We start from the raw sequence: 72,089 nt of genomic DNA, 5'->3' as shown, positions 1-72,089 counted from the left end.
CCTGGTTTAGTCTTGGGAAGGTGTATGTGTCTAGGAATCTATCTATTTCTTCTAGATTTTCTAGTTTATTTTCATAGAGATTTTTATAGTATTCTCTGATGGTAGTTTGTATTTCTGTAGGATCAGTGGTGATATCCCCTTTATCATTTCTTATTGTGTCTATTTGATTCTTCTCTCTTTTCTTCTTTATCAGTCTGGCTAGCGGTTTATCTGTTTTGTTAATCTTTTCAAAAGACCAGGCTTCTGAATTCATTGATTTTTTTGAAGGGGTTTTCACATCTCTATCTACTTCAGTTCTGCTCTGATCTTAGTTATTTCTTGTCTTGTGCTAGCTTTTGAATTTGTTTGCTCTTGCTTTTCTAGTTCTTTTAATTGTGATGTTAGGGTGTTGATTTAGATCTTTCCTGCTTTTTCCTGTGGGCATTTAGTGGTATAAATTTCCCTCTAAACACTTCTTTAGCTGCGTCCCAGAGATTTTGGTATGTTGTGTCTTTGCTCTCATTGGTTTCAAAGAACTTATTTATTTCTGCCTTAATTTCGTTATTTACTCGGTAGTCATTCAGGAGCCGGTTGTTCAGTTTCCATGTAGTTGTGCAGTTTTGAGTGAGTTTCTTAGTCCGGAGTTCTAATTTGATTGCACTGTGATCTGAGAGACTGTTTTGATTTCCATTCTTTTGCATTTGCTGAGGAGTTTTACTTCTAATTGTGCAGTCAATTTTAAAATAAGTGTGATGTTATACTGAGAAGAATATATATTCTGTTGATTACGGGTAGAGAGTTCCATAGATGTCTATTAGGTCCACTTGGCCCAGAGCTGAGTTCAAGTCCTGAACATCCTTGTTAATTTTCTGTCTCATTGATCTGTCTAATATTGACATGGGGTGTTAAGTCTCCCACTATTATCATGTGAGAGTCTAAGTCTCTTTGCAGATCTCTAAGAACTTGCTTTATGAATCTGGGTGTTCCTGTATTGGGTGCATATATATTTAGGATAGTTAGCTCTTCTTGTTGCATTGATCCTGTTACCATTATGTAATGCCCTCTTTCTCTTTTTCGATCTTTGTTGGTGTAAAGTCTATTTTATCAGAGAGTAAGATTGCAACCCCTACTTTTTTTGCTTTCCATTTGCTTGGTAAATATTTCTCCATCCCTTTATTTTGAGCCTATGAGTGTCTTTCATATGAGATGGGTCTCCTGAATACAGCACACCGACAGGTCTTGATTCTTTATCCAATTTGCCAGTCTTGTCTTTTAACTGGGGCGTTTAGCCCATTTACATTTAAGGTTAATATCGTTATGTATGAATTTGATCCTGTCATGATGCTAGCTGTTTATTTTGCCCATTAGTTGATGCAGTTTCTTCCTCGTGTCAATGGTCTTTACAATTTGGTATGTTTTTGCAGTGGTTGGTACCAGTTGCTCCTTTCCACATTTAGTGCTTTTTTCAGGAGCTCTTGTAAGTCAGGCCTGGTGGTGACAAAATCAGCATTTGCTTGTCTATAAAGGATTTTATTTCTCCTTCACTTATGAAGTTTAGTTTGGCTGGATATGAAATTCTAGGTTGAAAATTCTTTTCTTTAAAGATGTTGAATATTGGCCCCCACTCTTCTGACATGTAGGGTTTCTGCAGAGAGATCCGCAGTTAGTCTTACAGGCTTCCCTTTGTGGGTAACCAGACCTTTCTCTCTGGCTGCCCTTAACATTTTTTTCTTCATTTCAACCTTGGTGAATCTGATAATTATGTGTCTTGGGTTGCTCTTCTCAAGGACTATCTTTGTGGTGTTCTCTGTATTTCCTGAATTTGAATGTTGGCCTGTCTTGCTAGGTTGGGAAAGTTCTCCTGGATAATATCCTGAAGAGTGTTTTCCAACTTGGTTCCACTTTTCCCATCACTTTCAGTTACACCAATCAAATGTAGGTTTGGTCTTTTCACGTAGTCCCATATTTCTTGGAGGCTTTGTTCCTTTTCATTCTTTTTTCTCTAATCTTGCCTTCACTATTTCATTGAGTTGATCTTCAGTCTCTGATATCCTTTCTTCAGCTTGACCGATTCGGCTGTTGATACTTGTATATGCTTCATGAAGTTCTCGTGCTGTGTTTTTCAGCTCCATCAGGTCATTTAGCATTGGGGCATTTAGCCCATTTACATTTAAGGTTAATATTGTTATGTGTGAATTTGATCCTGTCATGATGCTAGCTGGTTATTTTGCCCATTAGTTGATGCAGTTTCTTAGTGTCGATGGTCTTTACAATTTGGAATGTCTTTGCAGTAGCTGGTACCAGTTGTTCCTTTCCATATTTAGTGCTTCTTTCAGGAGATCTTGTAAGGCAGGCTGGTTATTCTAGTTAGCAATTCCTCCAACCTTTTTTCAGGGTTCTTAACTTCCTGGCATTGGGTTAAAACATGCTCCTTTAGCTTGGACGAGTTTGTTATTACCCAGCTTCTGAAGCCTACTTCTGTCAATTTGTCAAACTCATTCTCTGTCCAGTTTTGTTCCCTTGCTGGTGAGGAGTTGCTATCCTTTGGAGGAGAAGAGGCAGTCTGGTTTGGGGAATTTCAGTCTTTTTGCTCTGGTTTTATCTACCTTTGGTCTTTGATGTTGGTGACCTTCGGATGGGGTTTTTTTGTGGACTTCTTTTTTGTTGATGTTGATGCTATTCCTTTCTCTTTGCTAGTTTTCCTTCTAAGAGTCAGGCCCCTCTGCTGCAGGTCTGCTGGAGTTTGCTGGAGGTCCATTCCAGACCCTGTTTACCTGGGTATCACCAGCGGAGGCTGCAAAACAGCAAAGATTGCTGCCGGTTCCTTCCTCTGGAAGCTTCATCCCAGAGGGGCAACTGCCAGATGCCACCTGGAGCTCTCCTGTATGACATGTCTGTCGACCCCTGCTGGGAGATGTCTCCCAGTCAGGAGGCATGGGAGTCAAGGACCCACTTGAGGAGGCAGTCTGTCCCTTAGCAGACCTCAAGTTCTGTGCTGGGAGGTCTGCTGCTCTTTTCAGAGCTGGCACACAGGAATGTTTAAGTCTGCTGAAGCTGTGCCCAGAGCAGCCCCTTCTCCCAGGTGCTCTGCCCCAGGGAGATGGGAGTTTGATCTATAAGCCCCTGACTGGAGCTGCTGCCTTTCTTTCAGGGATGTCCTGCCCAGAGAGGAGGAAATCTATAGAGGCAGTCTGGCTACAGGGGCTTTGTGGAGCTGCAGTGGGCTCTGCCCAGTCCTAACTTCCAGGAGGCTTGTTTACACAGTGAGGGGAAAACCGCCTACTCAAGCCTCAGTGATGGCAGATGCCCCGCCCCCCACCAAGATTGAGAGTCCCAGGTCGACTTCAGACTGCTGTGCTGGCAGCGAGAATTTCAAGCCAGTGGATCTTAACTTGCTGGGCTCTGTGGGGGTAGGATACACTGAGCTAGACCACTTGGCTCCCTGGCTTCAGCTCCCTTTCCAGGGGAGTGAACGGTTCTGTCTCGCTGGTGTTCCAGGTGCCACTAGGGTACGAAAAAAAACTCCTGCAGCAAGCTTGGTGTCTGCCCAAAGGGCTGCCCAGTTTAGTGCTTGAAACCCAGGGCCCTGGTAGCGTAGGCACCCAAGGGAATCTCCTGGTCTGCAGGTTGCAAAGACCATGGGAAATGCATAGTATCTGGGCCGGACGGCACAGTCCCTCATGGCTTTCCTTGCCTAGGAGAGGGAGTTGCCCGACCCCTTGTGCTTCCTGGGTGAGGTGATGCCCCACCCTGCTTCAGCTCACCCTTTGTGGGCTGCACCCACTGTCTAACCAGTCCTAGTGAAATGAGCCAGGTACCTCATTTGAAAATGCAGAAATCACCCGCCTCCTGCATTGATCTCACTGGGAGCTGCAGACCAGAGCTGTTCCTATTTGGCCATCTTGCCAGCTACCCTCTTTTCAATCTTACCAATCATTTTCTATTGAAATGAACCACCTCCCAGTATAGCAGTGCCCACAATAATTCAACTTTCTTAACTGAGCGTATGTTTTTAATAAAAGGCTTTGTTTTGTTTTGCAGCTTTATTTATTCTGTACTGGGTTTTATTACATTGCCTGTTAACACATGGTCCAAACTGTTTGCAAGTAACTTCACTCTTACAAGTGGATATAGTTCTTTTTGTTTGTTGCCCAGGCTGGAGTGCAATCTCAGCTCACTACAACCTCTGCCTCCCAGGTTCAAACAATTCTCCTGCCTCAGCTTTCCAAGTAGCTGGGATTACAGGTGTGTGCCACCATACCGGGTTAATTTTGTATTTTTAGTAGAGGCAGGGTTTCACCATGTAGGTCAGGCTGATCTTGAACTCTTGATTTCAAGTGATCCACCCGCCTTGGCCTCCCAAAGTGCTGAGATTATAGGCATGAGCCACCACGCCCAACCAGATATGTTTCAAATATAGATATGGGTGTATGAGAAATGACAACAGTCTTGAGTCCCTTTAATTTACTAGCTGTTGTGACCTTGGGCAAATTTCTTAACTTCTTTAACATTCAATTCCATCATCTCAAAAAGAAGGGTACATAATACCTAAATTAGAGTGTTACTGTAAAGATTAAGTGGGATAATGTGTGTCAAGTTCTTGGTCTAATCCCTAGAGCATAAAGAAGTGACTAATAAGTGATAATGACAACAAAGACAATAGGTGATAATGGGAGATAGGAAAAAGTAGAAGAGGATGGTTTTGGTTACTCCACATCCAACCCATGTCTACTAGACAGAATTTATTAATTCTTCCCACTCAATCGAGGGAGGAAAGTAAGGGTTTAAATATTTTTGAATGGCATTGAGGGATGAAAGAGAGTCTATGAACAGGCTGTGCAGAAGTGACTGTGTCCTTTCTCTTCCTTCATTCATTCATCAATTTTTACCATGTGCCCAAGATGTGCCAGGCCCTTCTTCAGGCACGGAGGAGACAGCTAGGGGGAAATGATGCCCCCTGACCTCAGTTTATATTCTAGGGGCAGAGGAGGCAATTAAAAAGATAAATAAGTCCAAATATAGTATACCTCAGAAAGTGTTTAAGTATTGAAGAGAAGATTTCAGCAAGGAAGGGACATTGGGAATGTGGGGGTGGGGAGCTGAAATATTCAAGCGTGAAGGAGGGTCACACATCAAAAAGAAATTTGAATTAAGACCTAAAGAGGCCAGGCGCAGTGGCTCATGCCTGTAATCCCAGCACTTTGGGAGGCCGAGGCTGGTGGATCACTTGAGGTCAGGAATTTGAGACCAGCCTGACCAACATGGTGAGACGCCCCCCCACCATCTTTACTAAAAATACAAAAATTAGCTGGTCATGGTGGCATGCACCTGTAGTTCCAGCTACTGGGGAGGCTGACACAGGAGAATTGCTTGAACCTGGGAGGCAGGGGTTGCAGTGAGCTGAGATCCTGCCACTGCACTCCAGCCTGGGCGACAAAAGGAGACTCTGTCTCAAAAAACAAACAAAAAAGGCCAAGAATGTGAGGGAGCAAATCATGTGAATAGAGAAGAAACAAAAACATTCAGCTTAAAAAAAAAAAGTACCAGACCCTGAAGTGGGGCAAGCCCAGTAAATCAAAATTGAGCCAAGAGGCCACAGTGATTGGAATGCCCTGAGCAAAAACAATAGAAGGCGGTCCACAATCCGAGTGGGGGCAGTGGGTGGTGAGTCATACACAGGTCATCACAGGGACCTAGGGTTTTTTTTGTTTTTTTTTTAGACAGGGTCTGGCTCTTGCTCAGGCTGGAATGCAGTGGTACAATCATAGCTTACTGCAACCTCAAACTCCTGGGCTCAAGAGAACCTCCCACCTCAGCCTCCTGAGTAGCTGGGACTCAGGCTACCAGATGCAGGCTACCATGAGATGCAGGCTACCATGCCAGACTATTTTTTATTTTTAGTAAAGATGGGATCTCACTATGTTGCACAAGCTGGTCTCAAACTCCTGAGTTCAAACGATCCTCTCACCACGCCCTCCCAAACTTCTGGGATTATAGGTAAGAACTACTGCACATGGCCAAGTCCTAGATTTTTACTCTCCAATGGGAAGCCATCAGAAGGATTTGAGAAGAGGGAAGACATGGCCAGAATTACCTGTTAAGAGGATCATTCTGGCTGCTGTGTTGAGAATAGACTGCAAGCTGGCAGTTAGAAGAACAGTCTAATATTGTAGATGGGAGATAATGGTGGCTACCAACAGAGCAGGAGTGAGAGAGGTGGGGAGGTGTGGTCATATTCTGGATATTTTTTACGGTAGAGCCAACAAGATTTCTTGATGGATTATGAAGAGAGAAATCAAGGATAACCCCCAAATGTTATAACTGGGAGAATGAAGTTGCCATTCAATAAGCAAGAAAATACTTAGAAGGGGCTGGATGAGAGAGAAGGGTTGGAAAATGTGGACCAGGTATTTAGCTACATCAGTCTGGAATTCAAGAGAGAGATCCAAGCTGGCTTTGGGAGGCCGAGGCAGGAGGATTCCTTGAGGCCAGGTGCTTGAGCCTGCAGTGAGCTCTGATCACTCCACTGCACTCCAGCCTGGGTAACAGAACCAGACCCTGTCTCAAAAAAAAAAAAAAAAATCAGAATCACAACTATATAGGATGTATTTAAAGCCATTTGTAAGAAGCTATAAAGCTACGATGGGATAAACACCTAAAACAGACTTGGAATGAGTAGAGCAGAGAATAGCAGAGGAACAGAACATAGAAATGAAAGCCAATGGGTAATGATGGTTCCCTGCAAGGGACGCCGGGGTCAAGTGTGCCAAGCACAGCACACTGTGACAGGAAACTGGCCATGGGGGCAGGGCTGTGAAGGCAGATGAGCAATTCTGCCTCCTCTCTGCTCACCAGTGTGCCCTGATGATCTCACCTTACTGGTTCTTACACCTCGACCTACCCTCCATGGTCAAGGGACACCCGCTTCGTTATTTAATCCCAACTTAATCTTTCTATTAAAAAGATAATAATTTTCTAAAGGATTTACTATGTTTAAAAAACATAAACAAGTTTAGAAAGGAAATGTTTATCCACCCATTTCACATGAAAGTAAAATGTCATGCTTAAGTTGGCGTTTGGTTGTGCTTGTTAGGAATCCCTAACATCCCTAGGGATTTATTAAAGCAGGATCTTCAAGGGGGCCATCCTCAGTTACGGTAACTCATGACCTGTGACATGTAGTGACACCGGGGCTTCAGGGGCTTTTTTTGCCTGTGCCTGGTCTTGCTAGCTTTTCCTTTTCCACCTCCAGGAACTCAAGTTTTGGCCCTTTTCCCATTTCATCCTGTACACACACTCTCTGGGAGCTCCAACACCACATAACCACTACTTACCTGCTGATGCTCCTCATTTTGCTGTTCCTCAGTAGGAAGCCCATGAAAACGATGCTTCACCAGTTATCTCCCCAGTGTCACAGGCATCTCAGAAGTCACACATCCCAAACCATCCATTTTCCTCCAGACTTTCTCTTCCTTACCCAGTTTCCCTCTGTAACAAGCTTCATCCTCACTTATGAAGTCTCCAGAGCCAAAAACCTGGGAGTGACCCTAGACTCTTTCACTCTCCCCACTTCAACCCAGCATCCAGTTAACTTTACAATGTAAATATTATTTTCTTCATACACCATTTCTGCAATTCCTGCATACATTTTTTTTTTTTTTTTTTTGAGACAGAGTCTCGTTCTTTCATCCAGGCTGGAGTACAGTCACATGATCTTGGCTCACTTCAACCTCCGCCTGGGTTCAAATGATTCTTGTGCCTCAACCTCCCGAGTAGCTGGGGTTACAGGTGCCCACCACCATACCAGGCTAAATTTTGTATTTTTACAACATGGAGTTGTGCCATGTTGGCCAGGCTAGTCTCCAACTTCTGGCCTCAAGTGATCTGCCCACCTCAGCCTCCCCAAGTGCTGGGGTTACAGATGTGGAACACCATGCCCAGCCCTCCTGTATACTTTTATAATTCCATATATCTGAAGATTTAGCAGTTATTTACTTATATGTATGTGTCACCTGTTAGACTATGAATTCCTTGAGGGAGGTTAGTGGATCTTATTGTGTAGAGGTGAACTGACCAATTCCAGATTTCTTCAGAGTGAGACCAATTGGTAAAGATGAGGATACAGACATCAGAGGCAGCAGCAAGAGGCACTGTAGAAGGGGCAGATATCTTGTAACCGTAAAAAACCTTGCAAAGTTGATGTTGGATGGTGCCCCCTAGACTTGTGCATACATAGCCTGCACAGCCACATGTAGAGGTCCTGATTAAATATACCAGAAACTGTGAATGAGAATTTACTGAATGCCTGCTATCTGGTGGGAGATAAAGTATCAATCACAGCTCTCCTGTCCTCCAGGAGCTTCCATGTAGCTGGAGAGAAGAGGTGGATGCCCAGTACGTGACAGTATAGAATTGATTGATTTTCATGGCGTGGCCATGTCCTGGAAGAGAAAAATCAATGAGAGTAGTAATGAAAGGCTTCCTGCAGGAGGTAAACTTAAGAAGGGCTCAAAAATTGGTAAAATCCAGTAAAAAGGAAGACTAAGAAAAAGAAATAAACACATGGGTTTAAAAATGTGTTCATGGGACTGTCAGGAGTCTTGCCTGACCAACAGAGAGGTCTCATGCTGTGGGATAGCAGGACAGAAAGTAGGGCAGGTAACAGGCAGAAAAATTAGGCAGAGCATGAATGTGCAAACCAAAGAGTCATTGATTTGAGCAAACTGCAATTAAAATTTGACCCTATCCTCTACCTAAGGCTGACTTTTTTTTTTTTTTTTTGGCTCAGTTGGATTTCCTTAGGTCTTCTTCCACAAGAAGCACCACAATATGGATCCAGTAGTCTGCAAAAGTAAAGGAAGTTAGAGGGCGTGCCTGATGTCAGCCAATGGAAACATACCAGCTGACTAAGGTGGGGCATTATTTCATTTTAAAAAGGGGCTCTTGCTTCTCTCTAAGAACTCACAGGCTGATCACTTCCATGAGCAAGACAGCATCAAAAGGACTTGAATGGTGGGTAACCAGAACTGGAACTCCGCAGGAGAACATCAATTACAGTCTTTACAAATATGTGTTTAACTACAGAAAGAGCTCTTAGAGGCCTGTCCAAAGAAACATATTTGTCTATGAGTGTGATGGCAACAGAAGATAATCAGTTAAAGAAAGGACGAGAAAGGAAATGAAAAAGAGGTGTGAGATTTGTCAACCTTTTCCCTAAGCGCCCTTTCCAGTTCTCAGTGAGTGCAATATAATAACTACCCAACATGACAAAAAACTCATCATGAAACTCCAGCCAGTGGCAAAGCAGAATGAGCAATTTCATAGAACACAACCAACAACTGACATGAGGTCTGCAACAGAACTGCAAAAGGAAGACAAGTTAACTGTTAAACCTCCAACAGTTATGTTCTGCCGGGTTTAAGAACAACAAAATTTAGAGGCCATATAGTCTTACATTTTATCCCAAGATGTGAACGTTTTCCTTTTATAAGCTTGCTTAGAAATTGAACACACCAGGCTATAGAAGATTTTTTCCTGTAATTTGTTGTGCATTATCAGCTATTTACATAATTACTCTAATTAAGCTAGTTACAGCAGTTCCTGTAAATATGTGAAAGATCACTGAAACATGTAATTATGTCCTTATATCATTAATTAAACTGTATCAGCTGGGAAAATTACTATAAATATGTCTGGAGGTGTCATTAGTCTGTGTAATGGAGACATAGAATTCTTTATTGAACTATAATAAAGTGCTCTGCATTAATAATACATTTAAAACACCACTTGTGATTTTTAAAGTTCCAGATCTCAGCAGAAAAGAAATATGTATCTTCCACTCCACAATGATTTGAAAAACGGACACAGGTTTTAGACTTTATTACCAACCTGGGTAGAATGCATATTGACAAGGGGGCCCAGTTCCCTAGTGGCCATTCTTGGCATTGCAGCAGGAGCAGCAGCACCTGAGCCCTGGGCTCTTTTTCCTGGAAGAGGCTCAGCCAAGGCTCCTGCAGGGAGAACTTCCGGCCTCCCATGCTGAACCTGCCCCAACTGTTCCGTCCTAGGTTCTCATGCACTTACCAACCAACCTCTTTTCCCAGCGTTTATGTGTAAATAGATGTCTGAATGCTCCTAGCCAAAATATTAGATTAGTAATAGGAAAAAGAGGAGTAGAAAAACCTGAAAGTAATACATTTTTAAAAATAGAATTTCAGGTTCAGCGTGATGGCTCACACTGGTAATCCCAGACACTCAGGAGGCTGAGGTGGGAAGGTTACTTGAGACCAGGAGGTCGAGGCTGCAGTGAGCCATGATCACACCACTGCACTCCAGCCTGAGTGACAAAATGAGAAGCTGTCTCAAAAACTAAAATAAAATCAGACATCATGAGTATAGTAAGTGCAGGTGAGAATACAGTCTTTCATGCCTTCAAAGCAGTCAGTTTCTGTCTCCTTCTGAGTCTGGCCCTGCAGTCAGCACTTGGAGGTACTTCAAGCTTTGTACCAGGAAACAGCACCCTGATTCAGTCAAGAAAAAATGCAGATCGCTCTGCCAGAGGATGGCAAATGGTGGCCACAGACGCCCTTATTGGTTCAAAGGATGCTCAATATAAAGAAAAAGGTGCCTAGGACTGAAAAGATGAGGGGATCCCCAGAACTTCAGAAAGACACACACAGGAAACCCCCTCCTTCAGAAAATAACAAACAGAGAAAGCTTTCGGTTCTTCAAGTGCAAAAAATAAAAGCTTATGACTAGAATTCTGATTCTCTTTAGTTTAATGTGTATTTCTGGGGAGAGGAAAAGGTTAACGTTCTTATACCAAAATCTTACACAAGATTTCATCTTTTTTTGGAAATCAACAACTAAATTAAAAGAATTTAAAAGCAAATTCTTTGAACTAGAAGTTTCTGACTTTTGGCAGAAAAGCACATGATTTAATTTTAAATATTTAAAAAATACAATACTTCCATTTGTCTCTAATCTTTGTATGTAGCAAATAACATACTTGCCCATGGTTCCATCAAACTCATGTTTAAAACTAGATTTGGATTAGTTGAGCTTCTTTCAGCTTCATTCCATAAGGCAGAATTAGGTTGATTCTACTAAGATACCAATGACTCCTCACTTTTGGGTCCAACAGTGATTTCATGAATCTAATGACTGCTATGGAAACTCTCGCCCTTAAAAAATGAAAAACTTGAATATATTCATTGTATTTTACATGAAATTTTGTCTCCTAAAGTCTACTCACAGACCCAGGTTATCCCTAAAATACACTTTGAATTTTTAATTTTTATTAGTGTTTTCTATCAAGAGCTCTGGAGTAAAGTGAAAACTTAATTTTAAACATTTATTTATTTATTTATTTACTTACTTACTTACTTACTGAGATGGAGTCTCGCTCTGTCACCCAGGCCGGAGTGCAGTGGTGTGATTTTGGTTCACTGCAAACTCCACCTCCTGGTTCAAGCGATTCTCCTGTCTCAACCTCCCAAGTAGCTGGAATTACAGGTGTGCACCATCATGCCTGGCTAATTTTTGTATTTTTAGCAGAGATGAGGTTTCACCATATTGGCCAGGCTATTGAACTTCTGACCTCAAGTAATCCACCCACCTCGGCCACCCAGAGTGCTGAGATTACAGGAGTGAGCCACAGCACCCAGTCTAAAAACTGTTAAGGAAAGAAAGTCATGGCAGATTATCACATGTCATATGGAATACTGGCAATATTGTAATGTAAACACTGGTCAGGAATTAGACCAACTTTTAGTACACAAACACTGCCAATATTGCTAGTTCTACTTCCCATCTTTCTTTCCTTCAATTAATTTTCATGTAGGCTCAGAATATTCATTTTATGTATGTATATGTGTGCATATATATATATATATTTGCACACATACACATATGTATATACACTATTTCCTAACGTATTCCTGAGGTAACACTGTCTTTCCAATCCTGCAAGGTTGCCATCACTGACTCCCAGGTGACATAGCCTCAGCCTCCCAGACCTATCCGCTGGCTCCAGATTGTCAGATTCTGTCTTTAGTTCAGAATTCCCCCACTTTCAGAAGTAATCTGGTCTTCTCAAAGCGAAGGATGCCTCAGAAGGGAGGTTCCTTTCCAAAAACTCCCTAGGCAAGCCAGGCAGAACTGTGAAGACAAAACAGAAAATAGGAGAGCTCGCTCTTGTTTTCTGGATCCCAGAGAACATCACCCCCAATGCTGTCACTCACAAAACAGAGCATCTCAGGAAGAAAGATACTGCAGCCAACCTCAGAGAAAGGATCTCAGTCTCCTGGACATATCTGTTGCTTTCTTTCACTTGGTGATAGACAAGCCATGATCTCATGTAAAAGCCTTCAGTGAAGCTATGCGATGCTACCTTGAAACTCAAGTTTCTCTCAGATCTACATTGAGGTGGAAACACAACATGAAGACTGGATATTTAATATTGGCCTAAGTTGTCTGCGTTCTGTGAAGTAATCACTGGAGCGACTCTCTTGCTATTACATGCACAGCTGCAGAGTTCCTCCCAGGAGACTGGACAATGAATGGAGTCCCTCACCCCACGATGGATTCACTCATCTCTATTAGGTGGGTAGTTGCTCTCAGAAAGCAGTTCAAGTGGCCTTGGCATGATTGCTTACAGTAAGGAAAATAAAAATCCATTGATTTAAAAAAACTTTTATTTTCGGTTCACGGGTACACGTGCAGGTTTGTTATATAGGTAAATTTGTGTCATGGGGGTTTGTTATGTGATTATTTTGTCACTCAGATACTAAGCCTAGTACCCAATAGTTATTTTTTCTGCACCTCTCCCTCCTGCAACCCCCACCTTCAGGTGGGTCCCAGTGTGTATGTTTCCCCTCTATGTGTCCATGTGTTCTCATCATTTAGCTCCTGTTTACAAACGAGAACATGCAACATTTGGTTATCTATTTCTGTGTTAGCTTGTTAAGGATAATGCCCTCCAGTTCCATCCATGTCCCTGCAAAGGACATACTGTAATTCTTTTTCATGGCCACATAGTATTCCATGGTGTATATGTACCACATGGAAAATAAGAATCTAATATTACAATTTGTAAAGACTTTGATGATATCCAAAAAAGCATATGTCTTTGAAGCAATTATTTTTTAAAAACATTTTATAACACGTTGAATACAACATGCATTTATGGGTACTATATTTATTAGAGAGGCAGAGCAAAACTGAAAAAATCCTCTTTCCAAGGCCACCAAATGCAATACACTTGCTAAGATTTATCACCTACCTAATGAGCTTTTTTCACTCCAGAGTCTCATGTGGCCTATTCTTGACCAAACCCCCAACTCAAAAACGAATGTACACTAAGTGGTAATGGTTATAAACTGATCAATGTGGTCATTTAATTCAAAGCAGTGGTTGGAACAGGAGTCTGATAACACCCTAGGGTTATTAAGTGTCAGAGGACAGGGAAAGTAACCTTGCTCAGGGCAATCTACTGAAAACACTTAAGACTGGGTTGCTGTGCACAGTGGCTCACACTCATAATCCCAGCACTTTGGGAGGCTGAGGAGAGAGGATCACTTGAGCCCAGGAGTTTGAGCCAGGCTGGGCAAACATAGGGAGACCCCGTTGCTACAAAAAAAATAAAACAAATTAGCCAAGCATGGTGGTGCACATCTATGGTCCCAGCTACTCAGGAAACTGAGGTGGGAGGATCACTTGGGCCCAGGAGGTCAAGGCTGCAGTAAACTCTGATTTCACCACTGCACACCAGCCTGAGTGACAGAGCAAGATCTTGTCTCAAAAAAAAAAAAAAAAAACAGAAAAAAACTGGGTTATATAGGGCAAGTGCTCACCAACTTCTTACCTGGTTGTTTAGAATTAAGAATAACCTAAGCTCTCTCCAACAGAACTTGATGTACCTTATGTGGTAATTACTACATGCTGGTTTCCTCCACTAAGCATTTTTAGGGCAGGTACTTGTCACACCCATCTTTTGTCTGTAAGCTCCTAGCAAGTACTTGTTACAGGGTGAATCCTCTTTGAATGTCTGTTGGCCTCCAAAGAAGTGATAAATTGGGAGGCCAAGTTTCTACACCCTGTTTCTACTAAAAATACAAAAAGTAGCCGGGCCTGGTGGTGCATGCCTGTAATCCCAGCTACTCAGAAGGATGAGGCAGGAAAATCTCTTGAACCTGGAAGGCAGAGTTTGCAGTGAGCCAAGATTGTGCCACTGTACTCCAGCCCGGGCGACAGAGTGAGACTCCATCTTAAACAAACAAACAAAAAGAAGTGATAAAATGTCCTATTTTTGTGATATGTCCAACACTATGAATCTTGAAAATTATTTTTGAAGTCCCAAAGGAAAAATAAAAGACAGATTTATTTCTTTTTTACTATATGGAGGCAACATAAATTTTCTAGGTCCTGTTGTTAGAGCTCCCTTGCATCCTTTTTGGTATCAAAAAGTGATCAAGTGATATCAGTGACCAAGAGGATATCTAAATAGCTTAAATAAAATTAAAGCCCTACCTTTGGATTTTTGGAAGCTGATTTCAGCATGATGATACTCAAAATATCAGAGGTGCTGATTTGTTGTTGATTCCCTTCATTTCCTTCATGAACACCAAGTCATGTATCTTATAAAGGAAAAGCTTTTACGTTTTACATGAAAACTGACCACAGTACTGCTAAATCTCAGTTGTTTTCTTTAATGAGTTTATGCTGAATCGTGTTCAACTAATTCCTATGGCTCCAGGCATGACTCAAAGCCAGAAATGCCAATAATTACTGACCTCAGCAGGTCATGTATTTCTTCTTTGGAAAATTATCTGGAGTAAATCCTTATTCCAAAATCTCTGTGGAGTTACTCTTTATTCTATTTGTTGCAGTGAGTTAACCCTCTTATAGGTCTGGAATTTCACAATTCCTCTTAAAAGGAGCTATATTCTCAGTTCACTCATTATTTGCAATACTCAGATGAATTATTCAATTACTAAAAAGAAATCTAGGAATATCACTTTTTAAAAAATCTCCTAGGAAAGCCCCAAGGTTTTGTGATCACAAAAGCTTGGGTTCAAAACCTAGCTCTAAACTTTAAAGGTTGTGTAAATTTGCACATGTACTTAAACTCTCAACTGCTCTATTTCCTCCTCAGTCAAATGGAGATCATATTCACCACTGGCAAGGATGATTTGAGGCTTAGCATTAGTCTAAAAAGTGGCTGGCATTTAGCAAATGCTTCATAAGTAGTAGCTATTAATCTAGTGTCTCAATCTATTAATTATAAACCATATTTGTGTTCTTGTAGTAACTAATCCACAGGTTATGAAAGACTTGGACATATATTATCCACCAGATCCTCGCTCTGGTTCTGTGGGGTCATGCATAGAACAGGTACCATTTTTCTTATACTGATGAAGATTTAGGGATTAAGGTTAAACATTTTGCCCATAGTTGCACTGTGTGTTTGGGAGTGGTAGGACTCAACTCAGGGTCTCTGACTCCAAGTCAGATATATATTTCCTGCCCTCCTGCTTCCCTGCCTCCTATCACTGACCTAGTCAGCCTACACATCCATTTAAGGTAAATGTGAATTGTTTGATCAAAAGTCGAATATCAAATGATCTAACTGGAACCTATTGGGAGAAATCTTTTTATTTTCCAGCACTCAGAAATTCCACAAATCTGATCTTTAAGAAAATGATGGCCGGGTGTGGTGGCTCACACCTGTAATCCCAGCACTTTCGGAGGCCAAGGCAAGTGGATCATGAGGTCAGGAGTTCAAGACCAGCCTAGCCAAAATGGTGAAACCCTGTCTCTACTAAAAACACAAAAATTAGCCAGGCATGGTGTCTGGCTCCCGTAATCCTAGCCACTTGGGAGGCTGAGGCGGAGAATTGCTTCAACCCAGGAGACGGAGGTTACAATGAACTGAGATCGAGCCACTGCACTCCAGCCTGAGACTGTCTCAAAAAAAAAAAAAAAGAAAGAAAATGATGAAGATGAGTATAAATAGCTTGAAGAAAGCAACTAAACTGCAGCTTGTGTGACTGAGGAACTGAATCTTAAAATTTATTTATTTTTAATTAATTTAACAATTATCAATTTTTAATTTATTGATAGTTAATGACTAATTTATAATTAACATTAATTAATTTAATATTAAATTTAAAACTGACAGTTGCTTTAGTTACAGGAAAACTTTTAAGTATAAAAAATGTTAAGTATGTTTTAAACAACTTGGGTATGTAATCTACTTTTTCAACCATACATTTTATGAATTCTAAATTTGTAAATAAAGTGTTTCTGATGAATGAGCACCTGAATTGAGTTGTGCCATAAGTATAATACACACACCAGATCTCAAAGACTTAGTATCAGGAAAAGAATGTAAAATATCTTCTTAATAGTTTTATTATTGACTGCACATTGAAATGATAACATTTTGGCTGTATTAGTTTAAATAAAACATATCCACGCCTGTAATCCCAGCATTTTGGAAGGCCGAGGCAGGCGTAATACTTTAGGTCAAGAGTTTGAGATCAGCCTGGCTAACATGGTGAAACCCTGTCTCTACTAAACATACAAAAATTAGCCTGGTGTGGTGGTGCATGTCTGTAATCCCAACTACTCAGGAGGGTGAGGCAGAAGAATTGCTTGAACCAGGAGGCAGAGGTTGCAGTTCGATCTTGATCAACCCACTGCACTCCAGCCTGGCGACAAAGTAAGATTCTGTCTCAAAAAACAAGTATATATATTTACATATATGCATATTTCAGTTGTAGTCAAGCCAGAAACTTGGAGTCACCCTAAACTCTCCCCACACCAACAATCTATGTGTGTGTATGTATTAGGGATATCTGTTTCTTTTTTTTTTTAGCATGGCACAAAATAATTTTACGTAGATAAATGGCTCAAATTGAATTTTATCTGGCAGAGCACTATCGTAAAGGAAACCCAATTATCTGTGTAACCAGAGAAAATCACGATAATATCACTTTTCATTTTATTAACCAATTTTCATTTTTGACAGGCCTGAGTCTCAGATTCTTCACTACTGAGGGTTTTCAAAGATGCTACTTTCTCTGAGACAGCCAGACAGAGGGCAAGAGTGTGGGGTATTCTTTGGTGGGACAGGAATGGAGGAGTGAAAAGGCCTAAAATTCCTGAAATTGACCTAATTCTTGAATTAAAAGCTATGTTCAGTTTAATTCATTGCCTCAAACATTTATGGGACATCTACAAAGTGCAAGTGATTTGTTACATGAAGGTTAATAGAGTCCAAAGTGCAAGACTCTAAGGTGCTCATATTCAAGTGCAGTATTTCTCAAGATGTGGTCCAGAAACCATCACATCAACATCACCTGATTCTGCCTGTTAAAAATGCATATTCCTAAGTCTTAGCTAGGCCTATTGAATTCAGCTGCTGGAGATGGTTACTCAAGAGTCTGAGTGTTAAATGGTAATTCTTAGGCCACTAAAATATGACTCCCTCTTCCATGGGGCAAAAGAGAGAGACATGAAACTGTGGATATTGTGTAAGTACTCTGCTAGAGGCATGAAGGCATTCACAGTGTGCCATGAAAAACCTTTTTGAGCAGCAGGTTTCTAAACGAATTTATGATGACAAGCAGGAATTAGTCACCAAAGAAGACTGGGAGGAGAGTAGCAAGCAGAGGCTCAAAATGAGTGAGATATCTGGGCATACGTCCTTATGGCGTATATGAGGACCTATGAGCAGTGCACTGTTACTAGGGCATACATGTAACATAAGGCTACAAAAGTCTTAGATGAAGTGCTTTAATCTTTCAAGTAGGAGTATTTTTAGGGTGAAGGGGACATTGGTGGAAGGAATACAGGAGGCATGTGTAGTTTGAAGACAGTTTCCAAATCACCCTGATATTCTGCTCAAGAGCCACTGCTGCCAGCAGCATCTTAAGCAAAGGAGTATTATAGCCAGGACTGTGTTTAGAAATTTTTCTGCCAGACAGGTAAGAGGAAAATGGCTTTGAGAAGAGCTAGCCCAGCATAAGGGAGTTGATCATTCTCTAAACTAAAGTGATGGTAAGAGAGATTTAAAAGGAGGGAAATAAAGCAGTGAACTTAGCAGGGCTTTGAACGTGACTGAATGTTGGTGTGGGGAGAGTTTAGGGTGACTTCAAGTTCCTGGCTTGACTATAAATGAAAGGGTGGTAATGCCATTCACTGAGCGAGAATGTCAACAACCGAGCCTGTTCTAATTTCAAAACTTTGCTTGGCATGTTCTTTTGAATGAGTCATTACATGTAAAACCTGTTGACAGTCTTCAAAAGGAACCAATGAAGTCATAACATGGTACAAGATTGTATACCACTATGGAGGAACTGCATCAAATTTTGTATTAGTAAAATCTGTTCCCATCTTATATTTTCAAAGAGACCTACTTAAGGCAAAATGTTTTGGGGATTTTCATCAACATTACCATCATGAAAATTCTAATATTCACACACTGAAAGCTATCTTTAAGTACCTTTCAGTGAGGATTTGAGTGAGTGTTTTTTCAGAGTTTTAAGTATTAGTAACACCTACTTTTTATAATTACATGTATGTCAGATCATTAAGAAAAAATGTAACAGTGTGAAGGTCAAGTTACCTTTTTTTAGAAAGTATTTTGCATAGATATTGTTCTTTAAATGTTCCATGAGGATATCCTTAACTATGAGTTATGTAAAAGAAAGAAAAAAGCAGCAAAAGGGTTTTCAGAGATAAAAAACTATATGCCATCTAAAAGCCAGGTAACATGCTGTGTACACCCTATAAGTCCCAGCTGCTTGGGAGGCTGAGGCAGGAGGATCACTTGAGCCCAAGAGTTCAAAACCAGCTTGAGCAACATAGCAACATCTCATCTCAAAAAAGTAAAAAGTTATCAAAACTACATGTGACCTAGATTAAAAAATAATTACAACTTTTATACATATATCAAAATATCATGTTGTTCTCCATAAACATATACAATTATAATTTGTCAATTATCAATAAAGAAATAAGAACTTTTATATAGCGATTTTGGTGTCCCTGACATTTTTCAAACAAATACCGCCTTTTGTGACCAAAGTGCTCTCTGTGGAGCTCAGAACTAAAGGATCAAATGAGCCTCCCCAAGCTCCCAGCAGAACTAGCACTTTGGAATTTTGTCAACATTTTAAAACAAAGGTTTATAAACACTTGGATGTAGTTTCCCTAGAAGCTGAATGTTTTGCTTAACACAAGTATTTAAACCAAATTAAGATCACTCTGGGAACCGATATGTTTCATAAGCTGATTGTTTTTATTTTTCTTAGAACCATTTACTTTAACTGAAGAGTAAACTGGAATAAGTAATTTTTATAGATGTCAAAACTTTGTAATATTGATTTTACATATCCACGAAGTTTGCATTTCTAGCAATAAATGTAAAGGAAAAGAGCAGAGTTGTGGTACATTTCATCCTAACAGGGTTCACATCTAAAATTATGTAGTCCACTTATGTGAAGGGCCCAGGAAAAATAACTCCCTTAAATCCATTCCTCTCTTTTTGTTCTGCTGAGCTAAAAACTTTATTTTCTTAGACTTTGGGTTCAGATTAAAACAACAACAACAACAAGGAAAGACACAGAGGTGATTTAAAAAGACGCCAGTTCTTACCAAATGGTTTTCACACAGCCTAATAAAACTTCTAGTTGCTAGAATTAAGCATTCATTCACTCATTGATTTTATGACTAATTTGAAAATGGATGGCTTCTTGAGGTAAATTCAATATTATATAAGGACATAGTAAAGTAAACAAACAGATAAATATACAATGATAAAGTAGGAGAGAAAGAAATAAGATTCAGAAAATAATACGTGAAACATCATGCTTTAAAAGAAAAACAGTTCGGAAGTCACATTGCCAAACAGACAGCAATCTATGCAAATCTTAGAAATAAAGCACTACGGCTAAGCTTAAAATTATGATGTTGCTATAATTTGTAAAGTTATCAACCTTTATCTGAGGACAGAATTGAATCCATTTGAAGGACACATAATACAGGAAGAATTACAAGAACATAAAGGCATAGATAGGAGTTAAAAGTTGAAGCCTGCCAGAGAGTAGCGGAAAGAACTTTGGATTTGGGACAAAAAAAAAAGAAAAAAACTTCCTTTAAACAGTCCCAGCTCTGGTGAATGTTATCTGTGTGGCCTTGTGCAAATTACTTCAGCTGTCTCAATTTCAGTTACCTGACCTGGAAGTGACGAAAATAATACCTGGCGGGGAGACCTCGGCAGAAAGGCACGAACTGCTGTGAGGATTAAATGAGATAATATATGGCACAGCCTGTTGTAATCTCTAAAGCCAAATATTACACACTATTAAGTATCTTAAACAAATAAATAAAACAGCTCCAACTAGTTCTCATCAATTGTCTTCAGCACAACAAAGATTTATGTCCATACTTGTGTTCAAGACCCGTTTTAGAAACTGAGTATGTAGAAAGGTAAAATATAGTGTCACTCCTCTCTGACCTATAATGAAGGCTCCAGATGAAATAAGGCACATTTATAAAAAGTAGATAGATGATGCTCAGGTAGGTAGGTAGGTAGGTAGGTAGGTAGGTAGATAGATAGTTATATAGATAGATGATACATAGATAAATGATAGATACATAGATGATACATAGATGAGAGAGAGAGAGAGATAACAGCAAAGAAAGGTAACATAGGCCATAACTCAATAAGAGGCAGGGAAGGTAGGCATTATCAGGTGGGAGAGATGACTGTGGATTAGTAAAGTCCAAGAAGGTTTCAGAAGGAAAATTTGGACTTCAACAGGGCCTGAAGAATGGGTAGCGCTTACATAAGCAGAGAAGAGAAAGGAAGGCATTGCAGGCAGGAGGCATGGTGTAACCAAAGTCCTGAGATTGCCAATGGTTTTCTGGGGAGGAAACAGAGTGAACAGAGTATGGTAAGAGATAAGGCTGGTAGGTAGGTCGTGTTGTAAGGCAAAATGGCATTCAGTCAGTGTGTCCCAGTCAAGCCCTGCAGGTTGTCTATAGACAGGCCCACTCTGATTGGCTGAAACATGAGCCACTTCAGGTATTAAATACTATCACCCCTGGGGGTGAGGTTGCCTGGGCACAGAGGCCAGAGCAAGCTCAGTATAAGGAATGCCAAGTTAAGGAGTTCAGATCTTATCTTGTCAACATTAGGGAGCCAGTTAAGTGTTTTTAAACAGATGACTAACCTGCTAATAGTGACTATAATGAGATTATTGAGCAGTGGGATGTAGAATGGATGGGGTAAAAAGTGGCCACAGGGTGGAAAATTAATTAGGGGGCTGTTATCGTAGCTCAGGGTGAAGTAATAATAACCTAGAAGAAGGTGGTGACAGTAATAATAGAAAACAGGCCCTGAATGTGCAGGAATCATCTAGCAAAAGTCCCAGTTCTTCTTTCTGCAGACCAAAGCCTCGCACAGTGCCCAACACCTGGTACTATAAGGAACTATGGAAACATTGTCAGGAATACAAAGGCAAATTGAGAGACCTGAGTATTTGAGAAAGAAACAGAATATTAAAGACTGGAAACATTTTAAGAGATCTCTACTGCAACTTCCATGGATGGAAGGTTTGAAATATGAGGCTCAGAGGAACTGTGTTCTGCTCATTCATTTGATGACCTGCCTTAAACACCTTGTTCCAATAAGCCTTTAAATGTTATTAATCTTTTGTTGTTGTTGTTTCTATTAGCATTTCTACTAATAAAAGCTTACTATTTTGTTGAATAACTTTGAAAACTGCTATTTTACATTTATAACATATGTGGGGAAAGCATAGAGAAGGAGAGGAACTGACTAAGAACACTTGTGAGAGGAGATAGGAGAGAAATTACATCTGTAAACTGGTCATAAAGATTTTCCCCTAAAACTTTAAAAAGATAGGACTGACGGCCGGGCGCGGTGGCTCAAGCCTGTAATCCCAGCACTTTGGGAGGCCGAGGCGGGTGGATCACGAGGTCAAGAGATCGAGACCATCCTGGTCAACATGGTGAAACCCCGTCTCTACTAATACAAAAAATTAGCTGGGCACGGTGGCGCGTGCCTGTAATCCTAGCTACTCAGGAGGCTGAGGCAGGAGAATTGCCTGAACCCAGGAGGCGGAGATTGCGGTGAGCCGAGATCGCGCCATTGCGCTCCAGCCTGGGTATCAAGAGCGAAACTCCGTCTCAAAAAAAAAAAAAAAAAAAAAAAAAAAAAAAAAAAAAGATAGGACTGTCACTTACAGAAAAGTTAGCGATTCCATAAAACAGATTTTCTAAAGCAGAAAGAGGTAAGACGTTCATTCTCTACAGAAATGTTTTTCAAACTGTGATTCACTACCTATAAACAGAGCACAAAATCAACTCTGGGATCCTGACCAGAATGAATAGAATAGAATAGAATAGAAGTCTCAGATTGCAAGGTTGGTAGTAAGGGGTAAGTATTGTTTTGTGAAACTTTTTTAAATTATTATTTAATAGAGACAAGATCTCACCGTATTGCCCAGGCTGGTCTCGAACTCCTGGTCTCAAGCAATTCTCCCACCTTGACCTCCCAAAGTGCTGGGATTTCAGGTGTGAGCCACTGCACATGGTCAGAACTTTTCATAGCTGTGTGTATGTTGAGATAGGATGTAAGATGTGCTTCTTATTGTAAGTCACATATAAAAATATTTGAGGCCAGGTGCGGTGGCTCACGCCTGTAATTCCAGCACTCCGGGAGGCCGAGGTGAGTGGATCACCTGAGAACAGAGACCGGTCTGGCTAATATCCTGAAAACTTGTCTCTACTAAAATTATAAAAAATTAGCTGGGTGTGGTGGTGGGTGCCTGTAATTCCCAGCTACTCAGAAGGCTGAAGCAGGAGAATCACTTGAACTCAGGAGGCAGTGGTTGCAGTGAGCTGAGATTGTGCCATTGCACTCCAGCCTGAGCAACGAGAGTGAGACTCTCTCTCTCTCTCTATATATATATATTTAAAAGCCACCACCCAATAAACATTTTTCCTCAAATAAATCAAAGCCTTTCAAAATCAGTTGAAAAAATACAGAATTTTATTAAAAGAAGAAAACATTGGTAGATAGGTAGGTAGGTAGATAGATAGATAGAACTTTCTTTATTCCCCAACAGGCCTCTCCACCTAGCCTCTACCTCTCAGTCTCAGCCCTGTCTTTTAACCTCTTAAATATTATCCAAAGATTTTCCTTAGCCAGATCTCTATATAAATGCATATTAGCAAATCTGTGAAATAGCACAGTTGTTGCCTTCATGTAAATAAACTCTTGAATAAAGCATTTATTTGATGTGTTACTGGTAAATGTTTAACAGTCAATCTTCCAATGAGAAAAAGCCCTTATTTGTAGCACTTGCCATTTCCTGTGGTGTAAATACTCCAACCAGAGCCCATTTCAAGAGAAATTGGAAAGAGATGCACAACAGCATATATTACATTGTATGTCCACTGCACACAGGGTAGACATAACCTAAGTATGTAGATAATAGGAAAATGTCATAAAACAGGAAGCGATGAGTTTTGAATATTTATTCTTTTAAAATAAAATACATTTCACTGTAAGTTTATATAATGTACTTTTTAATAATGGCTATGTCTAACAACTAGCTCACAAAATTTAGCTCCAGTGTATTCCTGACCCAGCTTGACCTCACCAGCAGGCTCTGATCCCACACTCTCTACCACCTGCTAAACAACTCTACCCGGATGTCTTCCATAAGAAACCACAAACTTAACATACTGAAATCTAAACACACTTTCCTCTTTGAATCTCCCAGTGCAGACTTCTCTTCCCCTCTTGACTTCCCTATTTCTATTAATGGTGCCTCTAATATCCTTAGCAACCCAATCAGTTGCTAAGTCTTGAAGGCTCTGCCTATGTTCTTCTGATCCGTCTCCTCCTTTTCATTCCACTTAGGGTTACTGTCCTACCCCAGACAATTAACTAGCTTCTTTCCCTCGTCTCTTCTCACTCCAATCTATCTGACAATACTGTTAGATTAATCTTCCACATGCCCAGCTCTGATGCTATAGCTTTTCTATTCAACGCACATACACTAATCCCGCCTTCAAAGCTCTCCCTGCTTCAGGCAATCTGACTAACTCCTTCTTTCCTGTGCTGGGAGTACGCTTTGTGGATACTGATTGTGTGCTTTTGCTCTCACTTTTGCCTTTCTCTGGAATGTCCTTCCCTCTTTATGGAAAGACTGACCCCTTTTATACAAGACTCAGCTCAAACGGCAATAAAAATATGTGGGTTGGTTGTCATAGGAATATATGAGTTGATGAGAATCTGGAGAGTGGAAACGAGTAGAGCCAAATCCAGAAATCACTTAAAAATAAAAATTTATTTGGTCACTATCTGTTATGGAGGCTCTATGAAACATACTACACTGAGGTAGCACTTAGCCCATTGTCATTACTAAAAGATTTTCTGGGGAAGCCAACATGAGGTTTATCTCAAATCTATGGATTTCAATTATACATGCCACAGATGTTCTCATTAACTGAAATCATCAAGAATTTTCTGCATTTTAATCATTTACTGTAATATTTTCCTCAATGCCCTGAACCAAACTGGGTTGAGGGGGTGGGAAAAGGTGAGTGGCAGAGACATGGAGCCCCTTAATCTATTCTGTTAGCACCATTGATATGCCTCATTCATCTTTGGGATGCTGGTCACCGGGAATAAAGATCCACCACATGCCCAGGATTGCCCAGCAATCAGAAGCAAAGAAACTGGAATTTGTATCTTTTATACATATTTTGTCCTTCAGTCCTTCCCCAGTGCTTAAAGTAAAATAAAATATCTTATGTGCTTCCTTTTTTCCAGTGGGAGAATCCTAATGATGAGCAGTGTCTGATCAAGTGATTCCTTTTCCTTCAAGTTGAGGCTGAAGTTCAGTAGTGAAGAAGGAAGGAATAGGCAGCCACAGCCCTCTGGTTGGTACCATCAACTTTCCCATGGAGTTAACTTATTCTGGGTTATGGAGAGCCTGAATCTTTAGCCCAGGAGAGGTGAAAGTGAATGAGGGAGAGAAAGGTGGTGAGAGACAAATGGCAAAAGTAAAAGTGGGCTGGGTGCAATGGCTCACACCTGTGATCCCAGCACTTTGGGAGGCCGAGGCAGGAGGATCAAGCACTTGAGCCTAGGAGTTTGAGACCAGCTTGGGCACTATAGTGAGACCCATTCTCAACAAAATATTTTAAAATTAACTGGGCATGGAGGTGCATGCCTGTAGTTCTAGCTACTTGGGAGGCTGAGATGGGAAAATCACTTAAGCCTGGGAGATTGAGGCTGCAATGAAGTGTGATGGTGCCACTGGACTCCAGCCTGAGCAATAGAGGGAGACCCTGTCTCAAAAATATAAATATACTTTTTATTTTAAAGAACGGTAAAAGCATATCAAACCAGTCTGCCTGCACTCTGATACTGATATTATCACCCAGTGCTCTGGAGACCTTCCACGAAAACCATTGTTAAAGATGCAGATTATTGGGCCTCACCTCAAACCTAGTGAATCATGGTCTCTAGGGGGACAGCCTGGGACTGTGCATCTTTCATGGGTACACCCAGCAATTCTGATACACTCTAAAGCAAGCTTGTCCAACCTGTGGCCAGAGGACCACATATAGCCCAGGACGGCTTTGAATGCGGCCCAACACAAATTCTTAAACTTTCTTAAAACATTTTGAGATTTTTTGGGGATATTTCCTTAAGCTCATCAGCTATCATTAGTGATAGTAAATTTTATGTGTGGCCCAAGACAATTTTTCTTCTTCCAATGTAGCCCAGGGAAGCCAAAAGATTGGACACCTGGGCTCTAAAGATTGAGGATCACTGCTCTAGCATTGGCCAACTACTCCAGTGTTGGCTTGCAGACTTAATACAGTCTTTGAGCTAAAAATAGTTTTTACATTTTTAAAGGGTTATAAAACAAACAAACAAACCAAAAAAAAGAAAGACAAGAAAAATCACAGAAGAATATACAACATAGCTTACAAAGCATTCACTAACTGGTCTTTTACAAAAGAGTTTTCTGACCCCTTTCTAGTGCACTGCAAATGAAAGGCTCTACCTGAATTTAGCTTAAGGGCAGCCCTGCCACAGATAAAATAACTAATGTAGCAAGCAGATCTTTTTAAAAAAAGTGATGAAATGTGTAATGTTGTCATCTAAAAATACTTTTGTAATAATTGTAAGTGGAGAGAGAAAATGTTCTGTAATGTCTTCAAAAATATAGTTTCATCCATACAAGAATTTTGATAACTCCATTTGATTCTGTTTTTCCATATGCTTATCAGATAACAATATATCCAACATTAGCCTAATAAAATTACTGCATGTGTATTCTTTACTGGACTATGCATATTCCCAAACATATTACAGTCGTACAACTGAGGGGAAAATGTAAAACTATACCCCAAAATATCTGGAAAATGAAAAATTATAAATTCTCAAAACTATACATAGGAAAATGATTTACAGAGGGAAAAAGGAAAATTGAACTTAGTATCTTTCTACTTTAAAGAGGTTTAAGAACTTAGGAATAGTTCCACCTCCTAAAATCTTGGGGAAAAAAACTCACTTCACAGAGGGTTCAGATATTCACATTGTGTCCAAGAGACTCGGCAATTGGGAATCTTGCCAGTTAGATTCATAAAGCAATCCCAAAGCCAGAATGCAATTTCTTTAGGGGTGGTTTCTAGATGTTTGTTCTAGATATTTTTAAAAGATATTGTTTATTTTTGACGCGAAGAAAGAAAATTATTATAGAATCTAGACATAAATATTGGCTTTAAAAGTATTAATTTGACTTGTTCTTCATAATTGTGATCCGAAATATCTCACAATAATTTTGTTTCAGTGTTATTTTCTTCTCAGGAGGAAAGGAATGTTAAAAGCTTACTAGCAACTAACACTTGATAAAGATTTAAACTATATAACAATTTTAAAGAAAGTCTAAAACACGAGATAGTCTTGAAACCTCGCATGCTTCACCGTTTAATAAAATAATGACTCATTTTAGTAAGAACATGCTTTTTTAGTAAGAAAAAATGCTTTCTGAGCTAAGTTTGAACTGCTAGGGCACATGGGACACCCACAAACCCAGTCAGCAGAAGTCTCAAACTCCTAAAAGATTAAAGGAAAAATACATTCGTGTGTACAGAGAATGAAAAAAGAAAATCCCCAATGGTTCTAATCTATAAACGGAAGTAAAACTAAAATTCCCCTAAAATCCCCCCAATCATCTATCCTTATAAATTTGCACTCTTCTTCCTTTACTTCTGGAGACCCTCATGAAACAACACGAAAGCCTTTGCTTTCATCTCGTAAAATAGAGCCCTCAAATGACACTAAGCACAGATACCGACCTCCAAAATCACAAACTCTTTAACTTCTAAAACCATGCATGCAAACGTGGGGTTTCCTAAGTTCTGCTAGGGGCGGGTTGTCTGGACCCCCGTGGTTTTTTTTTTTTTTTTTTGCAGGTGTGCAATCCAGGGAGCGCGCGCTGTGCAGGGAGGGGAGCAGAGGTGTGCAGTGGGCACCGCCTGGGCCGGGTGGGGCGGGGTGGGTGGGGCCTGGGTGTGTGCCGGGGTGAGAGTGAAGGACATGTGACAATACCACGGTGGCGGCTGCAGGATCTAGGAGGGGAGTGAAAGCACGGCCGAGGCGACCCATTAGAGAGCGGTGATCGCTGCTGCCCACTTGTATTAAAGCGTCCTTTGTCACTAACAAGTTATATTAGATACGTTCTTTATTTAAGAAGGAAAAAAAGCCCTCGCCAAATATCCTTTGAACACATATGTTCACATCCCCTAGTCCTCCAACTCCTAATTTCCCCGAAATCCAATCTTCAGTGCGAGAGTTTCCCCCACCGCTCGCCGCCCCTGCGACAGTCAGTGGGAGCTGAAGGACCTCGGGTCGCGCTGCCCAGGCGCACGCGGAGCGTGGAGACCGACGTGCGGCGGCCGGGGAGGAGGAGAGGCAGCGGGACTTGGCGCAGGTCGGCGCCGCCGCGGCCCCCGGCCGCCCCTCCCCGGCCCCGGGCTCCCCGCCCGCGCGCCTTCTGGGCCTCGCGGCGCGCCAGGCGCAGCGCGGCGGCGCGAGTGCCGAATGGTAGCCGCGGCCCGGCGGGCCCGACAGCCCAGCTGGCGGCAGCCAGGGCGACCGCGGAGGCGGCGGGCAGGGCGCGTGCGCACTGCAGGGGCGCCAGATTTGGCGGGAGGGGGAGTGTCCAAAGCTCTTTGTTTGATGGCATCTCTGTTTACAGAGTTTACACTTTAATATCAACCTGTTTCCTCCTCCTCCTTCTCCTCCTCCTCCGTGACCTCCTCCTCCTCTTTCTCCTGAGAAACTTCGCCCCGGCGGTGCGGAGCGCAGCTGCGCAGCCGGGGAGGGACGCAGGCAGGCGGCGGGCAGCGGGAGGCGGCAGCCTGGTGCGGTCCCCGCGGCTCTCGGCGGAGCCCCGCGCCCGCCGCGCCATGGCCCGAAGACCCCGGCACAGGTAACGGGGAGCCGGGCGGGTGACCGAGGGCGGGGGCGCACGGGGCGCCAGGCTCCCGAGCACAGGTGGGAATTCGTTCCGGGATCATCTGCGAGGCTGTCAGACCCTGAGAGGACCTGGAGCCCTTGCCTCGGCAGCAGAAGCCGCTCCAGAGACGGATGAATGGAATAGTCTTTGCGGGAAACGTATCCGGACGTTGGGAAGCACGCCCTGCGGCTCATTTTGCAAGTTGCATGGGGATACATTTTTCTTTAGGGGGAAAAAGAAAGCAGCACGTTCCAGCCGGTGGCAGAGCCGTGCCCACCAGCCCCGGGGAGCCCACCAGGTGCCTGGTTTGATGCCGCGGGTGTCGGCGAGGGATCCGCAGCGTAATTGCTGGATGCATTGAGATATGTTTGGACTTGGAAGTGCAGAGCATATGGCAGATACAGGGAAAATGCTGGATTGTTTAGTAGCTGCAGGTAGTTCATTTAAATTTCATTCATTCTTTATGGAGGTGAGGACCCGTGTCAGCTGACAGGCGGCTGAAAAGCAGGTTTTAGGAGTTAAAGCGGTCCCTACTTTTGCAAATTGTGTTAAGACCTGGTTTTGGAGGTTCGAATCGTTATTCTCTGAAAGGCTTTTATTTCCACTGCAAACATTGCACGGGCACCCACACGCGCCGGCGTCGCACATGTCACTGCACTTAGGGAGGCTCGCCGGGAAGAGATGGGTGCCATTCCCTTGCATTTTTGGCCGGACAGGTGGGAAGAGGGAGAGGAAGAGGAGAGAAATCCTCGTCCGAACTGTCAGTTGCTGGCTCCCCAGCCTCCACCGGCCTCTGGACTTCCCGGCAGCACTCGCAGGGGCTCCCTCCGAGCGGCGGGTGCCGGGGCTAGCTCGGCGGCCGGCGCGGTCACCACTTGGTGCAACCGGACCGAGGCCGGCAGCACTCAAGGCCGCTGCCGCGCAACCGGGACGCGATCCCCGCCGGCTCTGCCCCCAGGCGAGAGGTACCCGCGCGGCGCGCACACGTGGAAGTGACTGAGTTCGCCGCGCCTCCTTGCGCCCTCCTCCAGCTGCCCTAGGTCGCCCCCGCCAAGGCGCGGTGACCCAACAGACCCTCGCGAAGGGGTTCTAGGGAGAAGACTGTGGAGGCAAAGCAAATCCACTCGCCTTTCCTTAGGTTGTTTGGTTTTCTCCTACTGGTTTGTGGTTGAGCCTGCGGGCGCTAGTCCCCGCGCGGCGCTGGGAAGTTGCAAAGAGCGTGGGTGGAGACCCTGCAGCAGCACCGGCGGGCTGGGCTGGGCGGGGAGCAGCGCCGGGGCCTGGCTAGGCTCTAGGGACCAGAGGGCGACTTGGGGGAGCCCTGGGGTCCAGACGCCTCGCCCGGAGCCTGGCCGCGCGGGGCGGGGTGCTGCCCCTCTAGGGCTCCACTTTTCGCCTTTAGGACTTCACAGGACAGCAACCGGGGTCACCTGTGTTTTTCTTTCTTTCTTTTCTCTCTCTCTGTGTGTGTGTGTGTGTGTGTGCGTGTGTGTGCTTGTGTGTGTGCGTGTGTGTGTGCGTGTGCGTGCGCCCTGGCAGCAGGAGGAGGGAGCCGGGCAGGGGTGCTGGGAGAAGGCGCGGCCAAGGCTACGCGCCCCGAGGTCTTGGCCGCCCCCGCGGGGCGGGGCCGCGCAGGTTCCCTGAGGCTCCAGGTAGCCCAGAGGGGAGGTGGCTGGGAGGGGCGGGAGCCTTGAATCTGCCTCAGGGGGAAGAGAAACCCGACTGCGGGCTCCGAGCCGTTTCTTGCAAGGGCGAGCGTCAACTCAGCCGGGATTATATTAACCAGGTCAGCGAAATGAGTTTGAACCCCATCCGAATCACAGTAGCGGCCACAAGGCACTTCCTCCCGCTCCCCTCCCTCTTCCCAACCCCCAGCACCTCTTTTCTTTTTCGTTTCTTTGCACGGTTTGTTTCCTTGACAGAATGTAATATTCATAGTTGTACTCTTGTAACCACACCGGGTCTAGCAGGTGGGGAGTCGAGTGCATCAACCCTGAAATCAGCCTTTGAAAGTCCTCTCTGACTGTTGGGTCTGAGATCTTGTCAGAGCAGATAAAGGAAAAGTTATTTCAGGTTCCTTAGTAGAAATTAATCATGCTGCTAGGACGACTTAGAGCAAGGAAATCGCATGCAAAGCTCAAAGGCGAGCCTGGGTGCCCAGCCTGGCGGGGAGACTCAGGAGCTGGCAGCGTGAGCAGCCCCGGACTCGCCCTGCTGCGTCCTGACCCCTTCAGGACCTTTAGAAGTCACGCTCCACCTTGACCCCAAGACCTTGGTTTTGCACATCTCTGCCTCAGTGCTTAACTTTTAAGTGGCTCGGGAAGACGTGGCATGGTCATGTATTAGCTCTGGAAAGTACCTTAGAAATAGGATCCAAGCAAGCCCTAAGGCGGGGAAACTGAGGTCTTGAGAGAGAGGAAGTTATTTGTCCAAGTCATACAGTTAGGTGGAGGCTAGACTGGAACCTTTGCCTCCAGAACCCTAGTCCTGTGTGATTCTCGTGCGCTCTCCTGACATTGGCTGCCCCCTGCGGGCGGCTGAATACGTTGCTTGTTCCTGGGTTATTAAACTGCTGCCGAGAGAGAGGCGCTCAATGACTACTCTGAAAAATGTCCTCAGTTCTGAAAATGTGACCTCTAGATCCAGCCAAACCTCAAAAGTTGATTCGACTTGAATCTATGACTGCAGTTTCAGATTCCTCTGGTTTTCTTGGTGTCTCTCACATTTCACAAGGGACTGCATTTGGGGGCTTTCCAAGGAGTTCCCTATGAATCTTTCAAAAGATGCTGATTTACACCTCTGGGCTTATAGCTTTTTTTTTTTTTTTTTCCGCTTTAACATATCGTGTTTATATTACAGATTATAAATATACATTTCCTGGGATTTTATTTGGTGGTGGTGGTGGTATTTTAAATTTGGATTGCATCATGTCATCATGCAACCTGGACTATCAGATTGTTGCTTAAAATAATAGTTTTAAATTATAAGAACCCCCAATTCAGGATTTTTGAAAAGCACTTTAGCTTGACTTGTAGGGGGGCTGGTAATATGTGTATGTGAGTTAGTTTGGGAAGACAAACCTGTCATGAATATAACTTTTAATTTTAAAAACAATGGATTCCATTATGATATCGCTTTACATCATTTTTTATTGGTTTTGATTTGATGGGTTTCTCAACATTGCAATGACAAATTTTAGTGAAGGTTTTAAGATAGTATTTTTCCTATTTTAAGTCTTACAAGAAAAACTATAAAACAAACTGTGTCTGTAAAATTATTGTCATCTAATCAGTATATGATTAACAAACAATAAGCACAGAGTTACTTCTTTAAAAGTCATCAAATTTCCTAGGTTTGGTTAACTAAATAAGAGAAAAAGCTCTTTTGAAAATAGTAATGGGTTCTTTTAAATCCATGGATTTCTTCTGGGGAAATCCTTTAGTTCTGAATTAGGTCAAACACCGTTCTGTCAGAGACAGAAAAAGCAAGAGTAAGTAAGACTCTGACTAACAAGTGTCCTAATTATTCACTTAGTTACTCTAGAAACTAAGTATTGTAAACATGGGCACAAGTTGGATCAACCAGGCCCAGAGTTGTGAGCAATTTGGTATTAATTTTATTTACAAAACATTAAAGTTTGATCACTCGATGTTCTTATCTTTCCTTAGGTTTTAAAATCCTTTCCTCTTAGATTCTCCTAATCCTCTAGACTTTATGGGACGACTATAATTATGTTTGGGGGTGTATTGCTTCTTGATTTTTTTCTTCTTTTAATAAAACAAAAGCCCCATTGGAATAACATAATTGAATTGTTTATGTTTGAGAAATATTTAAACAATATGACAAATGCCAAAGATTTTGAGTGTGTACTTTAAGAAAGGACATGGATTCTCGTTCCTTTTCTTGTCCTTAACCTTAAGTTTTGAACTTCATTGGTTGGAAGGTGGCCAAATGTGTAACTTGTCCCTGGTCTAACAGTAACAGCAGGTTCAGACATGCAGGGGCATAGGAAGGTGCCAGGTCCTTGGCCGTATCTGTGGATACCCATAACAGCAGAACCAGTTTACAATACTAGAGCAACAGAATGCAGCAAACAATCTTGTTGTGCAAGTTTGCAAAGTTTTATCTTCGTAAACTTTGAAAAGATTATTGAGTTTTTGTGGAAGTTTGTAATCCAGTAGTAGTCTAAATCCTCATGTTTCAGCCCACATCTGCCCATTCCTATTTCTGCAGCATATATAGCAGTGACGAGGATGATGAGGACTTTGAGATGTGTGACCATGACTATGATGGGCTGCTTCCCAAGTCTGGAAAGCGTCACTTGGGGAAAACAAGGTGGACTCGGGAAGAGGTAACTGATCATTTTATCAAAACATGGAAAACAGATAGAGTGTATAATTTATGAAAAACAGAATTTCAACTAAACTACAGGTGCTCCATCTCATTAGCAGGCTCTTTGATATCTTATCCTAGCCTGCATGTACAGCATGCTCTACACCCCGCCCCCCATTATATTATCCATTTCCACACTATTTGCAGTTCTTTGAATATCCTCTTCTCATTTTAGACTTCATCTGTGTTTCCTTCTGCCTGTTGAGTTCTCATTCTTTTGTCCCACCTCTTCTTCCTGCTTTTACATTGCCTATGAAGGAATCACCTCTTCTGTGAAGTCACCCCTGGCTTCACTGGACAGGATTGGATGCATCATCCTGTGATCCCATGCATGGGTGCATGTTCTGCTTTATTGTTGCTGGGACATAGATGCCTCCTCTAGCTGACTGCAAGTCTGTTGAGGGCAGGGCTCAACGTCTATTCATCCTTTTTTTTTCTTTTATATATATATATGTATTATTATTATTATTATTATTTTTTGAGATAGAGTTTCACTCTTGTTACCCAGGCTGGAGTGCAATGGCGTGATCTCTGCTCATCACAGCCTCTGCCTCCTGGGTTCAAGCAATTCTCCTGCCTCAACCTCCCGAGTAGCTGGGACTACAGGCATGCGCCACCATGCCCAGCTAAAACGTCTGTTCATCTTTGTGTTTCCTGAACTCACAAGTGCTTGACCCAAAGTAGGATATTAATAAATGTTCTCTGAATAAATGAATGACTTACTTTCCCCAAAACGAAATAGACAAAAGGATACTCAGAGAACTCATCTTTTTACAATGTATCATTTAATATCTTTGGTATATTTCACAGAGCCATATATATGAAGGTATGCTCTAAAAGCATCCAATAATGGATGAAGACACATCTGCTTCCCTGTTTCTTTTTCGGCTAGCTTGTCAAAAGTTTGATTTTGTAGGAAAAATACTTTAGAAGCAAAATTAATAATATGTGGAAAAAAGTTTCTCTAATATTCTTAGACATTTTTGCAACTAATTTTAGATGATTCGTGTTACAATAAATGGTATGGGCTCATCTTCAGTTTCACTGTGCTCTGCTTCATTTAAACCAGAGCTCATTTTGACAGGCAGGTAGGATTCCCAGAGGGGTCCTTAGGAAATTCACATTTTACCTATTAAGATTGCACTTGGTTAATCCTTATGCTATGGAAATTCTGTTGTCAACATTGGTTTCCTAATTCTTGTGTATGGTATTGTACCAGGGACCTTCATTGTGTATGAATGTTACCTTTGCAGAAACATAAGAAGGAATACATTTTTAAAGACACTTATGAACTGGCAGGATTGTGAACAGCATATAAACTAAAAGAACTGATTACCTGCAAATGTTTAGTGTCTTTTATGTTCTAACACATTTGACCTCATTTAAATTGTGAATATATTGGTGCAAAAACTAAATGATTTTATTTAGCCTTCAAGTTTAATTTTAAAAATGATCTTCATTTCTTTATAAAGGGTTAAAATAACTGGAAATATTCTATTTCTTGCTCAAGATTTTATTTATTGCCATAGGTAAATGTGTACTGAATAAAGCATTGGCATACATTTTTCCCCACAGAATAAAGCAGTTATTTATATATTAAACACTCACTATATGCCAGGCATTATGATAATTGTTTGCAAAATTGCCTCATGTAATCCCCAAATAACTCTGTTAATATCAGCCTCATGTTAATAAATTGCCTCATTTAATCCCCAAATAACCTTGTTAATTTCCATTTTATAGATGGCAATACTAAGGCACAGAAAGGGAAAATGATAAACCCACTTTACACAATTAATCGGTAGTTGAGTCAAGATGCCAACTCTGATCTGACTCTAAATATATGCTCTCAAGTCAGTATATTACATTAATATCTGCTGTATTTGGATACTTTTGAGAGATTTTTTTATTCTGGATTCATTCCCTCATTCACTCTAACTTGAACAGAGTTATATAGTAAATGATTGATATCCTAGGATTACCTTTAAATGTCATAGGATGAAAAACTAAAGAAGCTGGTGGAACAGAATGGAACAGATGACTGGAAAGTTATTGCCAATTTTCTCCCGGTAAGTTGGTAACTTTTTCTTATTACAAAAGGAAAGCTTCTCCCAGTGATTTCTATAAAATATTCTAGGAGGGGTTATTAAGATAGTATATTATTTGCTCACATTTAAGAAGTAGGAGAAATGCCCTACCCATAACTTACATTTTATATTATAATGCATATAATTGAGATTTCTAAATTGATTATTGGAATTTAGATTATTAGAATCAATTATAATTTAGATTATCGAATTTTAAAAACAATTGCTTCTTGTTTTATCTTTTTATTTATAGGTTAATTCGTATTTCGATGATTTGTTACATGGTAGATGATTAAACTTATTTTCTCCAAGTCAGTTTTTCCTAAATTCCCTATTTTTGTCAATAGTAATACTTTTACCAGGGTTTAAAATTCTGGAGACGTTTCTTAACTTAGTGCATCCCCCCAACCCCTACATCCAAGCAGTTACTAAGGATCCTGGAATTCCTTTATAGTCAGTCCCATCCTTTACATTCTCATGGTTGTGCTGAAGTTTAGGCTCCTGCCTGCTCGTTTGGACTATCATACAGCTTCCTAACTGGCTTCCCCACTTGTAGTTTTCCATTTTTCTTTCTTTCTCTTTTTTTTTTGAGATGGAGTCTAGCTTTGTCGCCTAGGCTGGAGTGCCGTGGCACAGTCTCAGCTCACTGCAACCTCCACCTGGCTAATTTTTGTATTTGTAGTAGAGACAAGGTTTCACGATGTTGGTCAGGCTGGTCTCAAACTCCTGACCTCAAGTGATCCACCCACCTCAGCCTCTCAAAGTGCTGGGATTACAGGTGTGAGCCACCGTGCCTGGCCAGTTTTCTGCTTTTCCATCCATCCCAAACACCATTGGCAGGTAGGACTTCCTAAAATGCAGCTGTACCTTATCTTTTCAAAACCAACCACAGTGACTTAGAACTCACAAATTAAGTAAACTGCCTTGACCTGGCACACAGAGGCCCTCCTCTATTGCCCCAACTTCTAGCTCCAGTTCTGTTTCCTACTTCCTCTCTGTAAGCAGGTTTGCTTGAATTTATTTCTGCTTTCCCTCCTCTGGGCTTTTGCTCCTGGTGTTCCCACCTCCTAGAATGTTCTCTTTTACGTCACCAATTGAAGTTTGTTCATCCTTCAAAGTCCTTATGAAGAGCTCTTCCAGGCTCCTCCCAAGGAAACCATTTCTCCTCCTAAGAAGATGCTTCTCTCCTCACTTCAGTATCATTTTGCTTTGGTCTTTTCTTCCATATGAATCAAATTCAGCCTCTGTGATAATCAGTCATCTATTTGTCTTTTCCTTCTTAAAAGATTACAAGGTCCTGTAACATAGGACCTGTCTTTCATGGATCTTTATTCCTTCTGCAATATAAATACCGTGGTCCTGAATTGAAGCACATCTCTTGTTGGAATGGGAAGCAAACTTTAGTCATTTAGGGTGGGTTTCCATGAAAACCTGACAATATAGAATCTCCATCAAGCCTTAGGCCATGTAGATACTCTGCAGAAGTATCTCAGGTTAAGGTTAAGTTGACAGGCGCGTGTGTAGTATGATGGTCCTTTGGTTCATGTGGCAAGATTGTTTCCCTCAGGAGGCAGAGGGTATAATCTTAGAGCAACTTTGATGGATTACTTGCATGTTCTGTAGCCTGTAAATAATGAGGGATAGGTGAGCTCTAAACATGCTCTGAAATGTTCTTAAATATTTTCATGGCGTATGGTCTGTGTGTGACTCTATGACAACAAAGAATTCATGTGCTTATCACTTCATATCTTTATGGTGGTGCATACTCTATTTGTCTAGAATCGAACAGATGTGCAGTGCCAGCACCGATGGCAGAAAGTATTAAACCCTGAGCTCATCAAGGGTCCTTGGACCAAAGAAGAAGATCAGAGAGTAAGTTCTTTCTTCATTGATATGTGAATCATAATTAAGAATATTCCCCAAACGCTGGATTTTTTCTGTTTGAGGAAGCAGGTAAAATGGGCAAACAGGAAGTAGAAGACTCTATTCCCATATTTCCAATGAATGAAAGCAAATTTTGGAAATTTTCTAAAGATCTTGTAACACTGAAGAATGATTATACTAACTCATTACATAACATTAAAACATAGGTTATTTTTGTGTGTTTATCTGAAGGTGATAGAGCTTGTACAGAAATACGGTCCGAAACGTTGGTCTGTTATTGCCAAGCACTTAAAGGGGAGAATTGGAAAACAATGTAGGGAGAGGTGGCATAACCACTTGAATCCAGAAGTTAAGAAAACCTCCTGGACAGAAGAGGAAGACAGAATTATTTACCAGGCACACAAGAGACTGGGGAACAGATGGGCAGAAATCGCAAAGCTACTGCCTGGACGGTAATAATATGTCAAAAAAATATATTGATCGGGAAGAATGAGGGAGTGGGTATTGGACATTCTGCTTTAAATGTATGGTGAGTGAATTAAATTTCATCAGTCATAAGTGTTTTATTAGATGAACCAGCTACATAGCTTTTAGAGACTGAAGACATCTTAGAGTTTATTTGGTTGAGAACTTCTGGGATCCACCTGATAGTGAGCCCTGGGTAAAGACATTTAACTCTCCCCAGCCTCAATTTCCCTATTTCCAAAATGACTCACACAGGGCCAGTGTTAGGATCAAGTAAAATGAATGTCAAAGAACTTGGTAAATTATAAAACTCTAAATACATAGAAAGAAACTGAAGGCAGTTTGTCTCTGGCTGAGTTCACATAGCTGGTTAAGTGACTCAAAGGAACTCAGCTACCATTTTCCTAATAACCATCATTCTTTTTTTTTTTTGAGACAGGGTCTTGCCCTGTCACCCAGGCTGGAGTGCAGTGGTGCAATCTCGGCTCACTGTAACCTCTGCCTCCCGAGTTCAAGCAATTCTCCTGCCTCATCCTCCTGAGTAGCGGGGACTACAGGCACATGTCACCATGCCCAGTTCATTTTTGTATTAGCTGGGGTTTCACCCTGTTAGCCAGGATGGTCTCAATCTCCTGACCTCGTGATCGACCTGCCTCGGCCTCCCAAAGTCCTGAAATTACAGGCGTGAGCCACGGTGCCTGGCCTCGTTCATTTCTTTAATTTTTTTTTTTTTTTTTTTTTTTTTAAGCGACAGAGGCTTCTTCTGTCACACAGACTGGAGTGCAGTGGCATGACCATAGCTCAATACATCCTTGAACTCCTGGGCTCAAGGGATCCTTTCACCTCAGCTTCTTGAGTAGCTAGGCCTACAGGTGCACGCCACTACACCCAACTGATTTTAAAACACTTTTTGTAGAGTTGGTCTTGCTGTGTTGTCCTGGCTGGTCTCAAACTCCTGGCCTCAAGCAATCCTTTCGCCTCCCAAAGAGCTGAGATTATAGGCATGGGCCACCATACCTGGCCACCAATATTCATTTTATTATACCACTTTGCTTAATTTTTTACTCTGTTGATTAAAGAAATAAGGTATTTCTCGAATTCTCATACTACTTCCAGGATTTTAAATGTCAGTGTAATAATGCTTTCTTTTTAATGAACAAGGCAAAGAAATGACCTCATTATGAGAGATAACTATGGAAGCTCATTTTTGTCCCATTTTTCCCACTTAAATAGTATATAACAGATTTTGTTACTTTGGAAAGCAGTACTTTTAATGATAAATCTTGCATAAAAATGATATAGATAGAAAATATTAAAAATAGTTTTATTCTTGAGCTTCATAATCCAGGAGAAAGTTTATGTAGTATTCTCCAGTGATGCTCCAATGCATTTGCACCCTCGTGGTTCAGTATAAACTAAGAAAATTCAAGAGGTTGGTAAAAAGAGGTCTTCATTCCCATATGGCCTCAGAGGATACACTGCTGATTCTTCTCAAAATTAACAAGGCTATTGAACTTCCTCTTTCTTTAGCATACATTCCCCCACCCCCACTGAAATAGTAAAAGGGAGGCTTAAACGGTTTTTTTGAATTGAGAAACTGTTTTTCCTGAGAATGGAAAGACTTTAGTAAAAATGCGTTGCTGTTTGAAACTATACTGGGGGGGTTAGGATCTTTCCATTTGGAATGCCATTTTCCACTCTCATCTCTGTCTGATTGGAATAACAATTGGGGTGGTTTTTAAAGGGTAGGAGGTTTTTTGGTCTCAAAAGTTCTTGCTAGTGCTTCGAGAGATAAAGAGTGAAGTATTCTTCATCAGCAGCATCTTATCATCCACCAAACTTCACCATGTCCCTATTGTGGTGTGTACGCCCTACTAGGCCGCATTCAGAGGAGGAATTTCTTCAAAGCAGCTGGAACTTTACATTGTGTTAGAGTCTGGTACCGCAAACGGTCAGAATAAATATGAAGCATTATTGTATTGAAAATACTCCTTTACCAAGGAAATGAAATGGTTAAAAGATACTGACATTTCTAGAAAACGATGTGCATTCCAGATTGTGTAACTAAGAGAAATCTATGGATTTCTAACGAGGCAATAGAGAAAGCCTGGTCTTAGCGGGTGGAGAAGAAGGAAACCATTAAAAAAAGGGGGAAAAACTATGATTGGGCCCAAGGGAAAGGTCTGTGTTAGAAACAGTTTTCTGTCAATTCACTTTAATCTGAATTAAAATTTTTTGTTTGTGAAATTTATATGTGATATATTTCTGTGCAGAACTGATAATGCTATCAAGAACCACTGGAATTCTACAATGCGTCGGAAGGTCGAACAGGAAGGTTATCTGCAGGACTCTTCAAAAGCCAGCCAGCCGGCAGTGGCCACAAGCTTCCAGAAGAACAGTCATTTGATGGGTTTCGCTCAGGCTCCACCTACAGCTCAACTCCCTGCAACTGGCCAGCCCTCCGTTAACAATGACTATTCCTATTACCACATTTCTGAAGCACAAAATGTAAGCCATTCTTGAGAATCTAGTTTAATGAGAGAGATGGTTAATTTAGCTCCAGGTACTAATCATATTTTGCGGTTGTATACTGTTCAGAGAACTTTCCTGGGCATGATCATGGCCAGTCTTCACCTATACCCTTTGAGGTAGATAGGGTGTAGATATTGTTTGTTATCCCTGGTTTATGTCTTCAGAAATGGAGATGGTAAGTGCTTTGCTCAGGGTGATATAGAGATAGTGCTGACTAGAATTCTAACTTGCTGCTTCAAATCTAATTTGAAGGTAACCTTTGAATGTAAATGTACTTAAGGTACTGCTGAAGAATAGGGGAATGGAGTTGCATTTGTAGATGTAACATTTCTCTTCCAAAACCAAAAGGGAAGGTATATTTATAGAGGCAAGAGTTTGACACTGAAATTCAGTGGTTATGGTATGTTCAGTTCTGGTAATGATCTAGCAGACATGTCTTAATTTATTCACTCGGTAAGTGTTTACCTTCTTATTCTAAGTCAGGAGAAGAACTTTGTGACATTCGTTTTCTGATGCCTCCTTTTAGTCTCGTTTGGATCAGTGTGATCCCTTCTTTATTTCTAGATATTTATATTTAGAGAAAGAGATAATCCATAATAGGTGGGAAAAGAAGAATAAAGAGGAAAAGAAATCGAGGAACTTTAATCTTAAGACTAACAATAATAAATGACGAAACTTACCCAAGAATGGGTAGGCTCATATGCAAATTATATGCAAAACATGTTTATAAATAGTTTTTATTCTTCTCTGTTCATGCATTTGACTACAAACTTTACAGAAACGTCTCAGATGAATACATTATCATAAGAAGTTCTGTGCTTTTTATTAAAATTCATAATCATTCCAAGAAAAATATTTTTATTTACACACAGCTGGTGCCATCAGTTTTTCCCATAGAAACTATTTTCAAACATTCATTCATGTATTTTAGATTTTATTTTTTATTTTTTCATTGTGTTTTTCTCTAATTAAGGAAATTAAAGTGCCAATAACGTCCCAAAATTTCAAGTGCTCATCAATACTTCCCAAGGATTGATGAGCACTTTAAATTTTTTCATTATGTTGCTTTAGCTATTTAGCCATTTTAAAGGCCTGGCTAAATTTCAAAATAAAAGGTTTTTAAAAATTGTTTAGTGTATTTCAGTCCCAGAACAAAACCTCAGGAAGCCAAGTCTCCTGAAGCATATGTAACCCTGAATGACGTGGCCTTTGTCTCTCTTTCCCATCTAGGTCTCCAGTCATGTTCCATACCCTGTAGCGTTACATGTAAATATAGTCAATGTTCCTCAGCCAGCTGCCGCCGCCATTCAGGTAAGATCATTTTATAAAGAAACTCATTCACTATTCAAAGCACCACTTTTAAGAAATGCTTTATTTCTTTCATCTAAACACATATTTTCACCTGAGCAACTGAACTTAAAAGGAAAGGGAACGTGGAGAGGAGAGCAGAGTCTTGGCCAGCCATCTACCAGTCTTGTCTTCTAGACCTGAGTTTGCTCTGGAATTTTCTGATTCTTTGATGTTACAAGATGAAATAACTCATCAGTTAGCATCCACTCTAGCCTGAGATTTCACATCACTCCCTTAAGTCTGAAGTAACATTTATAGAGATTTCCATAGGAGCCAAATTTGGTGGGTGTTGGTGTCACACTGAGGCTCTTTGGGCTGTCTTTGGTACCTCATGACCATATAGGCTACACCCATTGTATGTGCAGCTTCCAATCAGACCTTTGTCTTTATTTCCCTTACCTTGTAATTTCAGAGACACTATAATGATGAAGACCCTGAGAAGGAAAAGCGAATAAAGGAATTAGAATTGCTCCTAATGTCAACTGAGAATGAGCTAAAAGGACAGCAGGCGCTACCAGTAAGACTATCATCATGTACTTGAGTGGGGGGGAGAGCAGCTTTGCCTCAGTTTACCTAAGCACTCTTCTCTTCTAAATATTACACTTGCCAAGGTGCTATGTATCCATTCAGAATGTCTCAACACAAGAAGTTGAGTGTAGTAAAATGCAATTGATATCAGAATATATGCTGATTACATTGGAAGCAGTCTTTTCGTAATTGCAATAGAAATACAATATCCAATTGTGATTGTCATTATCAATGTTTTTTTCTTCAGAAGGACTATAATCAGTTTAAAGACTAGCAAAGATAAATGAAAATCTGCATTTTCTACAGAGCTATGTATCAATATAGTACCATTTTTTCTATTATTTTCTTAGCCTATATTTTCATATTTTATAATTTCAAATGTGATTTGATGCATGTTCTGTATATACATGTAAAAGGTTATATATAAAACCTCTTCCTAAATAACATTAGCTTCTCTCTTTTATTTGCATGTGTGAAAGTTATGTGGGCCATTACTGAATTCTGACATCTTTTTTAGTGACTGGTTAGCCAACTGGGATGGCTCCTTGTGCTTTGTAACATAGATACTCAACCAACCAAGACAATAAAAGAGAAGTGAGGCCCAGTAGGTCTTCCTAGGGGTACATTTATTTTTTGTTAAATAATAAGATGATTATGTGCACATGCTAGTTCGACCACTTTTTAACTTTAGTTAATGTTTTGCAATTTCTCCTGTTGTGTGGTCACACTGTAAGGAGACTTCTGTTAATTTGCTCTTCTGCTTTCCTAACCACGTTGATCTGGCAGCGCTTCACTGCATCAGTGCAGTCTGTAGCATTAGAAAGGGATAGAAGCAACGAGACTAGGTGCAGATCAAAGCAACTCAAACTCCTGACTCCTCCAGATTTTTTGTGGTTAGAATGCAAATAGAACAGTTCTTCACTCGATGCAAGCATTTATGGACCTTTGGCAAATTATATTAAAGTGGATTTTTAAGACAATATGAGAATTATACTTTGTAACATAGACCTGTGATTTGACGTTTTTACAAAATGATCACAATTTAAGGTAATCATATAGGTACAACCTCTAGCACTATTAAAAACAAGGTCTTGCATTGATAAAAGGAAACATCTTGACAACTGTTTCATAGGCGTAAGTTTGGGATGATGCAACTACTCTTATCTTTCCTCCAACAGCATCTGATACCTTGTGCAACTTCATTGCTAAGTTCCTTCTCCCTTTCTTCTCCCCTCTCTTTATTTCTACACCCTTCCCCCTTCCTTAGACACAGAACCACACATGCAGCTACCCCGGGTGGCACAGCACCACCATTGCCGACCACACCAGACCTCATGGAGACAGTGCACCTGTTTCCTGTTTGGGAGAGCACCACTCCACTCCATCTCTGCCAGCGGATCCTGGCTCCCTACCTGAAGAAAGCGCCTCGCCAGCAAGGTGCATGATCGTCCACCAGGGCACCATTCTGGATAATGTTAAGAACCTCCTAGAATTTGCAGAAACACTCCAATTTATAGATTCTGTAAGTAGAATTGTGAAGGGAAGTTAACGATTCTGGAAGATAAATTATAAAACCCATTTCTTAAATCATTGCCATTTTCTATAGCCAAGATGTTATTAGCATATAGTCATGTAAAGGTAAAAGTATGATTTTTGTCTTCATAAATATGTTTTTTCAAAGATCCAATTTCCTAGGCTACCAAGACAAAAGTATTTATAAATACTTACAACATAGGACTTTTGAAGGAAGAGTTTTTTTTACATTTTCACACTTTTCCTTCAGAAGTCACGTTTTTTTAAATAGTCAAATTCATGACTTATAAAGCAGAGCTTGGATTATTGGAATGGAACGGTGTTTGAGTTACTTTTAACTTTTTTTTTCTTTGCTTACTTCATGGTGCTTCTCTAGAATTTTGTCTTGCTTTTGAACAGCCCATTAAGGATTTGGCTTACTCAGAGCTTAAAGCAATTTTTTAATGGATTTGAAGTGATAATCAGTTCTTTGGTCAAACCCGGCTCTTTCCACAAAATGCTGTTTATTGATTACTGGCCCCATTGCTTCACTGAGATGAATCATCTTTAGTGAAATGAATTTGTATTCAGCACCTCCATAGCGAGCACTTGGTTCCTTTCCCAGTTGGTTAAAAAGCATTTATGACACAGTCATCAGACAAGAGATGACCGTTGCCATATATGCCATCTAGAAAAGGTCTTCACTTTGCTTTCCATTGCATGCAGATGTAGAGAGCCGGGAGGTCCCTGCAGCACATGCAGAGGGCCAGCCACGAGGCAGCCCACTAGACTACTCTACTGCAGCATAATAGAGCAACTGCTCATCTTGAAGCTGTTGCTCAAGAAGCCAAACCCATGGGCCCAGTGTTTGCTTTGCGTTGAGCATCTCTCTCTCAGTGCTGTTTCAGGTGATGATGGCACACACTGTTTCAAAGTTCTGTGCCTCCCACATTGTTTCAGGATTCTTCATCATGGTGTGATCTCAGCAGTTTTGAATTCTTTGAAGAAGCAGATTTTTCACCTAGCCAACATCACACAGGCAAAGCCCTCCGGCTTCAGCAAAGAGAGGGCAATGGGACTAGACCTGCAGGAGAACCTAGCCTGAGGGTGAACAAACGCGTGTTGAGTGAGGGTTCACTTGACCCACCCAAGGTCTTACCTCCTTCGAGGCACAGCACAATTCCACTGGTCATCCTTCGAAAAAAACGGGGCCAGGCCAGCCCCTTAGCCACTGGAGACTCTAGCTCCTTCATATTTGCTGACGTCAGCAGCTCAACTCCCAAGCGTTCCCCTGTCAAAAGCCTACCCTTCTCTCCCTCGCAGGTAGAGCACAATTTCTGCACAGCTGTTACTAATTTTCAGCAGACACCTGAGCCTTAATAATCTAGAAACTAATACTTTGGAAGAAATGACTAATTACTGCTGCCCTCGCTGATTTCATCCCGTCCTTGAATCTAGCTGTTGCTAAGTTATACTGCCTCCCAAAGTTTAGGCTGTCTGCAGGCTGACTGTTGATTTTGGCATCATTCTCTCTTTTACTTTTTGGGTGGTTTTGAAAGATAGTTGCATGAAACGTACTTTTAGTTCCTCCAACACTAGAGTTTAACATTTCTGTCTATTCCTTTTTCTCCCATCTGATCCTTCCCTTTAAAATTTTTAACATCATTTCTGCCTCGTTGTTCATTTATTCTTATGCAATCCACTGACCCAGGGGAGGAGGGAACCAAATTGTGTTTATATAACGTTTGGGTTGCAACTAGAAAATTTAAAGCTAGAAAACTTAAAGGTTCCAATCCATCTTTCAGTGGAAGAGTTTGGGAAGAGGATGAGAAACAAACGCTTAAGGAAAAGAGCGTATTTTTAATTTCAGTTTCTCAACATTGGCGCTTTTGAGTTGTGCCGTACTATTTTACTAGTGCAGTTTCTGCCAACAAATATTTTTATTTCATACAGCTTTTTTAAGGCATGAAAATTGCAATTCTTATCAGAGATTTGTGTTCCTAAATTATTTAAATCATTAAAATTAATAGATAATTTGGCACTTTAAAACATTTTTCCAATTGTATCTGTTGAATTTAAGAACAGATTTAGGTATGATGTAGGTATATACATTTGGGAAACACTGAATCAAACAAAGATAAAAGTGGGTTTCTTAGCTGAGCAGAGTGGCATGGGCCTGTAGTCCTCACTACTGGGGAGGCTAAGGCAAGAGGATCACTTGAGCCCAGGAGTTCAAGTTCAGCCTGGGCAATATAGTGAGACCCCAAGTCTTAAAGCACTTTTTTTTTAACTGCAGGACTTCTCAGAGTTATTAATATGCCATTGTGCCCTGTGAATTTCCAGGAAAAGATGACAATATGTTATGTTTCCCAAATTTATTTTACCTTGGAATTGTTTAAGGAACACCTAGTTTTTTTCCCAGAACATTAGTGTTCTGAGAGACACAGTTTATTATTCAAAAATTTTCCACATAATGTAAACCTTCTGTAGTAATAATTTTGGTTCATAGATTATTAAAGAGAAGAAACAAAGTATAATGGGAAACTATGAATTATTAACTATTATTTTCCTCAAAATCACTAAAGCCTTTTAAATGTTAATAAATAACACATCTCATTCTCTTTAATGACAAGTGTCATTTATTGAGAATATTTTTGCACAGTTTTGCACATTTTTTAGCGTTGACCCTAGATCTTATTTCTTGGAAACCACACCCACATCTTGGGTGCTCAATCGAAATAAAACAATTCTCTGGTCAACACTACATGCTTGTTAGCATCTTTATTATTTAATATAGTGGGTCAGTAAAACATTCTTATTATCTAGGTGTGATTTTTTTTTTTTTTTTTTTTTTGAGATGAAGTCTCGCTCTGTCGCCTGGGCTAGAGTGCAGTGGTATGATCTCAGCTCACTGCAACCTCTGCCTCCTGAGTTCAGGTGATTCTCCTGCCTCAGGCACTACAGGTACATGCCACCACGCCTGGCTAATTTTTTTTTTTTTTTTTTTTTTTAAGTAGAGATGGGGTTTCACTGTGTTAGCCAGGATGGTCTCAATCTTCTGACCTCATGATCTGCCCGCCTCGGCCTCCCAAAGTGCTGGGATTACAGGCGTGAACCACCACGCCCGGCCCTAGGTGTGATTTTTAAATTGGATGGAATAAAGAAGTACTGGCTAATCTAAGTAATTTTTTTCTTTCTCTCCATATTTAGTTCTTAAACACTTCCAGTAACCATGAAAACTCAGACTTGGAAATGCCTTCTTTAACTTCCGCCCCTCTCATTGGTCACAAGTTGACTGTTACAACACCGTTTCATAGAGACCAGACTGTGAAAACTCAAAAGGAAAATACTGTGTAAGTCTTTGGTTCAGGAATTAGATTATTTATCTTATTTACTTATATTGAATTAATGGAACATAGTCCCCATTTGTCTGATCCACTTGTATGTGTATAATTTTACTGACCACTTAGATACAATAATGTCTATTCCCACATTGAATGTATCTGTCTTGGGTGTATTAGAACTACCTAGAGGTAGAAGATGGGAATGTAAACTAAATTACCTTTTGTAACTTACTCCAAGATTTTCTATAAATACACAAGTAGTTTTCATAAAACTTTTCCATCCAGTTTGTTTGTTCCTTCAATAAGGCCTTCTTAGGAAAGCAAGCTTTTTAACCTCCTTTCCCCTCTAATTATAAACTTCAGAAGGAGAATGAGTATGGTTTCTTACTTGGTTGTATTTTTTATTTAATTTTATTTGTTGATTATTTATTTTTAGTTGATATTTTTTAATCTTATTTTTTCTTTTTGAATTTATGTGTAGATAGGACCTCTTCTGACATCCCCAGGAATATTATATGATTAGAAGCCAAGGGATGAGTAAGCAGTCATTTTTATTCAATAAAGCATTGATCAATTCAAAGGAATGGCAGAGAAAATCAGTGAGAATTATCAGAAACCTTGAAAAGAAATGCACTCTTATTTCAAAGTACAAAAAGTAGATTTTAAAAGGTTAACATGTTTTGTAGTATGGGCTCTGTTTTCATGAAAAGAGAAAACTGATTTGTAAATAACATCAGGTTTTCTTGGTGCTTATAGTCTTATACAGACCATGGGCACTACGTGTGTCTTCAGAGCCATTAAGGAAAAATAGAAAATCATTTAATGCTTTTATTCTTAGGGGTATAATATTTTGAAATATTTGGAAATATGTGATATGCATATTTTCTTTTTCTTAACAAGTAATATGTTTAATCAGCATACCCAATTCCATATCCATAACAGAGTGTATTGTATTCAGTGGAAAAATATTAAATGTAACAGGTAAAGCCATGTAAAGGACATATATTCTTTTATATTGAGCCACTGCTTGTTTTCTTTTTAAAGTTTTAGAACCCCAGCTATCAAAAGGTCAATCCTAGAAAGCTCTCCAAGAACTCCTACACCATTCAAACATGCACTTGCAGCTCAAGAAATTAAATACGGTCCCCTGAAGATGCTAGTAAGTTCTAGAAAAGTTCTTGGGTTTGGTTGGTGTATTAGTCCCGACAGGAGTTCTCCTCTGATGCAAAAATACCCACTCTTCCCTGTAGCCTCAGACACCCTCTCATCTAGTAGAAGACCTTCAGGATGTGATCAAACAGGAATCTGATGAATCTGGAATTGTTGCTGAGTTTCAAGAAAATGGACCACCCTTACTGAAGAAAATCAAACAAGAGGTAAACACGAAATCCTTTGGAAGCAACAAGCTGAGAATCCTCCCCTTTGCTCCTTGTGTATAGCTTGATGTGTCTGCCATTGGCAGTGTGCAACACCACCACTTTCCATGCAAGATTTTCATACAAGGAACAGAGAAAAGGTACTGCCAGACTGTAGGCATCATCCACCTTTCCTTTGAGAAGCCAAGCCATCTCTGTCTGCTTCATGTTTGGACAGAAAACATGCTAAAGAGTATCAAGAAAAGGGAGGGAAACAGCTTTTTAATGTACTTGTAAACATTACTGATGATAGATAGATAGTTGATATTTCATTTTTAGATATTGTGAAGAATTGGAATTTGAATTAAAATAATAGTATCTTTAATTCATTGTATGAAAAAAAGGAAATCTAACCTGCAAGGATCAGAGTTTTAGCTCGTTGGCAACAGCTGTTTTCCAGCAGGTTAGATACAGTGCCTCTTGAATTTATTTTCTTGTAAAGATAAGTATTTGATTTTTTCTCATAGTTAAAAATCTGATTTTCTTATTCAGTAATGCAGAGTTTTACCAAAAGTGTGATTAAAAACCAGTCGTTTGTCACCAAAAGACCTTTTATGCCACCAAAATAAAATCCATGACAGATACAACACACGGATATCACTAAAATATATTCTTAATAAAATAAACACCTAGAATCAAAACATTGGTTGAAAACACAGGAGCTTTACTGGAGCAGTAAAATTTGGAGCTGGTCACATTTTAAATTTGTCGTCAGTGGTTCTTTGTTGAATCCAGAAGATAGAGCAAATTGAGTTGATAGTGCAAGTTAGCAACATAGTTTTATACAAGTATTTGAGGGACTGGCCAGAATTATACTCCTGACTAAACGTTTCATAGGAAGTTCTAGTTTTAGAATCAACAAAGCACTTTCTATATGCTTTAAGGTGGAATCTCCAACTGATAAATCAGGAAACTTTTTCTGCTCACACCACTGGGAAGGGGACAGTCTGAATACCCAGCTGTTTGCACAGACCTCGCCTGTGGCAGATGCACCGGTAAGTATGTGCGCAGCAGCCCCCAAGTTATGTGATGCTGGTGCCTCACAAAATCCTGTGTGTGGCCCATAGGGCTGCTGCGCTTTCAGCGCTCCCTCTTATTTCTAAATATTCTCCTGTGCATGATTTTTAGAAATGTATTTTTAGTAGAGACGGGGTTTCTCCGTGTTGTTTAGGCCGGTCTCAAACTCCTGACCTCAGGTGATCTGCCCTCCTCGGCCTCCCAAAGTGCTGGGATTATAGGCATGAGCCACCGACCCCAGCCTAAAAAAATGATTATTAATGTAGAGTTTAAAGTTGAGATTTTTTTTGTGTTAGAAACATAGCAGGCTTTTTTGTTATTTGTTTTCTTGCGATTTGAGTGCTTTTGCCATTTTAAAAAATCTACTATATGGATATTTCCATAAAAACAATGTTAATTTTTAAATTTTCCTTTAATTTATTTGTCTTCAAATAATATTTCCTTCTTGTTAAGTTGTCTCTCATTTGGTTTGTGTAGCATCTATTATGGTATCAACCATGGTGTCTGTAGTAGATGCACAGTATTGTACCCAGTTGCTTCGGTTTACTACCACCATTTTTAAAATTTATAATTTGTGAATGGTTGTCCTTATGTCTTAAGGAAAATCAGAGCTAATGACAACTTTATTTATTTAGTAGGTACTAAGTGGTAAGTACTGTTCTAGGGGCTTTCAATGAATTAATTCAATTAATCCTCACAATTATCCTGTAAGGTTGGGGTTTTTTTCTTTTTTTTTTTTTGAGATGGAGTTTCATACAACCTCCGCCTCACAGGTTCAAGTGATTCTCTTGCCTCAGCCTCCCAAGTAGCTGAAATTACAGGCATGTGCCACCATGCCTGGCTAATTTTGTATTTTTAGTAGAGATGGGGTTTCTCTATGTTGGTCAGTCTGGTCTCAAACTCTCGACCTCAGGTGATCCACCCACCTCGGCCTCCCAAAGTTCTGGGATTACAGGCATGAGCCACCGTGCCTGGCCAGGTTGATATTATTATCATTTCCATTATGTCAACTGGAAAACAGAGGCACAAGGAGGCTTCATCATTCACTCAAGATTATATACCCAACAAGTGGTGGTGCTGGGTTGGAACTCAGTAGGTCTTGTTCTATATTCCCTACTTTTCACCATTTTTTGCCAATAATTTATAGCTCTAAAATATTGATAGCTCTGTACCAATATATGAAATAAACTGTTCTCTCCCCAGAACTTAGTAAATCTTCTATTTTTAAAGGCATGTGTTTATTAATTCATTTAGCAGATGTTTTTTGAGTGCCTAACACATGCCTAGCACTCTGTGGGATCCCAAAGGAGGTTTGTGTTGTGGTGATGTTTGCCACAATGGGATTAAGGTTCATACATAGTTGAGTTCTCCTTTAGCTCAGAGTGGGAAGAATTTCTGGCAGATAACTGCATTTTTTTATGCTAATGTGTATCATCTCATAGTAATCTACTCTCTACAGTATTAGAAAAATGTTGGCTCTCATATTATCCAACCTCATTTAAATTTCAAATTATTCTCTTCCCTTTAGAATATTCTTACAAGTTCTGTTTTAATGACACCAGCATCAGAAGATGAAGACAATGTTCTCAAAGCATTTACAGTACCTAAAAACAGGTCCCTGGCGAGCCCCTTGCAGGTAATTGCTATTCCAGCATTGGTATTTTAAAATTCATTCCCTGAAAAACCGTCATTGATGGTGGTGGTGGTGGTTGTGGTGGTGTGTTTTTAACATTTTAGACATAGAGGAGTGATGCTTTTATACAATTTCTTGATGTCTAGAAAAATCCAATAATACCTTTTTGCTGCTCGTAGGAGACATGCTAGAAATTTTTATGAGTGCAGATTCCCAAAGCATGATGAGATGAAGCATTTCTTATTGTGACTGAGACTAAGATTATGTATTACATGTGTACTACGTGTGTCACTATCTCCTTCTGCCCTTAAATATTTTATAAAAATATATCGATATAGTTTACTTTTTGTTCCAAATTTTTTCTTTTTTATGCTGTATTCCCTAAGCAACCAAAGCTCAGAGACTGTTCCAAATGAAGTTTGAAATTAGACAGAAAATAATTGCAATGTATTTGACTGTCAGAACAAGAAAGTCAACTGTCAATGTTGTGTGGCCAATCTGAAGTTGACCATCTGCAGTCAAGTTTTAATATCAAAAGATATTTCCCTTGTAACCCTAAAGTGGGTGTGTGTTGATGAAATATAAAAAATTCCAAATTAATCCTGAGCCAAATGTAAATAAGAATGCAAATTTTACTTCCCTAAATTATTTAAAGCAGTTCCTAACAATAAATAGCCCAACACCCAGCCACCTGCAGAGCCCTCTCCTCCATCCCCCTGGGCCACGCAGAGGGAACCTTCATAATCCTAGAGGAAGTGAAGAGCCTGGATTCAGAAGCTGAAAGTCATATTTCTTGCTATAAGTTAAATGGCACTATCATAGGATAGCAGCCTTTTGAGAGTCTGCCCATTCCCTGAACTGGCTTTCCCATTCTTGTGATAGTTTCTCATTCCAAATTGTGAGAATCTTAAAACTTCCCCTGTTTAAGTATTCACAAGGCTTAGTTTTTTGGTGTTTCTGTTTTTTGAGACAGGGTCTTGCTCTGTGGCCCAGGCTGCAGTGTAGTGGTGTGATCTTGGCTCACTGCAACTTCTGCCTCCCAGGTTCAAGTGTTTATTGTGCCTCAGCCTCCCAAGTAGTTGGAATTACAAGTGTGAGCCACCGGTGCCCAGCTATTTGTTTTTGTATTTTTTGGTAGAGACGGGGTTTTGCTGCATTGGCCAGGAAGGTCTCGAATTCCTGGTTTCAAGTGATCCACCCACGTCGACCTCCCATGGTGCTGGGATTACAGGTGTGAGGCACTGCACCCGCCCGGCTGGTGCTTAGAATTATTTTTAAATAAGGGTTGCAAGCACATTTTGTTTATTAATTAAATCAGATTGCTTCCTTCCTGGCCAACACAGTGAAACCCCGTCTCTACTAAAAATACAAAAATATTAGCCAGGCATGGTGATGCGCACCTGTAATCCCAGCTACTCCGGAGGCTGAGGCTGCAGTGAGCTGAGATCACGCTGCTGCACTCCAGCCTGGGTGACAGAATGAGACTCCATCTCAAAAAAAAGAATATCACAAAGAATTGGTAGACGAGGAAGAGAATGAACTCCACCCAGACCTAAGAGGAACCCAGAAAGAGAGTTACAAGGATGTCAAGGCAAAAAGCAGCCATTTCAAAATTTCCCTGAGAGCTGTTCTTAGGTCCAGAAGGAAAGCTTTTTCTTCTTTTTTTTCCCTTCCCTCCTAAGTTACTTGGCCCTTGGTTTCTAGAGAACAGAATTCAACTACTTCTATTAGTGCTATTAGTGTTTTAATTAAATTAGATTAAGTTTTATGTATGTTTTCTAACCTAGCCTGGGGCCAAATTGTATCTGTAGTAGTAGAGGAAAAGTCTGTTCTAAATTTCAAATAACAAACAGAAATATACTTGGGGACAGCTATTTTTATATAAGTTGAAAACCCATAGTTCAGTATTGAACTTTATCAGTATATTTGTGTTTTATTTAACGGAAATATTGGTTATCTTTGAAACTGAAAACTAAATTGTGGCTCTATTTTATTAATCTGTATTCTCCTGTCTATCAATGAGTCATATTGGCAATTTACAGATTCTAACATCTGTACACTGAGATTAAGTCATGTATGATGAAGGTAATATTTGTCAGTTCTACCAAACTGAATAATTGAGACTTGAAAGTTAATTTTAGAGTTAATACTCCTGTCTACAGTATATGGCTTACTGGTTTACACTGACCAAATATATCTTAATAATCTGCTATAGAGCCAGGTACAGGGGCTCACACCCATAATCCAAACACTTTGGGAAGCCAAGACTGGATGATTGCTTGAGACCAGGAGTTGAAACCAGCCTGAGCAACATAGCGACACTCAGTCTCTATTAAAAAATAAAAAATTAGGCCAAGCATGGTGGCTTACACCTGTAATCACAGCACTTTGGGAGGCCAAGGTGAGCGGATCACCTGAGGTTGGGTGTTCAAGACCAGCCTGACCAACATGGTGAAACTCCGTCTCTATTAAAAATACAGAATTACTGCGCATGGTGGCACATGCCTGTAATTCCAGCTACTCAGGAGGCTGAGGCAGGAGAATCGCTTAAACCCGAGTGGCGGATGGAGGTTGTGGTGAGCCAAGATCACACCATTGTACTCCAGCCTTGGTAACAAGAGCAAAACTCTGCCTCAAAAAAGTAAATAAATAAATAATTAGCTGGGTGTAGTGGTGGTGCACACCTGTAATCCTAGCTACTCCGGAGGCTAGAGTGGGAGGCTTTCTTGAGCCCAAGAGTTCGAGGTTACAGTGAGCCATGATCATGCCCCTGCACTCTAGCCTGGGAGGCAAGAGCAAGACCTTGTCTCTAAAAGAATTGTTTTAATCTGCTATAATACTAATTCATTTTAAGAAGTACTTGCTGAGTGTTGCTCTACATGCTTGCCAGTTGGGAGGAAAACAGAAATATTCACTAAATGAATGCTATATACCAAGTATCTCCTTCATTTTATGTCATAGAGATCTAGCTTCTGATACCACAGAAATATGTGATTTCTAAAATGTTTCAGACTATCATGTTAAGTATTGGAAAATCATCGAGTGACTTTAAATATTTAAATATATATGGCCTGTATTACATATAATCTTGACTCAACAATATTTCTAGATGTTTTTATGCTATTTGGTAATTTTGTTTGTTTAAGACACAATGACATTTCATATATTTCCATTGATAATCCAATTTCACCTAATTAGGCATATTTCTCACACATGGTATTATTGAACATGTTGCACATTTATTAAATGATATGTATTTTACTTAAGAGTACTTCATACAATCTATAATTTTTGTAATTTATACTTATAATAAATCAAATATTAAGTGGGATTTTAGCCAAACGATCTAGACGTTTTTGTCACAATGCTTTTATTAAAACAGCAATATAGGAGTTTCAAAATATTTTAAAATTTGAATACTTTCAAAATGTAAAATATTTGCAAGTGGTATGATGCAATTGATTGTCCATCCCTCTAAATTGTCTAAATAACTTAGGTGCAAGAACAGTTTATTGTAGAACACAGTAACTGTGCAATTCTGTGTTTTATCATTTCAGTTTGAATTACCCCGACTGGAGTATGGCAATAACATTTTAGATGAGCAATTATTACTGTTTTTGAGGCTCATATACTCTGCCATTTTGATTTTGCTTCTAACATACATATAAATGCACATGCTTATTCATAAATATGCATAAACTATGTTTGCTATTTTAAAATTAGAAATGGAAGAAACTATGTGTTTGACATTTTATTATAAGTTGTATACACACTTAGAAGTATGGAAAACATACTGTGTTCTAGATTTAACAGTTACTATCATTTTGCCATATTTACCTCATCTCTTCTTTTTTTTTTTGAGACTGAGTCTCACTCTGTTGCCCAGACTGGAGTGCAGTGTTGCCATCTCAGCTCACTGCAACCTCTGCCTCCCGGGTTCAAGCAATTCTTCTGCCTCAGTCTCCTGAGTAGCTGGGATTACAGACGCCAACCACCATGGCCGGCTAATTTTTGTATTTTTAGTAGAGATGGGGTTTCACCATGTTGGCTAGGCTGGTCTCGAACTGCTGTCTTCAAGTGATCCATCTGCCTTGGCCTCCCAAAGTGGTGGGATTATAAGTGTAAGCCACCGTGCCTGGCCTACTTCATCTCTTTTTTATGAAGTTTTTTAATTTTTTATTTTTTTGAGACAAGGCCTGGCTCTATCATGCAGGCTGGAGTGCAGTGGCAAGATGGTGGCTCACTGCAGCCTACCTCCTGGACTCAAGCAATCCTTCTACCTCAGCCTCTTGAGTAGCTGGGACTATAAGCACATGCCACTATGCCCAGCTAATTTTTTTTTTTTTTTTTTTTTTTTGGTAGAGATAGGGTCTCCCTGTGTTGCCCAGGCTGGCCTCAAACTCCTGGGCTCAAGCAATCCTTCTGCCTTGGCCTCCCAAAGTGCTGGGATTACAGGCAGGAGCCACTCTGCCCAGCCTGAAGTATTTCAAAATAAATTCCAACCAATGTAACATTTTTCTCTCATGTACTTTCAGATGTGTCTCTAAAAATAGACTTTTTTTATATAATCTAATACCATTATCACATATTTAACAATAATTCTTTAATCTTCTTATTCCCAGATATATTTAAATTTTCCCATTAATCCAAAAAAGAATCAAAATTGAAACAATTTCACACATTGCATTTGGTTAAGTCTCTTAAATCTCGTTTGCTCTCTAGTTCAGTGCTGTCTAATAGAACTTCTACAGTGATATAAAGGAAATAGCTAATATGCTGCTATCCACTATGATAGCCACTAATCATATGTGGCTTTTGAGCACTTGAAATGTGGCAAGTGCTTCTGAGGAACAGAATTTTCAATTTAATGAATTTAAGTTGCTTTAGTTTAATAGCCACATTTCCTTATTCTCTTACTGGAATCAGCCATTTACCCATGGTGTTATGAATCCTCTTAGTGAGAAATGATGCATAGACACCAAAATCAGGGTGCTAAGTCTGCCCATTGTTATGTGAGTTGCCACTGAGATACAAATAATTTTTTTTTTTTTTTGAGACAGAGTCTCACTCTGTCACCAAGGCTGCAGTGCAGTGGTGTGATCTCAGCTTACTGCAGTCTCCACCTCCTGGGTCCAAGTGATTCTCCTGCCTCAATCTCCCAGGTGGCTAGGATTATGGGCACCCACCACCATACTTAGCTAATTTTTGTATTTTTAGTAGAGACAAGGTTTTATGATGTTGGCCAGGCTGGGCTCAAACTCCCAACCTCAGGTGATCTGCCTGTCTCAGCCTCCCAAAGCGCTGGGATTACAGGCATGAGCCGCCGCACCCAGCCAAGGCTCAATGAATTTTAATAATTTGGAACTCTCCATGTATCCCCTAATCTATAATCTATAGGGCTTAAATAGAGGCTTTTATAAGCTGTTATGTACAATCAAGTTGTATTTGTTTTTTAAATTACTTAGTCTTTTTCCAAAAGGAATTTGCAGCAGCTGTATAATCTTATAATTGTTATGTTTCTTTCTTTTATTTTTTTTGCAGTTACTTTATTTTTAAATTGTAAAAGCAAACAGGATATTTTTACAATACAAATGTTCTGAGATGTTTTTCACATTTGTATTTTTCATGTGGCTCAGAATATATGAGATTTTCATGTCATATCATTGTCAGTATTCAGCCTTTTCTCCACATTGTGTGGGATAGAGGATAGGGTCTAGAAGCTTATAAAATGGTCACAAATGAAGAAGTAGTGAAAACATCAGCCTAGAAAGCGTGCATTTGTGACAGGAAAGGCACTGTGGAATGCTGCTGGATTCTGCCATTCAGTAGTTACCCCAAGAGAGACCGAGGCAGATGCAAGGAGAAAAGAGTTGCCTGCATTCCTCAGCGTGCTTTCCATTTCCTTTATGTTTTGAAATAAGCACATTATGCTAATTAAGTTTTCTTAAGGTAGCCATTTTTATTGGTAGATCAAAAACTGTACTTTAAGTAATAAGCCTTCTGACCTTCTGTATTTTTCTCTTAAATTATAATTTCCTTTTATTCCTATTTAAAACCCAAGTGTAAAAGATGTGTTCATAGGCTTTCTACTCACTCACTTTCCTCTTTTTTGTAACCACAGAATGACAGCCTTAAATTTTAATTTCCTGACTTGGCTTGCCCATGGCCTGACTTTTTTAAAACAAGGAGTTTGAGTTAAACAAATTTCCCCAGCCATTATTATTTAAACACATTTGTACAGCATCAAGAAATTTTAAAATATTATTACTAGCAGTTGATACTCCCCCAGCTTTTAGGTTCAGTGTGTTTTAGATTGCTCCTATCTTTGTGTTATTTGTTTATGAACTTGTATATTTTTCAAAAAATAAGGCAAACCCTTTTTGCCTGATAGGCATTGCTGAGCAGTATTGTAAACCAGCATGCGGGCAACAGAACCTGGGTTCCAGGCTAGACTCCACCGTTTTCAAATGGCATGACTTTAATTCATCAAATGAACAAAATTAGGCAAATTAAATCGCTCTCATCTATAAGTTGAGGACCATAGAATATCCTACACTCATTACATGGGTTATTGTGAAGATCAAATGGATATAATATTGCTTTCAAGATGGCGGCACACTTGCCACTGTACACCAGTGGTATTATTAGGCAGAGGCCGCATAGATCCCTGTCCTTGAAATGCTGGCAAGGAGCCCTCACTAAAGGCCAGGTTTTTTGTTGTTGTTGTTTTTGCATTGTGGTATATTATTTCCTCTGGCATGCTATTCCCTGCCCTACTCTTGCAGAACTGTGTCAGTGGGTCACCAAAAGAGAGAGCTGATTCAACTGATTCCTTGAAAAAAAGATAGACCTTGCAGTATGATGGAGATGAAACAACTGATTTACTGTTTTTTTTTTTTATTTTTTCTGCTGCTCATGTAGGCATTTAAAAAGACATGGAAACCGTCTGCACACGATAGATCTTTCTGAGCCTTTTTCATCTAGTGTGCTGTGCTGACCTGCTCCCTTGGATGTCTGCACACTCATTTGGTTCTCCCTTTTGGTCACTTTTTTCCACTTACCCTGGCAGAAATTCACATAGCTGTCAGTAGTAATTCAGTGACCTGCTTTCACAGAAGTGTTATAAATTAAGCAGCTTTCCTGTGTACAGCTTTTGAGTTGAACTGAGAAGGGCTAAATGAAGGGAGAAGCTTTGTTGAGCTCAGTCAGAATGCCCTGCCCCAGACTTTTTGAGATGTGGATTTTTCATTTGTTTTGTTTGGTGACACTTAGAGAGAACAAACATTCTGAGATAAAATCTTCCTTGGGCCGGCCTGCAAAGACAGAATTGCTTTAGAGCAATTTGGCACTGGTCTTAATCTTAATAGTTTGGAACTCATATGTGACTAAGGAAAAGGATATTCCAAAAAGTTGTGCCACCCTAGGCTATGTGATATAAACTGTTAGAAAGTCTATCAGCATGTAAGATGAAGAGACCTCTAGAGACATCTGCGACAAACTCCAAATTTGGGAAAGGTCCGTTCACATTTGCAATTGTTAATTTAGGCTTGAGAAGTGGAGGCATTGGTAGATGAGGCAACTTCCAGTCACCATCTCGACTTTTAATTCCCTAACTTTTAAGATCTATAGAAAATCAGCAGTGCTGAAGTTGGAGGCATTTGATTTGTGTCAACCTAGGGAAGCATTTACTCTTGGCAGCCATTAACCTTACCTTAGCAACATTTCAGTTTAAGCTCATCCCTGACTTTTAAGAGACAACTAAAGATTTTTATAGTTTTAACTGATCCATTTTTAAAAAGATATCCCTTTGGGAAGGAATTCTTATTTTTAGAATTTTAGTCCAGAGTAAGTATTTTTTTTTCAGATAGGTGAAATAGAATAAGCAGAAAATTCTTATTTTTTTACTGTTTTAGATACCATTGATGCCTGCTTATTGTTTTAAAACAAAACATAATAAAAACATAATACCATCTGATGAGTTGCTTTGGTTTTATCTTTTTTTTTTTTTCAGTTTATACAAATTTCTTATTAGGTCAGCAAATTGTAAAACACAATTTGTCAAGGCTTTTGAAGTCAGCAGATACTGGGTGAAGTTGCTATATGAATATAATAATAGGAACCGTTGTTCAGCATGATACAAAAACTATTCATGTTCTAAATGAAAATGTGAAGATAATCTAATTCTGACAAAAAACCACCTGTGGACATGGTCTTGTTTCTTTTTATTTCTTCTGTTTTCTACAAAGGATGGCAATATTTATTTAAAGTGCTTTAACAGGATATCCCAGTTAAAGCTTTGACAGACTGTTTATAGTTCACTTCTGCCCAGGGGCAATTAAAGGCACATTACAGGATAAGCGAGATGACTCCCCGGCCACAGGAGGAGGATGTGTGGGTAGGATTATTAATGTTGAAATGAATTATGATAGAGTGACATGTCTGCAAGAGCACCAGGGGTTAGTAACTTAACAAGAATTCATATGCAGAAACCCATAATTCTCACCAGTTCTTCAGTGTAAATGAAACTAAAGTTTAGGGAGAGAGAATAAGGTGAATTTGCAGAGATGTGTAGGATAGTATTTAAAAATATTCTTCCAGCACAAAGACATTAATCTTCCTTTGTCAAAATTATTCTGTCTGCATGAAAAGTTGGCATGGGGCCCCCAGGCTTCAGGTAAGATGGGAGAGAGGGAGTATTTCTCTTTTTTTTGTACCAAAGTACTCAACCTTCTGATCTTCCTTGACTTTCACGCCATAGGCATATGTCTACTCTGACCAGTTTGTTTCATTTATTGTGGTAGGATGTGCTTGTCTTGTGCTTTTCTGGTGCAGAAAAGGAGCTGCCTCACTCATGCTTGGTGGCCGTTTTGTTCCTACACACAGTGGTTCTCGTAACACGGTGGCTCCCACACCCTGGTGTTTGTCTGTACTGGGAGAATCAGGCGTTCCAAGTCCTCTTGGCTGCCCTAGCTCTCAGCTTCAGGGAATATATGACTCAGAAATGCTATGCTTTCTGGAATTTGGATATTTCATTCGTTTTTATTTGTTTGTTGGTAACTTCTCTTTTAACTTAGGAGAAGCTAATTATTTGAAAGGGTCTCTCAGAACTCTACTTACAAATATACGGTACCTTCTTTATATTGATCTCATTTTAAATATCTAGTCCTGGAGGAAGAGCTAAATATGAATAAAGTGATGAGCCATGTAGGGGATCTCACAGGAACACAGTCAAATTTCAAGTTGAAAATATATTAAGTTAATAATACTTAGTACTAGATTCTCCTGAACTGACTTTGAGAATTCAGAGTCAACCTAAGGACTATATTACGAAGGATCAGAACTTGACTTTTGGGCCAGGTGTAGTGGCTCACACCTGTAATCCCAGCACTTTGGGAGGCCAAGGCAGGTGGATCACTTGAGTCCAGGAGGTTGAGACCAGCCTATGCAACACAGCGAGACCCTGTCTCTACAAAAAATATAAAAATTAGCCAGGGGTGGCATGCCATGTGCCTGCAGTCCCAGCTACTGAGGAGGCTGAGGTTGGAGAATCAGCTTTAACCCCAGAGATGGAGGCTGCAATGAGCTGTGATCGTGCCAGCCTGGGCAAAAGCGAGATCCTTTCTCAAAAACAAAAACAAAAACAAAAAAGACACAGAACTTGACTTTTAAGAGGAGGCATGGTAATAGCAAGCGTCGGATTGTTTTAACATAGCATTTTAAGATACTTAATTTACACATTTAGAAAATTAATTCTGGCTGGTTGCAGTTTCCTTAATCCCAACACTTTGAGAGGCCAAAGCAGGAAGATTACTTGAGACCAGGAGTTTGAGACCAGCCTAGGCAACATAGCAAGAGCCCCCCTTTACAAAAAAATTTTGAAAACCATAGTTGGGCATGGTGACACACGCCTGTAGTCCCATCTACTCAGGAGGCTGAGGTGGAAGGCTTGCTTGAGCCCAGGAGTTTGAGGGAGCTATGATCACACCCCTGCACTCCAGCCTGGGCAACAGAATGAGGTCATATGTCTAAAAAAAGACAAATAGAAAAGAAAATTAATTCTGTGTTGATTGAAGCCCAGCTAAGTAGGAAAAGAAATTTTCTAATAGGCCATTTTAAAGACGTTGGGAAAATTCTTAACCAGAGTAAAACAGAAACAATCCTTTCTTGGGGCTCACATCTATCTCCATTCTCACCTTCATTCCCCTTCTAATCCATTCATTTCAAGTATTTTTCTTTTCTGTGTGTATCTCTATGTAAATTTAAATTTACATACAAGATATTACAATATTAAGATATTTCATTCTGCTTCCTGTTTTCATCACTTGTTGAAGTCCTTGGCTCCACGTATATCTAATCATTGCTATAATCCCTGCATAGTACTTCATATTCACCATATTCAACCGTTCACCCTCCAGTAGTCACTATTATATGTCACATTGTTGAAGCAACTACAAATGCAAGCTCAGTAATTGAAAAGTTAACATTAAATTTTATTGTTTAGTTGGTTTCCTGTGTCAATTTCATGTTTTGGGAATTTGTATGGACAGATAGACACCAGAGAGATATGTATATTTCACCTGCATACTTGAGGCTAGAGAAACATGATTTATTCAGAACTATTTCAAATATTGTAACTAACCTGGTTATTTTCTTTAGGAAAACATTAAATTCAGAATACAAGGCAATTCAGAATACCTGTCTGTTATCTTTGTCTTGTCATTTTTGTGATACACAGTTCCTGGAAAGTATTATGATAATCCATCTTACTATGTAGTATTTCAAGTTATACGTTGAGCCTCTGAGATTTCAGAGTGAAGATTTCTATTCATAGACAGTGCTGTTGATGTCAGTGGGGAGATGGCACAGGCTTTGTGCTCTAGGAAAGTCTAGAATATTACACTGAAAACCCTAGGTCAGGAAACTTTGTTCCAGCAACTAGGCAAGGAAACCTACCACTGTCCCCATAGTTTGTTTTTGTAGAATTATACTTATTTGTTAAGAAGTCCAGTGACTCTCAACACCCCATCTCAACACTCTCCTGGATCCCAAGGTCCTGGTGCCCTGAGCACACAATTTCCCAGTTACTTTTATTGTTCCTGACAAGAACTCGAATGGAGGCAGTGTCTGGTACTCACTTGGGGTGTGGACCCATGGGTCACATTCTTGCTTCATCATTTCTTACCTGGGTGACCTTGAGTATGGCGCCTAAATCATCTCTTCCTTTCGAATTGCCTGGTCTGTAAAATGGATGCAGTGAATGGTACCTATGCCACAGGTGTTTTGTGTGAGAATTAAATGAGAGGAGATAGATAAATAACACTTAGAGGCATGGTCGGCAGATAGTGAGGACTTGTTCAATGTTGTCATTTAACCCTTTCTTTCTCTACCTCCCCCCACACCCCCTCCCACCAGCAGTGTACAGATTGCAGCCTCCTGCCTCTTTCCTCCTATCTCGCTCCCTGGATGACATCCCTGCTTTTCCACCTCTCTCCCCTAATCTTACCTGTTTTCACCCTTTCCTCAGAACTTTGCCTTGACAGTTCCTCAGTGTCCCATCCCCTCTTCCCATGGGCAACACCACAAACCTGCACACACTGTCTGTTATTATTCCACCTGTTTCGTGTGTGTTCATTCTGTCTCATAAAGGACACTGTAGGCTCTGAAGAGCTAAGGCCTTTCTTATTCTTTTGTCCCATGGAAAATAATCCCTCTGATAGCAATACCAGGAATAGTGCTTTTTCTAACCCACTGGTTTCCTTTTGTGCTGACAGGCACCAAATCTTACATCTGTGTTTCTGTTCCCCTCTCTGCATTGGCTGCTAGAGATCAGAGTCAACTGGGAGGTTGCATCTAGCTGGGGCACTGTGATTTATGGCAGGTGTTTTGTGTGCAAATCTCATACCATCTTCGTTTTATAATCGTTCTTTAGAATCAATGGGGGATTTGTTTCAGGACACCAAAATCCATGGATGCTTAAGTCCCTGATATAAAATTGCATAGTGTTTGCATATAACCTACACACATCTTCCCATATAATTTTTATTTTTTATTTGTACAAATTCATGGGGCACAAGTGTAATTTTATTACATGAATATATTGCATAGAGGTCAAAATCAAGGCTGTGAGTGTATCTATCACTGGAATAACATACATTGTACCCATTAATTCCTGTATACTTTAAATCATCTCTAGATTACTTATAATAGCTAATACAGTATAAATGCTATGGAAATAGTTGTTATATTGTTAGGGGCTAATGACAAGGAAAAAACCTCTATATGTTCAATACACAGCAATTATTTTTTCCTGAATATTTTGATCTGCCATTGATTGAATCCATGGATGTGGAACCCACAAATGTGGAACCCACAGATAGGGAACCCACCGATGTGGAGGGCCAGCTGTGTTTATTTTTTTCCAAATTTCTTTCCCTCTGACTCTGCTTTATACACATTTTTAAACTCTGTTGTCTTGTATTTCTTTTGTAATCATCTTAAGTCCTTTTGGAAACCAAGCAGGGCATAAATAGTGCATATTTGCATTTGAGGCAACACAGGCACCGCAGGAGCTGGAGGCGGCAAAGTTCAAAGCCAGTTCACCACTTACCTGCACAGGGGCAAGTTACCTCCACTCTCTGTCTCCATTCTCTAGCCTGTCTAGAGAGAGAATGAACCCGCCTCCGGGGCGGTTGTGCTGTTTAAATGAGATAATGCGTGTGAAATGTGAAGTGCCACTGTCCCTGGCATGGAGATGCTGTCCTTAGATATTAGGTCCATCTTGTATCTTCTAGTGTGTCTTTAAAAATTAAGTTATACTGGCTTCATGCCTATAATCCCAGCACTTTGGGAGGCCAAGATGGGCAGATGACTTGTGTCCAGGAATTCCAGACTAGCCTGGGCAACATGGTGAAATCCTGTCTTTACAGAAAATAAAAAAATTAGAGGGGGCTTGGTGGCACATGCCTGTAGTTTCAGCTACTTGGGAAGCTGAGGTAGGAGGATCACTTGAGCTCAGGAGGCTGAGGCTGCAGTGACCCGTGATTGCACCAATACTGATCAACTTAGTATGACAGGGCGTGACTGTGTCTCAAAAAAAAAAGAAAAAAATTAAACTATACTGATAAATGTTTCTAAAGTAATCGATGAAAACATATATACGACACTTAGCAAGTGTTGATCAATTCCAGTGTGTGCATGAGCTGCTTTGCACATGCGGCTCAAGCACTCAGCAGTTTGCTTAGTGAGTAGTTGGCCACAGCTCACCTTAGGTATCTGGAGAATAATGCTCTTTCCTGTCTCCAGCTTTGTAAAATTGCCTAATAGACAAAATGCATTAAAATATTAAGATGTGATTGTATCTTATAAAACTGCTTAGAGTGGGTTTTCCCTCCTAACAAATAATTTCTGATCATCCATACTCCTTAAGAACACTGGATTTCTGGGGGCCAGGGAGGTAAGATTCGATCTAAAGCCTTCCTGGTGTCAACCACTTGCCATCTGTTGGTCCATGCTGGCCCTACTGGGACTATAGAATGTGCTTCCTTGACTGATGTTCCTGTTGTCCTCTCTTTCCCCGTCAGCCTTGTAGCAGTACCTGGGAAGCTGCATCCTGTGGAAAGATGGAGGAACAGATGACAGCTTCCAGTCAAGCTCGTAAATACGCGAATGCATTCTCAGCCCGGACACTGGTCATGTGAGACATTTCCAGAAAAGCATTATGGTTTTCAGAACACTTCAGGTTGACTTGGGATATATCATTCCTCGACATGAAACTTTCCATGAATGGGAGAAGAACCTATTTTTGTTGTGGTACAACAGTTGAGAGCAGCACCAAGTGCATTTAGTTGAATGAAATCTTATTGGATTTCACCCAACTAAAAGGATTTTTAAAAATAAATAACAGTCTTACCTAAATTATTAGGTAATGAATTGTAACCAGTTGTTAATATCTTAATGAAGATTTTTTTAAAAAAACATAAAATGATTTATCTGTATTTTAAAGGATCCAACAGATCAGTATTTTTTCCTGTGATGGGTTTTTTGAAATTTTACACATAAAAGGTACTCCAGTATTTCACTTTTCTTGATCACTAAACATATGCATATATTTTTAAAAATCAGTAAAAGCATTACTATAAGTATAGACTTAATACCATGAGACAGTTAATCAGGATTGTAAATGCTCATTTATGGTTAAAGACATTGAAGGTACATTTATTGTACCAAACCATTTTATGAGTTTTCTGTTAGCTTGCTTTAAAAATTATTACTGTATGAAATAGTTTTATAAAAAATTATATTTTTATTCCATAATTTAATTTTGTAAATGCCAAATGAAAAACGTTTTTTGCTGCTATGGTCTTAGCCTGTAGACATGCTGCTAGTATCAGAGGGGCAGTAGAGCTTGGATGGAAAAAACAGGAACTTGGTGTTAGGTAATTGACTATGCACTAGTATTTCAGACTTTTTAATTATATATATATATATACATTTTTTTCCTTTTGTAATACATTCGAAAACTTGTTTGGGAGACCTGAATTTTTTATTGTGGTTTTTGTTATTGTTGGTTTATAAAAGCATGCATTGCACTTCTTTTTTTGGGAGATCTATGTTGTTGATGTTCTATGTTTTGTTTTGAGTGTAGCCTGACTGTTTTTTAATTTGGGAGTTCTGCCTTTGATCTGCATCCCCTGTGGTTTCTAAGCGTATGGTCTCAGAACTGTGGCATGGATCCTGTGTTTGCAGCTGGGGAGACAGAAACTGTGGTTGATAGCCAATCACTGCCTTAAGAACATTTGATGCAAGATGGCCAGCACTGAACTTTTGAGATATGACGGTGTACTTACTGCCTTGTAGCGAAATAAAGATGTGCCCTTATTTTACCTACTTTTGTTTTCTCTCTTACTTGTGTCACTGTGGACAGCAGTTGTACTTTAAAGAAAATGGAGGAGACTCAAAGCACTTTCCTCTAATAATTTGCACACCATATGCACTTCGTGTGAAGAAGCCAAGAATCATTACAATGGAGGAGAAAGAATATGCAAACCTAGTTAAATAGTTCACAAACAATCACATGGACAGTGGGGAGGAATCTCTTCCAGAATGCATCAGTCAGGGTCCAACAACATCTGAGTGGGGATGCAGTAAGGGGAGTTCATTCACAAATGTACTGATACCACAGATGCGGGAAGAGGCTAGGAAAGCCACGGGTGCCAGCCTGAAGGCACCTGGAAGGCCACCTGGAGGGGGCAGTCCAGAAAGCAGGAGCCCTTGAGAGGAGCACTAGCCTTTAACGAGACCACTGCCATTGAAGGAGACCTCACAGGGAGGGAGCCAAGGGTAAACCCTAACTTTGTTTCCCCATTTCTCCTATCTCTGCCCAGGGGTCTTCACTGGCAGAAACAACCAGAAGCTGGAGGGCAAGGTAGCTCCCAGATGGAAGCCAGCCTGTGAGCTTTGAAGGGCGTGCCGGAGTCATTTATTCAAAACGGCTCCATTTCACAGATGAATCTCCACTGGCTCCATCTTCAGCTTAGTGTTCTCTTTACTATGCTGTAATACCCCTTTTCACATAACTTCCTTAAATTTCCTTGACTCACTCTGTTCCAACTCTGAATTCTCATAGGCATGATGCACTTGATGTTCGTAGAGCCAAGGATTTGTTACGCCCAATCACTAGTTTTTAAGATGCTTTCATGGACTTTTACCATCCTGGTGGTAGATGACATGACACGACCACCCAGTGTTAGGAAACTTTTTATATTCGTGCCCTCTCAGAGTGTTTCTCCAAGCTCTGACTCTGCCACTTTCTAGCGGTTTGAACTTAGACAAGTCACTCACCTCTCTGAGCCTTTTTTCCTTATCTGGGAAAGGAGTTCTTTCCCACAGTGAAACTTTTATTAAGTAACGCACTATGCAAATGTTTGTTATTACATACACTTTCCTCAGTCCAGTATGCTTGCTGTGTAGTGTGTTGAATGCCCATCTTGCTGATCATGTGCACTGCCAGTTACACAGTTAGAGTTAGGGGTCACTTAATTATTAATAACAAGAGTGAACTCAACATCATACAGAACTGAAGTAGATATTTATATTTCAACACGTTTGCAACCCAATAACTAGAGACTCAAAACCTAACTTCATGAAAAGGAGTGTAAATTTAGCTGTTATTTTCAAATCCTCATACTCACAGAACACCCAGTTCACAAGCATCTCCAGAACATTGGTTATTCTGATCAGTTTTAAAAATAATCCTGCTTTTTACAGCAGGAATTCAGATTGTATAAGTGAAAACAGTATTACATACTACTTAAATGAAAGGCTGCACTCGTGAGTTACTGTGTGTGAAGGTGTGTCTCGTATGTCCATCCAGAGAACAGGAGAGACACTGAAAAGACTGATGTGTCCCAGCTTCTAGATGGGACTGAAAATTCAAGAGAAGAGAGATGCCCAGGGATAAACTTCCTTCTTTCTTTAGAAATTATACAATATTAGAACTGAAAGGAACATTAGATATCATCAGGGCTTCCAGTAAGGGGCTCACTGCGTTGCTTTATTGAAAGAAAATCATTTTTGAAGCTCGACCAATTTTTTTTTTCTTTTTAAATAGAGGGGACGTCTTGCCATACCCTTCCCTAGGCTGGTCTCAAATTCCTGGGTTGAAGCAATCCTCCCACCTCAGCCTCCCAAAGTGCGGGGGATTACAGGTGTGAGCCACCACATCCGGCCACCAATCTTGACTTGAATTCAGACCCTACCCTTTACCAGCTGTATGACTTCATACATGTTTTACTTAATCTCTCAAAGCTTCACTTTACTTATATTTTAATTATACTGGAGATAAAAATGCATCTCAAGTCAAGGTTGTTAGCTATTGTGAAGATTCTGCAAGTAAATACATTCTGGCATCTCTGTAAAATGTTGCCTTGCCCGTTATTTAGATAAGTCACCATGATGACTTATGATCAATTAGAGAAAAGCCATGTCTATTACTCAGCAATGGGAAAGTGAATACCTCCAAGACCTCCCTAGTTGTGTGTTAAAATTATTCTTCATTAAAAACTTACTTTAAAACTCAATTGTTATCTTCTCAAAATATTCCTAATCACTCTAACATATTTTAATTAATATGTTTCTCCTTCTTGTACAAATATGTATGTGGGAAGTAGGGGGCATATTTTTCCTTAAGCTTGATTTCTAATCTGCAAAAAAAATTGTGTTGTGCAGGTCTATTACACTCCACTTAAAATACAACTTTGAGGCTTATTTTTCTCCTTTTAACCATTACTTTTATAAAAATCAATTCTTCCTTAGTCACCATTTTTAGAGGGTAGAGTTGGGGAAAGGAAGTCAGCTAAAATACACACCTCTTTGTAAAAGTAAAGTTTAGCAACTTGGGAGCCTGGGGTGGGAGGATCCCTTGAGCCCAGGAGTTTGAGACCAGCCTGAACAACACAGAAAGACCCCATTCCAGAAAATAAATGAATTTCAGAAATAAAGTTTACTTATACACAGTTATACTTAGTAACTTTGCTTCCTATAGCGAAAGGAAGCTAAACTATAAATCTTATGGAACTTGTTAGTGTTCTGGTAATAAATAGTTAAGAATTTTTTGAAATTAATATTCAGTGGAAATAATCTTGGCTAGGCGCAGTGGCTCATGCCTGTAATCCCAGCACTTTGGGAGGCTGAGGCAGGTGGATCACCTGAGGTTGGGAGTTCAAGACCAGCCTGACTAGCCAACATGGCAAAACCCTGTCTCTACTAAAAATACAAAAACTAGCTGGGCGTGATGGTGTGTAACTGTATTACCAGCTACTCGGGAGGTTGAGGCACGAGAACCACTTGAACCTGTGAGGCAGAGGTTGCAGTGAGCCGAGATTGTGCCACTGCACTCCAGCCTGGGCAACAGAGCAAGACTCCATATCAAAAAATAAAATAAAAGAAAGAAAATAATCTTGATGCTAATATGGAAATTAAAGAGTTTGATATTTGTCTTATGGACTATATTTCTTTAATTCAACTAGTACATGTTGAGGCTCTATTTTGTGTCAAGTGCTGTGTCAGAAGTTGGGTTCAGAGCTCAGAACAACATAGGTAAAAGTCCCTGGCCTCTGTGAGCTTACGTTCAGATGGCAGATACAGATGAGTAAAGGTTACTACAATATAAGCAGAATAGGGCTAACAGAGACCACGAGAGAGCACCAGATCTAGACATGGAGGAACAAGACAGGTGGGAGCAGAACACCTGCTGGTTTCATTACTAATGAAAGTTAAGGGGCCAGGTGCAGTGGCTCACGCCTATAATCCCAGCACTTTGGGAAGCTGAGGTGGGCAGATCACCTGAGATCAAGCGTTCAAGACCAGGCTGGCCAACATGGTGAAACTGCATTTGTACTAAAATACAAAAATTAGCTGGCCATGGTGGCTGGCGTCTGTAATCCCACCTACTCAGGAGACTGAGGCAGGAGAATCGCTTGAATCTGGGAGGCAGAGGTTGCAGTGAGCCGAGATTGCGCCATTGCACCCCAGCCTGGGTGACAAGAGCAAGACTGTCAATTCTGGAGGAAAAACCTGAGCCCACTCTGAAATTCTAGACTCCTGTAGCCTAGTCCATGTTAACTTCTTCTCCATATAAGCCTCTTAGATTAAGTATGAACAGAACAGAACGTATAATCACTTAAATGTTTTTTTTTCTCATTAGCAATAATTAACCCTTATATCTTAATTTCTACATTTCTCAAGGCAAAAATTTGTCATCCTTGGTTTCTCTCTTTACCTCATTACCCTCCTTACACTCAAGTGCTCAGAAAGACCTGAATATTCTACCTGCAAAATATATCTTAAATGTGTCTGCTTTTTTCTATTACGTGTAATAATATAATTAGTAATGACACAATATTTATGAAGTGGTCACAATATGCTAGGGAAGAAGAGAGAGAGAAAAGAAGAAAAGTAGTGTCTGAGAGGTGAGTGCTGAGAAACCGAAAGAGAAAGCTGGAGAGAAAGAGAAGACACGAGGCTGGAGAGAAAAGCGGTGTAAATAGAGCTTGAACTTTGTCCGCAGAGATATGGGGAGTTATTGAGTGGTTTCGGCAGGGACATAAAATTATTCATTTATCTCTGATTCATATAAATAACTTTGTTCAAATCCCTTTTTCATAGACAGTATAAAACTAAACCTTAGGGTAGCAGGGCCAAATGCTGGCAGAGCCTGAATCTTACACTCAGTTAATTGGAATGTACATAGTGCACTTCCTACCGCTTCTTAATTTAGAAAGAATGTGCTTTAATCCCAGAAAAATCCTACTGAAAAAATATCTTTTGATCCAAAGTTCATAAAGGCTGTTTGCATGTTTTATAGTCCATAAAGTAATTAGTTCAGGAAGAACTGATTGCTTAAAACACTTATCTAAGAGCAGAATATTTTCAACAAAGATTTATCTAACACTTTCCTTGTCATTTTCAAAAGCCAAATCTTCTATTGAATTTTTCATATGGAATAATCCTTGATTATATTTTGATATTTTGGTCATTAAGAAATTCTGCCAATATTTGGTCTTGAAGGTGTTTTTAGCTTAATTTTATATTTTCTTTTACTCATTAATCTAGAACACATTCTTAGAGTCAGTTGTTCTCAGAAACACATTGGAAATTTGTTTAAAATGGAGAGTCTTGACCTCACCCTCAGGGATTCTAATTTACGAGTCAGGTGTGGACCTAGGAATGTTTAACAAGCTTGCAGCTGATTCTAACACAGGTGGTCTGAGAGGACCGCACTAAAACACCAGGCCTTACTCCCCCAACCCTGTTTTCTGCCTAAACACTCCCAAGTAGCTTCCAATTCCTGTGGAGCCCATAATTTTTAATTAAAATGCCCATTTGTCTATAGAGTATTAGAAAAATATTAAGACCCTTATTATAAGTAGATTTTCTTAAATCCAGAGAATTCTTATGTTCCAGATGTTGTTATTAATAAAGCTGACCTTGGCCTTCTGATCCGTCTTTTGTTCAACTTTTATAATATATGGGGAAGCATAATTTTGTATATATCTGAACCTCTTTAGAAATATGGTTCTGTTGCATATGATCTGTCATAAGGGAATTTATATCTCAAGAAGTTTAGCACAGAAACACAAGACTAAAAAAAAAAAAAAAAAAGAAAAGAAAACACATACATTTTCATCCAGAAATCCTTGGTTCTAAACCAGTCTCTAATCAACGTGGGGAAAACTCTTGTTTCAAATCACTTCACTGCTCTGTGCTTTGGGATTTCTATTTAAATGGGGGAAGTATTTAATCCTGTATATAGTTACAAAGCCCAGAGAGAACCTCAGATCAAAGACAAAGAAAATTGAAAGAGAGCTTTAGTAGCCCAGAGACACTGGAATACTTAGGACACAATTGTGAGGTTTTCCTGCTAGAAAACATCCTCTGAAATGAACTTGCAAGTTAACAAATCACCCTTTGCCTGTGTTTGAGGGCAGATGTTAGGCACAGTCAGGATTTGTTTTCATTCAGTCACTTTTCTAAAGAACAGAAATCCATCCACCTATTCTTTAATGCTCCTAAATACCTAATGATGGACAGACAACTCCCATCCCTTCCTGGGTCAGTTTCTGAGTCAAGGCATGCGGTGCCCAGAATATGGCCTGAAGACCTCTGGAAACTTGTCATTGATTAGGGTATTCGCCAGTTTGGCCTTACTTTGAACACCCCAAATTTATTTCCCTACCCCATTTCAAATATTGCAAAATGAAAGACATTAGGAACGTGTATTCTGGTTAAATACGGTGAATTGAAAATACGAATGAACGCCACTCCAGGAAATTTCACTAAATGACAATGAATCAGCAAATAAGGGGTATAATATACAAGTTAAAGAAAACAACAGGTAAGAGATTCTTTGCCAGCAGCCTATAACTCACTTATTTATTCAACAAATATTTGTTGAGCACCTCCTTTGCAAGCAAGGCAGAATTCAAAACAATTAAATATGTATTACAAATATAGCATATATGTTTATAAATGATATATGACATATATATAAAGTTACTGGCAGAGTAGTATTTTCTTGGATACTCCCAAATGTACTAAGAAACAGCCTTGTTTCAAATCTGCTTTTTTAATAACCATAGTTCTTTAACATATTCTTTTCATCTTTTAACATTTCTGACATCAGATTCTGTTTTTAACATGGTCTGGTTTTTCTTTGGTTGAAAATTTATTAGACCCATAAAGTCTTACAATTGATGATTCCATAAAATAAAGAAAAAGCTTGGAAATTAACCAGCAGAAATTTCAGAAAGAACCCCTTAGCTTTCTTTTTTTTTTTTTTTTTTTTTTTTTTTAATTCTAAGACAAAATGT

At 40.1% G+C, this 72,089-nt stretch overlaps 1 protein-coding gene across 5 annotated transcripts; it reads left to right on the top strand.

Moving 5' to 3' along the window:
• Positions 1-28,305: 28,305 nt before the first annotated feature.
• MYB (MYB proto-oncogene, transcription factor) lies at positions 28,306-65,603 on the top strand. 5 transcript variants are annotated; one of them, XM_021670837.2, is made up of 16 exons: positions 28,306-28,535; positions 32,796-32,913; positions 34,952-35,023; positions 36,821-36,913; positions 37,157-37,377; positions 39,664-39,898; positions 41,153-41,233; positions 41,685-41,789; positions 43,068-43,322; positions 44,273-44,635; positions 46,523-46,665; positions 47,701-47,815; positions 47,907-48,032; positions 48,956-49,066; positions 50,617-50,724; positions 64,302-65,603. In XM_021670837.2, exons 1-16 carry the CDS (start codon positions 28,513-28,515, stop codon positions 64,416-64,418), a joined length of 2,286 nt encoding a protein of 761 aa, XP_021526512.2. In that variant the 5' UTR covers positions 28,306-28,512; the 3' UTR covers positions 64,419-65,603. The 5 variants fall into 5 exon arrangements, with proteins under 5 accessions (XP_021526512.2, XP_021526511.2, XP_064216726.1 ...); XM_021670836.2 differs by lacking the exon at positions 44,273-44,635; XM_064360656.1 differs by lacking the exons at positions 44,273-44,635; positions 50,617-50,724; positions 64,302-65,603 and adding exons at positions 54,608-54,743; positions 55,939-56,227 and having other exon boundaries at positions 28,484-28,535.
• Positions 65,604-72,089: the final 6,486 nt, after the last annotated feature.

Source organism: Aotus nancymaae, unplaced genomic scaffold (assembly GCF_030222135.1).
Source record: "Aotus nancymaae isolate 86718 unplaced genomic scaffold, 86718_ANA_hifiasm-v0.15.2.pri h1tg000040l, whole genome shotgun sequence".
Lineage (NCBI taxonomy): Eukaryota > Metazoa > Chordata > Mammalia > Primates > Aotidae > Aotus > Aotus nancymaae.
Note: the sequence above shows the minus strand (reverse complement) of the source record. Positions and strands in the feature narration are given on the sequence as shown.

Coding starts and splice junctions, on each gene's coding strand:
- MYB (XM_021670834.2), top strand. CDS start 32,758: ATGTTTCAGCCCACATCTGCCCATTCCTATTTCTGCAGCATATATAGC. Junction 39,899..41,152: donor ACATTTCTGAAGCACAAAAT/GTAAGCCATTCT, acceptor TTTCCCATCTAG/GTCTCCAGTCATGTTCCATA. Junction 41,234..41,684: donor CAGCTGCCGCCGCCATTCAG/GTAAGATCATTT, acceptor TTGTAATTTCAG/AGACACTATAATGATGAAGA.